At 35.9% G+C, this 72,089-nt stretch overlaps 2 protein-coding genes, 1 long non-coding RNA gene and 1 pseudogene across 8 annotated transcripts; 1 reads left to right on the forward strand and 3 right to left on the reverse strand.

The window, feature by feature from the left end:
- Positions 1-3,696: 3,696 nt before the first annotated feature.
- Positions 3,697-16,518, forward strand: LOC113358512 (polycomb group protein EMF2B-like). Of its 6 annotated transcripts, XM_026602112.1 has the most exons (23): positions 3,697-3,888; positions 4,540-4,707; positions 5,371-5,542; positions 5,690-5,745; positions 6,108-6,219; positions 6,325-6,484; positions 6,574-6,642; positions 7,359-7,498; positions 8,825-8,887; positions 9,002-9,111; positions 10,293-10,357; positions 10,771-10,823; positions 10,933-10,986; positions 11,074-11,133; positions 11,373-11,419; positions 11,501-11,715; positions 12,391-12,458; positions 12,570-12,685; positions 13,485-13,533; positions 14,033-14,116; positions 14,807-14,886; positions 15,859-15,948; positions 16,102-16,518. In XM_026602112.1, the coding sequence occupies exons 2-23, from the start codon at positions 4,673-4,675 to the stop codon at positions 16,214-16,216; spliced, it is 2,013 nt and encodes a 670-aa protein (XP_026457897.1). In that variant the 5' UTR covers positions 3,697-3,888; positions 4,540-4,672; the 3' UTR covers positions 16,217-16,518. The 6 variants fall into 6 exon arrangements, with proteins under 6 accessions (XP_026457897.1, XP_026457894.1, XP_026457895.1 ...); XM_026602109.1 differs by having other exon boundaries at positions 3,698-3,888; positions 4,540-4,717; positions 12,391-12,685; XM_026602110.1 differs by having other exon boundaries at positions 3,698-3,888; positions 4,540-4,717; positions 6,328-6,484; positions 12,391-12,685.
- A 5,729-nt stretch (positions 16,519-22,247) lies between these two features.
- On the reverse strand, positions 22,248-23,049 carry LOC113362061. The gene is made up of 3 exons (XR_003365527.1): positions 22,835-23,049; positions 22,593-22,663; positions 22,248-22,313 (listed from the first exon to the last, which is right to left on the reverse strand). It is a non-coding gene; the product is annotated as an uncharacterized LOC113362061 (long non-coding RNA).
- Positions 23,050-25,661, reverse strand: LOC113362060. The gene is made up of 4 exons (XM_026605067.1): positions 25,355-25,661; positions 25,142-25,204; positions 24,900-24,948; positions 23,050-24,209 (listed from the first exon to the last, which is right to left on the reverse strand). Exons 1-4 carry the CDS (start codon positions 25,634-25,636, stop codon positions 24,091-24,093), a joined length of 513 nt encoding a protein of 170 aa, XP_026460852.1. The 5' UTR covers positions 25,637-25,661; the 3' UTR covers positions 23,050-24,090.
- A 10,280-nt stretch (positions 25,662-35,941) lies between these two features.
- LOC113358513 lies at positions 35,942-38,197 on the reverse strand (annotated as a pseudogene).
- Between the last annotated feature and the right edge of the window lie 33,892 nt (positions 38,198-72,089).

The following is a 72,089-nucleotide window of genomic DNA, read 5'->3' on the forward strand; positions in this document are numbered from 1 at the left end:
ATTTCATATAATTATGGGTGTCACGAAAATAATTATGGGTGTCACGGTACTTAAAATTAATTGTGGGTCTCACAATGAGAATTTTTTCTTTTTGTGTGTGTGTGCGCCTAATTTTCCCATTCAAGAATCCCTTTAGGCATAACCATCTTGTAGTGTTAAGGTGAGTTGGGTCCACGATCCCAACATGGTTTGGATCAGTGGATTTAGTCTAGATGCAGATGGGCCATGACATAATGTTTGTCCGGTTCAAATTTAGTTTCATCCCCGTTATGCTACGTGGTGTTGTCTATTCTTTAAGTAAAATAGTACTATAAAATGGTGCTCACTAAAATATCTCTCTATCATGATATATCGTTAATGTTTGGTGGAAATTAACTCAGCACATTTGTTTGGTTAACAAATATTTGTAAATTGTACAACGATTTATGTTAACTTTCACGATTAATTGTTTCAATTGGATCGTGTATGTGTTCACCGGTATTTTGTAGGTTCAAGATGGTATATTCTCAGTTGTACGACCTAACAAAACAACAAATAGTGATCCAGTTTGTTGACTTTAGGTTTTATCATAATGTAACTGGATTTTGTGGTTGCCTTATACTAACAACTGGTGCTTAAATTTCAGATGGCACCTCGTACAGATTTTTGGAAGTAGTATATTCATTCACTTTATTTTAGGATGGTATTATAATGTATATTCAGTCCTGGCCAAATATTTATACATTCCCGTTGGTAATAGGTATAAAGTGTCTGGATCAGGACTTGAACTTCCAGCAAAAAATATTATTCCTAGGAGACATTCATTTGACTTAGTACCCATGCACTAAATGGTTCTTATGATGCACAACACATAAATGAACACATTATACAAGAACTTAATCAAGCAGTGTGATCACCGTATCCAGATAATTTAAGGCCATCGAAAGTAAAGTTACTCACCACTAATAATTGACATCATTTTGTCTTTCCACATGTCGGATTAAACCATCAGAAATCAATAAGAAAGTTGCATGTTTCTCTAACTTATCGCTCATATCTCAAGTTTTGTTCTTTGGATTATTTTTGTAAGCTTTTCTTGCTCTAAGTACAGATGCTTCCAGAATGGTTCTTAAAATTCTGCTGAATAACGTACGTGATAACAAAAGTTATCGATTTTGATCATTTCAACCAAAAATTGACTTGCATTACCATAAAAAAAATACCTTTTTGAAGAGGGTGGACTTACAATAAAAATGGTATATACCCGAGTTACTTGAAACTGTAGCTTAAAAACAATTTTAGCGTTGTTCTTGTAAATATTCCATTTTGCCGCTTGTAACATTTTTGCTTCACTTTTGCAATAAAAAAGCCACAAATCGAAACTTAAAGCCAATAAATCTAATTCATTAAAATCCAGTTATAAAATGTGGGTTCAATCCAAATTTGTGTAGAACATATTCTAAGTTTTTATAATTGAGACTCATCCAAGGAAAATTCTATGAATGAAACCACAACAAAAAAATAAAATAAAAATTGTCTACTTTAACCACGATCAAATCACAACTCAGTTTCGATATAACATAAACAACTAAATTTGATACAATTTCTTTTTTAAAAAAAAGCTAGACATTACATACCTATGAATGATTGTTAACACTTTAAAGGGTCCGAACTTTAAAAAGTAATTCAAGTTAAGAAGAAAAAGAGGACCCATCTCTCGTTACTCCCATATCATTCTTTCGTCTTCTATAAACATGACTCTTCTCAATTTGTTGTTGTTTTGTGACAGCTTTGGGAATTTTTTTGAGCATCTGAGAGAACATGATACCCCTATTATAAAAAACCCGATCACGATATTCTGTTTGTGTTCCAAAGCATGATAAAAATTCAATAACAACAATATATTACAACTGGGTTTAATGAAAACGAACAAGATGGAGGCGCTGAGTTAATTATATAATATCCTCAATTTCATTGTGTATCCATGCGAAATAAGAAGCCAAATAACCTGGAAGAAATTTCTTTTTAAAGAAAATACCTCGGGAAGAAGACGATGGAAAGTGGTGGTTGAGTTAGTTCGTTAGGGTTTGAGTTCTAACTATATATCATGCACGATAATACGATGGTCAGAGTTAGAGGGCCACGACATACATAAGTGGTCACAGATTCAGAGTTAGAACCACGTAGGCCACGACATGCGATGGTCAGAAGACGATGGAAAGTGGTGGTTGAGTTAGTTCGTTAGGGTTTGAGTTCTAACTATATCTCAGCCGTCCATCCTAATAACAATTTCAACCGTGTTTTGCCCTTTGTAGACACCATCTTTCCTTAAAACATCGGTGTCATAAAAATATAAGTCTGTTACAGGGGCGACATGGTTTATTAGAGGGGCGGCATTGTAATAGGATAAAAAGGGTCATTACATGATAATTCAAGTGTCCCTTATCAAAAAAAACTGGTAATGACAAATTAACCCTCATAATTGATAACCTAGTTTAGTGATGATAATCAAGTTTAGTGTTAATGATTAACTTCACTTATATTAACTCAAAATCAAAACCAAAATCAGATTTTTAAAGTTAAAAAAAAAAATTTAGAGGAGAAGGTCATTCTCAATCAATTGAAGAAGTTAACCAACAAAATGAAGAACCAGGACCTGAAAATGACCGGATATACTTCTAAATTACTCCCAACTAGCTTTTTGTTGCTCAAAGTTATCTAAAGTACGTAAAAAATTCAATTTTTTTACATTTTCAGAGCTAATTACGGTTGGAATTTTGCTCATAACCAACCGTAAATCGAAGTTACGGTTCGTAAAATATGAACTACCAACCGTAACTGGTTAAATTTGAAGAAAACCCAATCGTAAAACCAGTTACTGTTGGTAACTAAATGCTCGATACGAACCGTAATTCGGTTACGGTTGGTAACCAAATGCTTGATACCAACCGTAACTCAAATGCTCGATACCAACCGTAACTGATTTACGGTTCATAAACTAAAATGGTTACCAACCGTAACTGAAGAAAATTCTCAGATATTAGAACATACAATTACCAACCGTAACAACATCAAAATCTCAAGTTACAGTTCGTAATTTAGTTAAAATCAACCGTAACATAAACCTAGAAATTTCAATTTCGGTTTTCATCTAAAACCCTAATTTTGATAGAAATTAAACTTAAATGGAACAAAATAAACCAAATCGTAACTGGGTTTTCAAAACATACCTCATATAAGTCATTACAGCACACTTGTTTAATTTTCGAATCGTCGATTAATCAAAGACAATGAAATTTTGAGTTTTAATGGAGGTTACGGTTGATGGGAGGAGGAGAAGAGAAGAAGAAAGAAAACAAATTTTCAATTTAGCTTTGATCTAGATTAAAAAATGGGGAGGATAATCTAATCAATTTACACCCCTATAGGACATCCCCTAACCAATTAGAAGGACATTACTATCACACTACCGCCCCTCTAATAAATCATACTGCCCTATAAGGCCTGTAAAAATAAGAGGTGCATGTATTAGAAGTATACGGCCCGACCACGTCATAGCCGTGGGGCTGCCAAAAAGTTTTCCGAATAAAATTGTTTTTCCGGTTTGGTCTCCCATACCGACCTTCTAAAATTTGAAACTCCGCAAAACTGACGACCGTAATAAAGTACTTATTTACCGAGTGTTTTTTGTCTTTATAAACCAAACGATTAGTAATTTAATCAAAAGAAAAAGTAGAGTAGCAGAATACGACATACGTATAACAAAGGGAAGAACAAAGTGCAGAGAGAAACCCTAGTTGGTCTGTTTGGGGTTTTCTATTACTAGAAATTAAAGAGCAACATAAAGGATTCGATTATATTGAGGAGACTGGAGAGCTGTAACCACCAAGAGGCTTGTCTCCTAAACAGGTAGGGTTTTTGTTATTCTGCATTTTATAATTTTATCTCTAGGCTTTCTTATCGAGTCGTCGTTCTTGGAAAATTCGGTTAGAAAACTGGGTGAACCGCTCTAACTAGGGTTGATGAGTAATAACTATGTTTCATTTAGTTGAAATTATCAATTATGAGAAGGGCAAAATCAAGGTCGAGAGAAAATACCTTCGTCAACATACCATTATTCAGCAGCTCCGTTTTCTAAATGTAAACTGAAGAGCAAGCTGAGATAGAAAACAACTGGGTATTTTCCTGTAGCATGGTTCTGTACAGTGCCTGTGCAGTTAGGCTAACAACCTAATTCTCATTGTAGAGTTGGATCTTTTGTACAAGAGGGTGGCCACAACTGTACCCTTTGGTTTTGTATTTCCATTTCTATTTAATGAAACAACTTAATGAAAGCATGTTTAGGCGGTTTTTACCCATCACAAGTATATAAAACGTACATGCTGTTGGGATTTTGTCGGTATTGCTTAATTCATTTAAATTTTCAATTAATCTTTCAGTCCATTTTGCTTATACGGCACAATCAATCATCATATCCCACCGGTTGTCCAGATTAAGTTGTGCCTTTTCCTCCTTAATGTTGCTTTCTTATTGTTTGGCTTCTTATTCATCTTCAAGCAGACCAGACTAGCATTCTGCAGTTTTGATGCTGGAGCTTCTTCCCAAACTTGGAGATTTTCATATAGAATCACCCCTCTGTAGGTTGGGCTTGGGAAAACTTATTTTGTCAACATTCAAGCTATGAGGTTACAGAATGCCAGGCTTACCTTTGTCCGTTCGTGAAGCGACGTATGATTTGGTCTCTCCTTAATGGAACTTTTCTTTCTTGCATTAATTTTTAGTCCTTTTGTTTATCTGTGGTGTAGCAAGTATGTGAAACTGTTTCATCGGGGCTATTTTCTACTGGAATAGAATAATGTCGTTAACAGGCTTCAGATATAGACCTACTGATTTGTTTGATGAAGTAGGGCCTAAAACACTGAACATACTCAAACAAGCTATTTTAAGAATTTGTTGTCATGACTATTTCCTTTTTCTTGCAAGAAAGAGAGGGGAGATTATCCCATCCTCAAAATATAGGTTATGTAAAGACATCAGTAAATTGCTGGTTTAAAAACTGCGCCCTGTATGATTTAAAGGCTGCTGTGAATATTTTGCGGTTCTTTTGATTACCAGATGTTTGTGGTATATTCTTGCATGCCCTATATCTTAACTGCTATTTATATTTATATGGTTGGAGATGCTCCATTTAGAGTTTAGCAGCCATCACTCGATTGTTCTGTATGTTCCTTAACCACATGTCTATTTGAAGTTCAAATATTCTTGTGTTTTATCCACCTTTGGGCTTGCTGGATACTGGAAATACATCAGAAAGATGACGCATGCATGATGGACTACGGAATAATAAGTTGTTTTAATATTTTATTTATTTATTGTGTTTGAATTGAATAGGAATCCTTGCTGCTATTGCGATAGCCATTCTGGGACTGCAAATCAGATGTGTCGGCAAGATTCCAGAGTCAACTTATCTCCAGAGGAGGTAGCTGCAGCTGAAGAAAGTCTCTCAATTTATTGCAAGCCTGTTGAACTCTATAATATTCTTCAACGGCGTACCTTACAGAATGTAAGATCATTTTTTAAGACTATACTGAAATCTGCAGAATTTGCTAAAACAGTGTCTGTACAATTTTTGTTCACTATTATGGTTTAGTAGCGGCTTCCTTCGGTCAAAATTTCATTCTGATATTAAATTCTGTTTGTTTCTCTGCAGCCATCCTTTCTTCAAAGATGCTTACATTACAAAGTACATGCTAAGCGGAAAAGAAGGTAAACACTGTTTTAAATCCTAAGACTGATTTGTCGTTTTAATATTTCTTCACCTTTTATTTCTTTATACTCTCTTTCTGTAGGTTGTTCTCCATACATGTTAATTTAATTTCTATACTACGATTGACTCTCAAGTGGATAACTCTTATGTGTTAAACAAGTAGAATTGGTTTGGAAGGGCACTTTACAGGGCACATGCGAAGTGGAAAGAGATAAATGAATTAGAGGAAGACTGTCATTGGTCGATCGCTCATCACTGAATTACATATGACAGCAATGAACTAAACTGACATATAAAATTATGTAATCCCTATGTTAGGATTTGGGGTTACTGACTAGTTCATTGATGCTTTGTTTTGTAGGATATGCATGACCCTTTCTGTTTCTGAAAATGTGAGTGGAGTGCAGCCGCAAACCATATTGCCCATATATGCCATCTTGGCAAGACCAGTTTTTGATAACGAAGTGGGAGGGGTATGCCATTGTCGAGCAGTATATCTGTTTGTTAATCTTTTTCTACGAACTGCTATGTTCTTTCATTTCCCTCACATTTGTTGCACTGATTTGGTTTTAAAACAGCAGTCTGCAGTTTATCGCCTCAGCCGGGCATGTGTCCTAACTGCTTTTAGTGAATCCGAGAGGAAGGACCAGGCTGAAGCAAATTTTATTCTCCCTGAAATTAATAAGCTGTCAGATGAAATTAAAGCCGGCAAACTCACCATCTTATTGGTCAGCTGTGGTAGACACTATTGCGAATGTGAAGCACTTACATGGTTTTGATATAGTTTTTCAATTGTTGCACTAGATCACCTCCCAACTTTCTTGCAGGGGGTAGTGAAAGTTCTTTAGGCGAAACAAATCTATCTGAAGATCAGTTGGATATGAAATCATTTCCATGTAAGACGGCTCTTAGATTCATTGTTTGATGGTCTATCGCTTAATAAAATGTTGTGACAACATTATGCATGGATTATGATTTTTCATATTTGATGCATTCACGTCTCTTTAAATTTTTGTTTATTTTCGGATGACATTTGATACTACTTTGGCTCCATAGGAAACTCAAAGTTACTTCACTTACAGGGTTTCATTTGCAGGTTACAATAATGACAAAGGAATGGTACATGTTAGGTGCATGTTTATAATTAAATGAGCTTCATATATGCATATTAGAGATTGATATAGGTAAAGGCCGTAAGGAAAGCAGAGAGTTATGCTTACCGATCTTCTCAAATGGTCCACTAGTTGCTAATAGTGGCACCCAAAGAATTTGTAAAATTTATTTTGTCTTACTTATCATATGATGTTGAGAATTCAGCTTACTATTTAGTACCACATCCGAAAAGAACACTGCCAGAATCTGTCAGTGAAGTTTGCTCACCACTACTAACTTTACTGCCTGTACAATATTTCTTTTTACTATCCGATGATCTTTTTTCGTAAATAAGGTGACACTGTTCCATGATATTATTTTTTATGCTCTGCCTAGTCCTGTAGAAATACGTCTTAAATGCATCTATGTTTTTGTTTGTATTGTCATGTTCTGTCATTGGCATATAGTTCTCATACATAGGATAACACGATTTTAATTTGCCTTCCGCTCTTCCTTACAGCAAATTTGGGAGGCCATTGCCTGTGGGGTAACATACCAATGGAGTCGCTCTATCTATCATGGGAGAAATGTGTGAACTTAAAATTGGGGCATAGGTTTGAGATGCCATCAACGATTGCTTTACACTCTTCCTTTTTGGAGGTACGTTATGAGATTGGTGGGCTTTATCTTCATCCTTGTTGGGGTTATTACTTTTAAATTTCATTGAGAATCTAATTATACATTGCTGCATAGTTATGATATTTGGCATATATTTAATAATATGCAATGTATAATCTGACGTTTTGCTGAACATTTTTGTTGCAACCTAGTGTAGTATGAAAATTGAGGGGTACACCATACAATTGGCTGGACTTGATTTCGTAATTCCCGCTCTTAGTTTCTGATTTACATTAGGGTGATGTAATCTTTCCTGTATATTGATGCACAATTTATATGTATGTTATATCCAGACTTGTATAAAAAAAGTTTTCCCCTATGTTGTTAGGGGCAAGGCTTACGGCTAGGCTTTGGTTAATGAGTTGCGGCGCCAGCTGCCAGATAACTCATACAATTAGAAAGGGCGGGCCTTAATATCCATGAAAGAATTGGGTTTACTTTAAATAGAAGCCTAATTCTAAGTTTGGGGGTTTCTTAAAGAAGTGTAGAAGAAAAAGGCAATGCCTTGACTCTGGAGCCTTGGCGGCGCCTCAGACAGCATAGTTTTCCCAGTCATCAGCTCATTCAAAGTCGGTTGCTACGTTTTTTTTTTTTTTTTTTTAAAATTTGGTTTAAGATAAGTTTTCTTGCTACAACCCACGCTGAATAATATCGAACTTTGCAATATAGCTTCAGTAGGTACCTTGCAGTTTCAGGTAACTAAAGTACTAGTAATCTAACACCGATCTGGTCATCATCCTCAGCACATTCTACTTGCATGAAGTAAAAAAGTATGTCCGAGGTTCATTTCCCCTTGAAACCTGCATTCTTCAATAGGGGAAGAAGGGTGGAACTTACTTTTTTTTGAATGTATATTCTGTAATAAATTTCGTAGCTTATGTTTTGGAGAGGTTTGAAACTCGAAGGTTATGCAGTTGACCTTAAACTTTGGTGGGTAAGGTAGATGTTTCTTAGCTTTTGTTGGAAGGTTTAATTGAACTTTGTTGGGGAAGACCTACAGCTACAGCTAGAACTAAGAGCGTGTTTGGTTGGAGGGAATACTATTCCATTCCCATGTTTGGGAAATAGGAATAGAGGAGGAATGAGAATATGATTCTTCCAAAGAAGAGGCATTTAAAACCCATGGGTGGTGGTTTTTAATATCCCCCCTCCTCATGGAATATGATTCCTGGGAATGGGTTCTCCTTTTCACTACACGCTCTTAAGAGTATAGGTTGGGAAGTGCCACTTATCATTGTGTTTTACTTGCTCGAGTTATTGCTTCCTTGTAGAATATTTCCTTAGTATTTTGAGATTGTTTTTATGCAGGTGCGTGGCTTGAATGGTGGCTATTGTATATCGTTCCAGATTCCTCATAGTTCTGTTTCCAAGGTGTGTCCCTTGCAAGTGTTTTATGTATGTGATGATGTATTTTTATGCTCTTGTAGCCCTTGGTCATTATTACTTGAAAGAGTCTATTCTTCAATGCTTGCTGTTATATTACAGCATCTGCCTGTAAACATCTCCGCGCAAGAGTTTGGGGGAAAAGAAACATCTCCTTATAGCTCATACAATTACAATTATGTGTCCAGTTCATCATTGCCTCACATTATCAGGTAACAAGGTTCTCGCCCTCTTTCGGTTTTTCATTTAAAGACCATCCAGCATGTTTTTTTTTCTGTACGAGAGAATTAAGGCTGAAGATCATGCTTTCACACACATAAATAAAATTCAATATTACTTCAAGAAAGAAATTAGAAATTAGAATCATGAACTCTTTCTCTTTTAGGACTCTAACGTCATATATTTCTACAACGAGAAGAAATTAAAAGGTGATTTTTTTATTTATTAATATTCCGAAGCAACTCGTGATCTTTCTGATGGGACGGTTAGGACTGCAATAAGTATAAGTCTGCTAGATTCATCGTAGTAGGTCGATCATATAAAATTTGTCGCGCTATGGGAGAAATTTATCCCTATATCGAAGTGTTTAATGAAATAATTTACAGAAATAACCAGCAGATTGCTTGGAGTAATTAACACAGATAGATATGTTTTCACTATGGAAATTAGAAATATCCAGTTGATTGCTATGTTATCTGGATCAGGGAGCTGATCGATTCACTAGTGTATTCATGCATATTTTGTTAGTAAAGAAAATTCTGCATCCTACAGAAGTAAGAAGGAATAAGAAATTGTTTACGTAAAATTACAGAAGAAGGTGAAGAGTAAATTACTAAATTGTATTTAGTGGCAGTTCAAATAAGAATGATGCCTCCACTCTTGTATTTTTTTTATCTGCATTCATCTGTTTCAATGGAGCAAAATACAAAAGTAAACAAAAAAGAAGGTTTATTCAGTGAATAAACACGATTTACCCGTAAGTTCTTCATACTAGAAATTTAGTGCAGTCATAATGTGACAGGACGAACCAACTAGGGATAGCCCAGTTGTCCAGGGCCTGAATCTCACACTTGAGGTCAGAGGTTCGAGGCATCAAATAATTGTAGGACATTTGGACTCTTCCCTCTTGTAGTTTTGCTACCTTGTAATACTTCTATGCCACTCTCTTTTGGATAAAGAAATAGATGCATGGTGCACCGTCAATTTATTCATAGTTCGGAACCTTCCTCGCCCTTGTAGCTTTGCTACCTTGTAGTACTTCTGTGGTACTCCCTTTTGGAAAAAGAAAGAGACTTTTCGTATCAGCTGCTTGTTTCTTCTCCAACACGTATCTATGTTTTTTTTTGGTCTCCTGAGTTATCTCTAAATAAATTTGGTTACTTATAAACTGCAGATTGAGAACTGGAAATGTCATTTTCAACTATAAATACTATAACAACACATTGCAAAAGACCGAAGGTAACACATATTTTCTTGATTTAACTTGGCTTTCATCCGAGAAAGGTATTTCTTTTCAATTTGGTGCCGTCAGTAGAGTTGTCATTCACTTTTATGTAAGATGTGGAAGTGTATTTCTAAGCTAAGCTGGGCGGAATATGCCTTTTGCTTTTTTTATTTTTTATTTTTAAAGAGTTGGTCGTCTGATGTAATTATGAATGTTCTTTTGCTGTCATATTATGTTCTTATTCTCTTTGTCTCTTTGCGAGCCTTTGAAATTTTAAGAAGATTACTTGTGAATCACCACGCTTTTTGTTTCACTTATTAAAAATATTGAATAATCTGTTCAGTATATTGATGCCATCTTGTCTCTTAAAACACTATTGGTATGGTCTTTATTGTGCTTATGATGATTTACATTAATGGGCGTGCAGTTACTGAAGACTTTTCTTGCCCCTTCTGCTTGTCGCAGTGTGCAAGCTTCAAGGTTGTGCTGTCTCTTTCATGTACCTTAGTTAAACTGTTAAAGGTTCTTTCTTTTGAAATAAAGAACTGATATTCTACCTCTTATTGTTTCACATGAATTTTGTTTGTAGGGACTTAGACATCATTTGTCTGCCTGCCATGACCTGTTCAACTTTGAGTTCTGGGTTAGTCTACAACTGGAATCTTTAGTGCTATTCTGATGTTGATGCTGTGAGGTTGGTGCATAACTTTTGGACTATTTTTTGTTATAGGTTACGGAAGAGTACCAGGCGGTGAATGTTTCAGTGAAAACTGATATCTGGAGATCTGAGGTCAGCTTCCTACTTCATCGGATAACTTCTGTTTGGTTACCATCTTATAATCTTCTAAATCTTCTGGAAATTGTTCATGGTCAACTCGGATACATGTACATCATATCAGTTAGTTAAGTCATTGTTTTTAATCTGTTCTTTCTCCTGTCAATAAAACTACAGATACATCTTGTCTTCATCAGTTTCACCATCCATGCATTTTCCTTTTTATCCTAATATTTCTCTCCTATGATTTTCAGATAGTTGCCGATGGAGTTGACCCAAGGTTGCAAACATTTTTCTTCAGGTAATTCTAGTGTTGGGCTGTCCTTGATAATTTTATGTTTGTATATCCTTTTGTGAAATAATTTAAATGCCATTTATGTAGCTCAAAATTTCGAAGACGTAGAAGATCGAGGAGTGCATTACCAAATGAAAAGAATGTCCATCCGCTTTTCTTGAAGTCAGACTCCCCAGAAGTGAATGGTTTAGGCTTTTGTAAGCCTCCCGTGGACGAGGCTGTTAACCTTTCTGCGCGTATGCCTGCTACGTATGCAATGGACACTGAGCCAATTAATCATTCTCATCGGGTGTTAGATAAAGGTTGGTACAACACAACAGTTTATAAATTTCCTTTAAATGCAATTGAAGAAACAAGATCATTTTAAGCTACACTGTTTAGGATGAGGCATGTGATGCGGCGTTAGGGGTAGAATATGTGGAGTTAGGGTGCTAGTAATTCATTGCTTTTCAACTGGAAAACCTAATTTAGGTAACTCGCTCAAAGACAAATAATTGAGGCTTTAATCTTAGTGAACATGGTGAGTCCAAGATAGAACTGATGGCCTAAGTGCTATATTTAGGGTTTAACAAAAATCCCCAGATACAGGTGGCACCTTGGTTGGGTGAGACACATGGGTACCAAAACTCTCACTTTTGGCGCCTAGGGGGTCTGTTGTACAACATAAATGTAGAAGGTAGTTGTTAATAAGCAGTGCAAAATGTATGGCCCTTATTAAAGGCTGTTGGTCACCTTTAAATTGATTCCATCAAGGTCATAATAATCCATTCTGATTACGCAACATAATAAACTGTGTCTCACTTCGAACAGTCAGGAATAATGCTGGAGTGGGTTTGATTTGTAGTATTGGGTTAAACTGGGTTGCTTGGCTTGAATGCAGCCGACTCATCTGACGCTAGTGCCTTCTTCTCTTTCACTTTCTCTATCTCCTTGTATCTATATTTGAAGGTAGGCTAAAAGGTTAGCATCTGTTTCAGATGCTCGCTCAAGTAAAGAAAGGCAGAAGATTCCTAAGGTTTTTACCTGTGAGAGTAATTGGCAGATTGTAAGTCATAATGCTGCAAGTAATCGTTGTGAGACTCCTTTTGTGTCTGAGTTCATGGAAAGGGTTGCATCAAGCCCTAACATCACAGTCTTTTCAACTGCTATTGCTCAGTCTCCTGGAGGCCCCGAAAGCCTTCAACCAGCTGCAGGAAGCACTCTTGCACCACCTCCCATGCTACAATTTGCGAAAACAAGGAAATTATCAGTTGAACGTTCCGACCCGAGAAAGTATGTTAACTATCTTTTTGGTTTATGTTCATATAATGATGTTCAGCTGTCATTTTTTTTAATTTTTTATGTAAGAATGTATGCTTCAATTTTATCAGCTTTCTATGCGCATGAACTCAGTCTAAATTATACTTAATATCTCTTAATGACTCCACTGATGACACCACTTTCTTCAGCTTGTGGTGTCCACCTTAGGAAGAGTCTTCATATACTCTTGGCATTTTAATGTGTGAAGGCACTTTCATTCAGACATTCTGGTCTTGCACGTGTTGCTTAGCTATTTTTCTGTAATGGTCTCTCACGCAGGCTGGATTGCAAGGGTCTATTTTGATTTATTTTTTTTCCGCAATGAGGTTTCAAATCTAAAGATACTTCTTTCCTTTATCAAATATGTCTCCAGACGTGATAATGTAACTTTTGGTTCAAAACACAAGGTTATTTCCTCTGTATGTCCTCATCTATGGATCAATTTTGGTTATCTAAGTATGTATAACTCTCCTAGATGATCCAAAATTCCTAAAATCATTTCTACAGATGGCTAACGGATCACACTCCTTTAAAGCTGTTAATAGTCTTAGACATCACACTCCTTTAGTGGATTAGGAACCTCTTGAATCCCTTTAGTGTAGCATCAACTATTTGGTAATGCACCAAGCGGTTTCTCCAGTTGTGGTAGGAAGTTATTGTAGTAGTATAATCAATTCACTTGCACATTTGTTCTTTACCTTCCATACAAACTATGAAATCTGTATACCATGATTCCCTGTATTTTATCTAACTAATCATGTTCTATGTGCAGCCGTGCACTCTTGCAGAAGCGACAGTTTTTCCACTCCCATCGAGCTCAGGTGATATGCTACTTTCTCTCTACCTCTTTGATAATGCTAGTATTCTTTCTCTCGCTGTTATGTTTATTTGTGCTACCTCATGCGTATGTTGGGTTTTGATCCAATTTGAGTTTTTATTTATCTTTTCATAGGCAAATTACTGCTTGAAATTTGTGTTGCCAACTGATTGTTTTATGGGAGGGGGCAAGGGGAGAAATTGGTTCTTAGGTAAAAATAGAAAAGTAATTTGGGTTGGTTGTTGGTGTTGGCTAAAGTAGGGAGACGTAGAGGCTTAGGAGACCTTTGGTCTGACCTGTTCCATTATTTCTAGTAAGTAGTTGGTAGATGCTGTTAAAGCTGAATTTTTGGTTCAAGACCCTTCTTTTGAATTAAGGAGTTGGATAAGGGGTTTAAAGTTGCTCTGAATATACATGCATGAGCCGATCTTAAAGGACTGTTGAATTACTTGGCTTCTAATTATACAATTTCTTTCTTTTGTTTCTTTTTTTTGTGATTAAAGCCAATGTCAATGGAGCAAGTGTTGTCTGATCGGGATAGTGAGGATGAGGTTGATGATGACATTGCTGACTTTGAAGATCGAAGGGTATGCTTGCTCATTCTATCAAGTCCAAAATTCTGTTTTTGTCTGTTTTGCTGACTTGGTTGGCCTATAAAACTGGTTGTGCCTCTTTTATACTGTGCAAAGAACCACTATAGCTGTATGTGTCCTTTTAAAATCTCCGCTTGCCAGCTTAGTGAACTCCATGTAACAGTGGGAGTTAGTCCATTGCCCTCATTATTGTGCATATTTTCTTTATATTGAGAATAGAACAGTTCCTTGTGGGCATTGGGTCTCTAGTTAACCAAGTTTATTATACTCCCGTTCCGCGACACTCATCACCTGGTTTCTGCTAGATGCCCATAGATGTATATAATACAAAATGAGGTGCAGGGCTTTGGCGTTCCATAGTTTTCTCTGTTTAAAAAGTTGGGAGCTCAATCTCTTGATAAATTCAGATTGTGATAATTGTACAGACTGCACTAAGAACTCGGGACCAGACCCTTGAAAATTGTCTCTTAAAAAAATTTGAAATGATTTGAACCAATAGATCTTGTTTTGACAACTAGCATGACCGACTAATTGCGGTCCAGTTGATTCTTGGTGTATTTGTGAAAGTGTGACTCCCTCGTAACATTTAACCCAACGTTATTGTTTTATATGTTGGATTAGATATATGATAGCCATTGAAGATGGTGATGACATCAAATTTATTTGATTAATTGAATACTGCAGATGCTTGATGATTTCGTTGATGTGACCAAAGATGAAAAACAGATTATGCATCTCTGGAACTCATTTGTGAGGAAACAAAGGTGAATAACTTTTATCTTGACCTTCCTCATTGTTGGTAAATTCGAATATTTTGATGCTCGGGCATTTTATATTTCTCTTTGTGATGTATGAACTTGCAACTACCATTTTGGTGCTTCCCATCCAGACCATGGGTTTGGGTTGTAAGTTGCACAAAACTGAAGTCGGAGGTTGAAAGTGATGTAAACTGTAGAAAGACATACGCAGTCTAAATATCACCAATCTCGATGATGGTGCCTGGAATATGTTCTAATTCCTTTGTAGGTTTATAGCTAAGATTAAGCAGAAATACTATATTCTGTGTTTGGAAATGTTCTCTCTTTATTTAATATACCTGTGAATATTTTCTTTCTATGGACAAGTTAATGCTCTGTGGTTAATGTAGGAAGAGCCTCAATTTATTTTTATTGTGACTGCACATGTGGAGAGAATTCGGAAGGTCTCTCACTTTAACACAATGCACTGTTGTCACCTAGGTCATTCAGAAGAATTTGATGCCCTGGCTTTTGAAGCAGGACTCATGTATATATATATATATATATATATATATATATATATATATATATATACATGTCTGTATAAAATTGCCCTTAGTTTAAGTGGGTACATGCACTGATGGCCAATTTCAGTTACATATCCCATTTACACAATGCAAGTTTGAACTTTCTCGTTCATGTATACGATGCTGGCACATGGGACAATAGTAGTTTGGATCTTTGACCACTTGGGTTGGCTCGATAAAGTATATACAAGGGGTATGCAGTTGGTTAATATTGTAGTCCATCTAAAATGACATTTTATCATTGAATACAACCTTGTTTAAGAGGAATATTATCTTTTGCGAAGCACTTAATTATTCTCCTTTTTGTAGTTTGGTTAACGCTGTGATAGTAGTTATTGATCATGATTATTTCTGAAGTTCATCGTTTCCTTTGTCTTTGATGAAAACCACTCCCTTTACTTGTTTGTGACAGGGTGTTGGCTGATGGTCATGTTCCTTGGGCATGTGAAGGGTTCTCGAAATTGCATGGTCCAGATCTTGTTCGTGCCCCAGCACTAATCTGGTACCATTTTTCATCCTGTACCAGTGATTGTAGCACATATATATACATTCTCAACACATTATTGATGCATATTGATACATCACACTTGTGGTTTCTTTTTCAATTTCACCAAACCGATTGTGGGAGCTGAAGTATATTCGTTGAACTTTTCAGGTGTTGGAGGCTGTTTATGATCAAACTATGGAACCAGAGTCTCCTTGATGCTCATACAATGGACAAGTGTAACTCCATTCTTGCAAGATACCAAAATGAGTTCGCAGATCCCTAGCCTACGTGGAGTTATATGTTGCGAATTGAGAGGAAGCAAAGCGGAAGAAATACATCAGACGTGCGTGATTCACTAATTAATGATCGGTATCAATGTTAAATTTTTGGTTGATGGGGTTCAAAAGGAAATGAGGTTATGTAATTCTTTTATATCAGCAGAGAAAACAAAAACGAAATACATCTCAATCGCGAGCAGTGAATGTGAGGTATAATCTTATGGATCGTTCCCCTCTAAGACGATTTGTATGACTAGAATTCTTTTTACTAAATATGAACATTGTTGGTGGCCTCGTGTTCTCAAAAGGCATCCTAGTGCAACATATAGGTAACTGGTTTAATTGGAAAAAGGGCAGAATGTTAATCTTGAGAGGGGTTGATTAATCAGGTTCCACGAGCACATAAACCGCAAGATGGTGAACTAATTATACAACCTCCCCGTGCTTCAAAGGACAACTAGTTTCTATACTACAGATAGCATGTCAGAGGTCACTACATCTATATCTACAGTGTAAAAAGAAGTGGTGTCTGTCTATGGGACACATCTGACCATTGAAAATAGGTTGTGAACGGCAGGGATCGACCAATCTGTGAGTTTGTCTTTGGGACAGATCCAACCGTTTGTTACATCTTTCATAATAGAGTAACGGCAAAGATCGTGACTTGACCCGACCAAAGATAACATTAGCGAAGTTCAATTTGTTCCAAACATTGGTGATTCCTTATGTGAATTTAATTCCTAAGTTTAACCTGAAAAACAACTCAATTTAATTCCTTAAGTGAATTTACTTATCCTATTCGCTTCACTTTTACCTTTCCCAAACTCTTTATTGCTCGCTTCAGTTTCTTAGTCCAATTCCTTCCCGAACTCTTTGTTTTCAAACCTTATAACAGGCGTCAACCTAAGTTGAAGGAATCATCAATCCTTATTTTCAGTTCTCAGTAACGAAAAAGAGTTTTATCGTGCCAGAGGAAAATATGAGGTAATTATTCGGTTGTGCAAATTGAAAAAAAAAAGAAAAGTAGAATCAAAATTGGTTTATTAACTTCTGTTTTGTTTTAGGCCTCCGTCAGGTTGCAGCATAGACAAAGCAGCTAGAATACCAGCCATTAGTAATCTTCTCATAATCGACTAATAAATAAGAATCCACTTGTAGTGGATTTCTTTTTTTTTTTTCAATCTTCTTATTTTCAACTAATAAGAAGAATAAATTAATTTACTTTGATAATAAATACATTCACATTGAGTTTTTTTCCTCAACATGCAAGATCCTTGGCACAAAAAGCACGCCGCCAAAAAAAAAAACAAGAAAATGTATTAACTAAGAAAAGAGCCAAAAAGATGCAGATATTGAATTTAAGACTGCCAACTAATTTATGTTCTAAATTTACAACAGGCACAAAAAGAACCTTCAGAAGAAGGTGTCCTCCCAACAAGTCTTCATCAACAGCCCATAAAGAACCCATCAGTAATTTTCTTATCAAACTAATACTACATTTACTCTTCATAATCACGTGAATGTAGATGCAGATATTGATTTTTTTTTTGATCTACAGGCAGCATCCTTGGCAAAAAAAAAGCGTCGTGAAAGAGAAAAACAAGAGAAGGTACATAAACTAAAAGAAAGAAGAAATTATTAATTTTTTTTATTCATATGTTCGATGCAGACTCAGAATTATTATTTTTTCTTTTAATTTATGACGGGAGCAGATAACACGTTCTGTTATTCCAACAACTCTTATTCAACCTGAAGCATTATGTTGTGATGAGGGGCGTAATCAATTTGTCACTGACAGAGCTAAAGTACTACTTTATCATTAGGTTTAATATAGATTTAATGTAAATTCAAACGTTTAATAACATAATCACCTACAAACGTTTGATAAAAGCACTTACTTGAATTGACATGCACGGATGTCACTGTCACAACGACAACGCCGCAGCAGAGAACTGAATCAACATCTTTCTAAGCCATAGGGAGCACCCTTAGGACAAGCAGAAAAGGATCCATCAAGAGTAAATTTCTGATTCATGTCTACACTAACATTGATTTAGAATAATAAGAGATTACGTAAATTTATACAACAGGCTGCATCCTTGGCACAAAAAGAACGTCGTGAAAGAGAGAAACAAGAAAAAAATACATCGGCAGTCAATGGAAACTCAACAACAATTACAAAAAAAAGGGGAGCCAATAAAATTGCAGGTGAGGAATAAGATACTTATATTTCCAGTTTCTGAATGAAACTTACACATGTTGTTGAATATGATTTTCTCCATCGTGTCCCAACCAGTGGAAAATCTAGAGAGGAAACAACGAAATATAGTAAGTTCATGCTAGCAATAACATCTGAAAAAGTATAGGGAATGAATGTCAGAATAGGTACAAATATTAAGAAAGGGTAAAAATCAAGGATGTCACGTAATACAGTTGTTATTAGAAGGGTTTCAAGTGACTCAGGGAAGATTTCAAGCTGCTACTTTGACTCCCGGAAGATTTGATCAAGCTGCTACTGTGACTGATGGAGATAGACTGGGATATGTGCGTAAATGCAGACGTTTTCGTTTGATGTTCTTCCAGGTTCTTGAACATGGATGTAAATATAGTTTCGTTTCCTGAATTAATAAAAAGAAAGGCGATTGAGTGGAATAGAAGGAGGTAAACGTAGAAGCCCTGGAATTATATTGGTAATGTTTTTCGTTTCTTTTTTGCTTCTATTGAATATTTTTTTTCTTCGTAGCATTTGTGCTTAATGATTATATACTTTTCTTAAGAATTTAATTTTGATTTGTATGCTTGGAGCAAGACAGAGGGATACCGAGCGAAAGATGGTTTATTTTGATCATCTCCATAGCTGAATTATGGGAATTAATACCTTTGTTCATCAATTAGAACATTTTCCAAATCATTCCTTCAACCACTTGGTGTCTTTGTAATTGCAGAATACCCGACATAAAAAAATAAGGAGAAAAAAGACACAAGATCATAATGTCTTTGAAGCTGCATATGAAGATCAGGTAAATATGATGCTACAGGGGCCACTAAAATTAACCACTCAATTGTTAATCACTGCTTAGTGAAAATATCTACTCGAAGTCTTGAACATTTAAAATAAGAAAAAAAGAGATATACTGATGTTGTATATGCTGACTAGGTATCCTTCTTTGCGTTTGGTGCAGATGAATACAGTAGCTATGGGAAGTAATATGCGGATAGGATCACTACGTACACCATCCACTTCAGATGAAAATAGATGTAATATACTAAAAAATAAAGGTACAAATGTATATAAATTGTATTTGAGTATTGTTTTAACGATGTGTGATGTAATTTATTTTCAAACAGGTCTATTCCTGCTCCAGATATATCTTCTGATGAGTATATTGATTATGAATATTCTTCGGATGAAGATGTTGATGACGAATACGAAAATGTACTTACAACTGTTGGAAATATATGTGATGTTAATTTTAATGAGACAGGAAGAAACTATCTCGGAAAGATGGACGTTCCCTGCACATTTTGTGGTGCTCTGCATTGGATTGACGAGAAATTATCCGAATCATCTTTTAAGAACCCCAAATTTGGTAAATGTTGTCACAAAGGAAAAGTTAATCTTCCATCACTATGTACACCTCCTGATCCATTAAGAGAATTATTTGAAGGTGGTGATGATCAATCAAAGACGTTTAGGGAAAATATTAGAAGTTTAAATGTTGCTAATGCATTTACAAGTCTTGGATGCAAATACGACACAAGGGTATGAAAAGGAGGAGGACCTCCATGTTTTTCAATACATAGTGAATTACGACATAATAGTGGATCTTTGACACCTAAAGAAGGAGAGGATGCAATTTACTCACAACTGTGCATATATGATCCATCTCATGCATTGGCTATACGGGAAAAGAGAAATCCAAATCTAAGTAGAGAAGTTCTTAAAATTATACAAGTTACATTATTGGAGCACAACATTTTCATTACGAAGTTTCGTCATGCACATGATATCTTAAGAGATAATGAGGTGTCATCTCAGAACCCTGTGCAGGTCTCCCTACATTTTAACGAGAATTCGGATAAAAGGAGATATAATCTGCCAACTGCGGAAGAAGTATCTGTCATCGTACCTGAAAAGCCCAGCGACATAAAAGTACCCCGTGATATTCTTTTGCATCTAAAATCAGGAAAAGGATTTACAAGAATTAATGAATGTCATCCTGCATATCTACCTTTGCACTATGTTTTACTATTCCCTTACGGTGAGCTAGGTTGGAGCACCGAACTTGCACAATGGGATGGAAATGATTTTACTAAAACAAATCTATCTCAGATGCATTTCTACAGTTACTATCTTTTTCAGCGCCACTCAGAATATTCAACAATTCTGAGAGGAGGAAAACTATTCCAAGAATTCTTAGTAGATGCATGGGCTTCGACTGAACAAAGTCGTTCAAATTTTATGAGATTTAACCAAATAAATCTACGTGCAGATCAATATGCTTCTATTAAAAAAATGAAAGATGCTGGATTAACACCTAAAGAAGGAGGTACACCATGCATTTTACCATCCTCATATATTGGGAGTCCAAGAAACATGTATGAAATCTACCAAGATTCAATGGCAATTACACGCTTTAACCATCATCCTGATATTTTTCTGACTATGATTGCCAATCCGAATTGGCCAGAAATCCAAGGCGAGCTTCTACAACACCAATATGCATGCCATCGTCCTGATTTAGTGGCACGAGTTTTCGAGTTAAAAAGGAAAGCTCTCATGAATGAGATTACCAAAAATAATGTGTTTGGAAAAGTTGTTGGTCATGTGCACACCATTGAATTTCGGAAACGTGGATTACCGCATATGCATTTACTAATATTCTTGGAGAAATCAGACAAAATACGTACAGTTGAGCAAGTAAACAAATTTGTTTCTGCCGAATTTCCAGATGAGAAGAAATATCCACTCCTCTTTAATACAATAAGGAAGTGTATGGTGCACGGTCCATGCGGTGATAGGAATCCAGAGGCCCCCTGTATGAAAAAAGGAAAATGTATCAAAGGATACCCAAAAAAATACAACGATGCTACATGTTTAGGCGGTGGTGGGTATCCAGTATATCGACGTAGTAATGATGGAAGAGAAGTTATTGTTCGTGGCGGACGTAAAGCATACAATACAGATGTTGTACCTTACAATCCACACTTATCAAGAATGTTTAACTGTCATAAACGTTGAGATATGTGCTGGAGTAAGGGCAGTGAAATACATAAACAAATACATATATAAAGGATATGATAAAACAACAATTACTGTTGGATCAATAGATGAGGTTCAAATGTATATAGATGCAAGGTATATTGAACCACCTGAAGCTGCACACCGTTTATTTGGTTATTCCATGCATCAAGAAGAACCGAGCGTAGTGAGATTGGCGATCCATTTGCCATACAAGCAAAGAATTATTTATGAATCAACAGGGTCAATAGAAGGGGTTACAGAGAAAGCGGATAACTATAAGGCGACATTAATGGCTTACTTTGAGTAATATGCTGAAAATCCTACCGCACCTACATATGCGTACCAAGAGTTTCCACAACACTTTGTCTGGGATAAAACTACAAGAAAGTGTCACATTAGGAAACAGGGTTTTGCAATCGCTAGAATGTATTTTGTTTCTCTTAATGTTGGGGAACTATACTACCTAATAGTACTGTTGACTGTTGTTGCAGGTGCAAATTCATTTGAACATCTAAGGACAGTGGACGGTGATTTGCTTCCTACATTCAAAAGAGCATGCATTGCACTTGGACTACTAGAAAATGACGGAGAATCCATGGAGTGTATTAAAGAAGCCGTAGATATCCAAACAGGTAGCCATCTCAGAAAACTATTCAAAATAATTTTAACAGATTGTAACCCAACTGAACCAGAAATGTTGTGGGCAAAGTTTGGTTTGAAAATATGCGATGATCTTCCTCATAGACTGAGAACAATGTTCAACATTCAGAATCTAACAGACGAACATACTTTGGATTATGGATTATACCTCTTGGACAAACTATTGCGCATATCCGGCAAGAAGCTAAAACATTTTCCTACAATGCCGAAACCAAAAGAAAATTGGGGTAAGATCATTGGAAACAGATTAATATTCGAGCATAGACAACTTCAATCTGCAATAAAAGAACCAGAACTTAGAAGAAATATTGCAAGCTTGAATCTGGAACAATTGTCAGCGTACAACAAAATAACAGAGTCTGTTCAACAAAGAGATGGTCGTACCTTTTTCCTCAACGGCTGTGCAGGAACATGGAAAATATTTTATATAATACAATAGATGCAAGTTTTCGTTTCAAGGGAGATGTAGTGCTCACCGTTGCCTCATCAGGCATTGCTTCGCTGCTTTTAGTAGGGGGTAGGACTGCACACTCAACATTTAATATTCCTATAGAAATAAACGAAGACAGCGTATGTTCAATTCCTAAACAAAGTTCAGAAGCTAAACTCCTTAAAGAAGTAAAACTGATTATATGGGATGAAGTACCAATGAAACATAGATATTGTGTGGAGTCGGTTAATAAATTACTTCAAGATGTACGTGAAAACAAATTATTACCTTTTGGAGGTGTTACGGTTGTTATGGGAGGAGATTTCAGGCAAACGTTGCCAGTTATACCGAATGGCGGCCGTGCAGACGTCGTAGGTGCGTGTCTCAGAAAATCTATGCTCTGGAGTAATATAACTGTTCTGACACTTACAAAGAATATGCGTCTTGATCTTCAAGATCCCGACAACATTGCGTTCGCTGAAACATTACTAGAGGTAATAATATTCTATGATACTGTGATATTGATATTTTTGAGAAACAATAATAACCGTAGATATTAAAATGGATAATTTACTTACGTGATAGGTTGGGACAAATCCATAAGAAAAGATTCAACTCCCTCCTTCGGAGCATAGATGCAAAGATGTGAAAGAACTCATATCCAAACTCTATCCCTGTTTGGGGACAGATGATCAAGTATCTTCTGAATAGCTAACTGAAAGAATCATTCTATCATCACGTAATGATGATGTCAACGAGATAAACAAAGAAGCATTGGATATTTTGGATGGTGAGACATACACATATTTAGCTGCAGACAAACTGAATGTCGATGAAAGCGGCATTATACCAAATTACAGTAGCGAATTTTTGCAGAACTTGAGTCCACTTGGAATTCCTTTATTCAAGCTACAACTCAAAGTCGGTTGTCCAGTTATTCTAATGAGAAATCTCGCCCCGTCAGAAGGTCTTTGTAATGGTACAAGGTTGTTGGTTACTAAATGTGGTAAACATGTACTTCAAGCAAAAATTCTAACCGGGCACAAAGCAGGGAACGAGGTATTACTGCCAAGAATAATGTTTCAACCATCGGTTACAGAACTGAATATAAATATGACAAGACGCCAGTTTCCTGTCCGGCTAGCATATGCAATGACAATTAACAAATCACAAGGTCAGTCTGTAAAGTACGTTGGGATCGATTTATGAACTCCTGTATTCAGCCGTGGACAACTATATGTTGCTTTATCGAGGTGCACTGCGACAAATAGAATAATGGTGCTTCTGGAAAATGGAATGGATAATCTGGAGACAACTAACATTGTCTACCCAGAAGTCCTATTGTAGATTATTATTTTGACTTAGCATAACATATTGACATTCATGTTTACTTTTTATTCAGTTCTGTCCTGAGGCAACTTACATTGTTTATCCATAAGTTCTTCAATTTAAAAGATAATTTAATTGATATCTATATCTACTATTGTTTCTGTTCCTGAAGATGATCCGGAAGAGAAAATTTTATTGTCTCCCTTAACCAATGGTCATAACAGTACCTGAATAAGAGACTCCTCTTTCCAATTGCCAAGGTACTCAAATGACTTGGCAACATTCACAGTGCCCCACGTAACAAAAAAACCCGTTATAACAAGTCTCTTTCTTCCTGCAGAAAAAATGGAACAAGAGAGAATAAACATAAATGATTTGGTAGTTTATTAGTGTCTAGATATTGCAGCTTGACAGTTAACACAAAAATGATTTGGCTCATTAAGCATAATAAACACTATATGATCACTACTTACATATACAATATTGAACTCTCTGCAATGCCAAAAAGAAAACTTTACCAAACATAACTTTCAAAATAAGCAACAAGAGAGAATTTCTACTTATACTGAATCAACATCAATTAGGCATACTTCTACTATTTCGAGTTTGTGTTCAATGGCAACAGTCCCTCCTTTTATCCGATATTGTTATCTAGACCTGTGAATATGTGGCAATCTAATATTTTTCTAATTACAAGCTCGAAAAGATGGTAGAAAATATAGTCGAGGATATGGAGATAACAGAACTGATGAAGCTTCCGGGCATAAACATAAAGGTATAAAATACGATTCATATAAAAAAAATCCAACAAGTTTATCTAACTATAAAGAAATAAATTCTAATTACAGGAAAACCCAGGTGAAACTCTCAAACGGATAACCAATGCAATAGGAAAAACCTGCATATTCAAATTCATATAAACGAAGTATCAACGTCGATAAATATATGACTATCACAGGATTTGGGGCACCTTCTTAGTTAACATTAAAATTATTATATAAGGATGGAAGATAAAAAACAATACCCTTTTGCTTGGTACTGCCTTTTCCTGTGCTCCAGCACCAATCACATAGCTGGATACAAAAACAAATGTTAAAAAAAAAAATCTACATTATCCATGTACCCAAAAGTATGAGTCTAAAAAAAACAAACTATATGATGAGTCAATTTGAGAAATCTATTAAGATGACTTTCATTGCCTTTTCTAAAACAGTAAATTATGATGAATGTGTGTTTTCCCGAGCAACGTTCTAGGAGCAAACTTACAACTTTGTTAAAACACAATACCGGCAGAAAAATTTGAACTTCGTTTGTCCAATTCCCGCATTCCTTACATAAGTACAATTTTAAAATGAATGAAAAGAAAAAAAAATGGAATTGGTGATAAAACGTTAGCAAATATCATCACAAAAATTACGGAGGAGGGAAAGAACATGGAAAATAAAAGTAAATAAAATGTGAAATGGAGACATTACTTACTTGGTACAGTAGTCTCTCAGATTCTTCTTTCTGTTGCCTTTGTATTTCAAAAGACAAAAGCAAAGGCGAATGAAAATAAAATAAAAAATAGCCGCGACATTGATGAGTGATGGATTTTTCTGACGAATTTAAGAACAAAATGTTTGATTTTGTGAGTGAAGAAAATATTATGGTTTGAGATTTAGGGGAAATTGAAGAAAAGAATGAAGCGATGATGTTAGAGAAGAGATTAAAGGCGAAAATTGGGTTGTAACAATAGATCAAGCGCTTCATTGTACACATAGAAGGTTTCAATTTTGTTCTGGAAGATAACCCGTCCGCAAAAAGTTGGAAAAGGGTTACAAGAAATAGTGGGAAAAATGAAAATGGAGAAAGAAGAAGAAACATTGGAGAAAGAAGAGCAAACATATTCGATAATGTTGAGTCAAATGACATTAATATACCAGCGTTTATTATTATTTACATATTTAGTCAATAACGCGCACGTTATAACACCATAGGGGTCCTTATCGAGCTAAAATAGACCCAACAAAACAAAACCAACACATTTACCCCATTTTACCTAAACTGACTAAATAACCCTTCCGTCTATTTCGCTACACCTTCTATTTTCTTCCTTATTCGATTAACCGACACTTCTTTTCACTCAGAAACTATCAAAAACTTCCCTCTCTCTTCCCTCAGAAACCAGATCTGAAACCATTTTTGATTCATTCATCTTCTTGCTACAGAAAAAGTTAATCGAACTCGTGAAAAAGAAGTCTAACCTTCCTCGAAAGGAAATTAGGTTGAAGTTTTATTTTATTTTGACCTAGTTTTATGTTCTTAAGAAATTAGGCGAAGAAGAAAATGGCGAAGAAGCAAGAGAAAAAGAAAGATGAAAAGAGGAAACCTATTAGGAAAGTGGTTGTAAAAATATCTCCAAAAAGTAAACCTAGTTTTATTGTTCTTCAGATGTTCTCTTTACTGATTTCATTTTGATGTTGTTTCACCTAATTCGAGATTATGAATCTTAGGTTCTGTAGAAATTCGATTCTTAGTCATCTACTTGGTTTCATCACTTGGTTTGATCAGTTTTTGAATCTTAGGTTCTGTAGAAATTCTATTATGAATCTTCGGTTTCATCTGCTGATTTCATGCATAGGTTTCTCTAGTTTCATAGTAGATTTTTTTTACTTCAGTGGTTTCTTTGATGAAACCAAATCTGGTTTCCATCATCTTCATCAATATATGATTTTATAATCTTTTGATGGGTATGGTTTGGTGCTACTGGTATTACTAAGGTATAATATGCTTTTTTTGATGAAACCATATTTGGTTTCATCATTTTCCAATTGTTAAATTGGTTCCACTATAACTGATGATGCTTGCTAAGGTATATTCTGGCTTTTCTGATGAAACCTTTTTTGGTTTCATCACTTTTCATTTTACAACAAACATCATTCAAAATGAAAAAGTGATGAAACTATATTTGGTTACCAAGAGTTTGTTTCATGTAACTATATTTGGTTACACCATTTGTACTTTAGTTTCATCAATAACCATATGTTTGTTTTAAGTAATAGAAATTTGCCTGATAAACCTACATATGCATCATGCCTTTTTACTTTGAAAATCAAAATTTTGTGACATAACTAAGGTTCTAGGATGATGTATATGGAGTTATGAACCGCTGAAGCTCTTATTGTTGTGTAAGAAGACGAACAAAACATAGCTTATCAGTTTTGTTAGATATTTGTCCTCTTTTTCTTTCTTTCTGGAGTTTGCGAACACATAGCTTATCTAAAAAATAATTTGAAACTAAAGCTCTTATTGTTATGTTCTCTGTTTAGCGTGTTTATTTCTAGTTTATCTGATGCAACCAAATCTGGTTGCATCATTTTTAGTTATTGGTTTCATTATTTTTATCTATGATTCACCTAACTTTTGGTTTCACTTACAGGTAAAAAAAGAGAAACAAAGTCGTATAGATGCTCGTTGCATCATTTGTGCAAAGTAGTAGCTGACATAAAGGCGTTGGTACAGAACAAAGAACCACATATGTTAGTTCTTAAATCATGTCCATTATGGCGTTTCATTGAGCCATTCTTTGATGGTGTAATGGAAGAAAAAGATCTCGTCAAAAAGACAAAAGCAGTCATGATGGTTTTACAGTCACTTGAATTCAGAAAAGATGGTAAGCTACCATTGTGTTTCAGGTTAGGTAGATCGAAGAAAATGACTCTGCGGACAATTCCAAAACATTTCTCTGTTATATTTAGTCTACAAATGATGGAGGGTGTAGAAGTAGATGAAAAAGTGGGCATAGGTGAAGAACTGGAGAAAAAGGTTAAAATCTTCGTCGCTCAGTATTTTAAAGGAAGGAAGAAGATATTCAAAGCTGATATTCAACGTTGCATGATGAAATCCGTAGCGGATGAAACCAAAGCAGACGAGTTTGTAAAGTTTTTCGCCATGTTCCTGTTAGTGTCGGTATTCGTCCCCAACAAAGGTGGGCGAAGTCTGGCTGCCAAGTACTTGTATATGGTATTTGATATGAACAAGGTTTGTTGGCCACAATTGTTCCATGATTATCTAATTGAGTCAATAATAGATTGTGATGGCGATGTTGAAAACGTAGTTGGTTGCATAATTTACCCGCTGGTAAGTTATTTTTTGTTCTTTTGATTAATAAGTTATATTCTTTTATAATGTATCTGATATTGATTCTTAATTTGAATCTTGTTTTTTTTTTGTTTTTTTTTTTGAAGTATTGGGTAGCAGAGATGACTATGATTGCAAAAAGGAAGGATGGGCTCGACAGGTATCCGAGGTTTGCTAGATGGAACCTTGGCAATGTCTTCCAGCAAATATTGGAAAACTTCGACGGTTTCTCCGACAAGAAAGATTTATACTCTGAGGTAAAGAAGATTTACTTTTCTATCAATCCATTTCAAATTTAATATCATCAAAAATAGAAAGATTTATTTTTTTTCTTATAATGAAACCTTTTTTGGTTCCATCAAAATTTTTATCTGAAACCAATTTTACTTGTGTACTGCAGAAGAATATGTGTCGCCGCAAGGGGTCATTCTTGCTTGAATATGACGATCTAGAGAAGCGTTTGGTTGAGCCCATAGATGAAGATGATATTGTTGTTGAAGATTCTGTTGAACCTGAAGAGCCGGTTGAAGACAATGTTGCAGACCATATTGCTGAAAATGAAGTGCCTGCACAAGTTGAAGACAACTCTTACGAGGCCAAATACAGGTGGGAAAGAATGGTGATTGAAAAGCTTACAACAGTTGGCAACAATTGACTCTCCGAAGAAGATAAAGCAGTATTGGAAAAATATGACGCTGAGGTTGGGTTTCAACCATCATTGAAGACTTACTCCAGAAGGAAGCGTAAGAGAGTCCAAGTAGACTTGCTCCAGAAATAAGATGTTCGTTCGGAACCAGAAAAGGTTTCAGATGTTGAGGTGATATGTTAGTTAGATTTGCAGAATTTACTTATTGATAATAGAATTGAAAAATATTACATTTTTATTGATATGTTAGATTTGATCTGCGAATTTTACTTATTGTTTATTAAATAGAAATTTTACGTTTTTCTATGTCTTGGTTATTTTTTTATTTTTTTTATAAATTTTACATTTTTATTTGACAAACTGGTTCAAAGTAACTTTACATTGTATTGCTTGTATGTTAGTATGTGACATTTTGTATCTTAAACCTTGTATCGCAGGTGGTGAAAGGTGCAGCAGCGGAGGATGAAATGATGCATATTTCCGGTAAGCATTTACTGCATGAAGGAACAGAACAAGAGCATTTACTGCATGAAGGAACATGACAAGAGGATGTTGAAGAAAGGGTTCCACCTAGTGAAGCAATGATACAAGTTTATGTAGCTTTTCTGATGGAACCAGAAAAGGTTTCAGTACCTGGAAATGTTGTTGAAGATGTTTTGATGGAACCAGAAACTGTTCCACTGTCTGGAGATGCAGAAAAATCTGGCGATGTTGTCTCTTCATTAGATGCAAAACCACAACAAAGAATAGAAGAGTCTGATAAAGAACAAGGACAAGAAGGAGTAGAAATAGAAGAGGTTTCGGAGTTGACTCCAAATACTATCAAGGAAATCAAGTTGGCTGAGCAGGTTGAATTTGAAATGAATAAATCTTCATCAAAACCGGAAGACGAGACTGAAAAATTAACTCCGAATACTCTTGAGGAAATCAAGGTTGCCGAGCAGGTCGAATCCGAGGCCAAGAAATGTTCATCAAAGCCAGGGAATGAACAAAAAGAGGGTATGGAGTTGACTCCAAACACTATTGAGGATATCAAGGTGGCCGAACAGGTCGAATATGAGGCGAAGAAATGTTCTTCATTGAAGCAAAATATTGAACAATAAGACAATGAAACTCGGTTTATATATGATGAGGACAGTGAGTATGCTATTCGGAAAATGGAATCCGTTTATGCAAAGAAAGGTTGTTCGTCAAAGACAAAGGTGCAAAGTGTATACTACTACTCAACTGTAAGAATGGTAGAGGATGTAGCTGATATAGAAGACGGTGGACCTGGATTCAGTTTAGGACTGACGCAGAGTGATAGTGAAAAACAAGATATTGAGAAAGGATCTCAAAACATCAGTCCCAAGAAAAAGTTGAATAATATGATTACAAGACTAAGGGATGACAGAAGAAAAATGCAAGAACCAGTAAAATATCTGGATTATACAACTGAGAAAAAGAAAAGAACAAAAACTAAATGCGATTGGAGAAAAAATCCTAATGAAAAAAATAAGTAGAAGGAGAAGAATGAGGAGGTGTATGAGGTGAAGGATGTGAAGTTGAAAGCAGTTGAAAAATTGAAAATTATGAAGGTACTCGATGAAAGTCAGAGACCCCTTGTGAACAGGTTTTTCAGAAGCAAAACTGAAAGGTAAGTGCTGAAACCAAAAATGGTTTCATCAAAAAATGTGTTCTAAATTTTTCTTTTTTTCATTCTTAGATCCAGCATTCACTAGCTTGAGTTTTACAGCTACACGGCGTGGGAGAACAAGGAGCACCAACTGATAATATCTGGGAGGATGCTGGATTTGTTGATGAGAAAGGGAGACGTCGGAGGAGACATCATTGAGTTTTACATCTTGAAATTGCAAAAGAACATCCTCAAAGAAGAGTTGAAACCAGATGGTAATCCGAAGTACAAGAAAGTTGTGTTTCTAAGCACATTTGCCTATGTAAGTTTCCTCTACAATTTAGTAGATACATTCTTACTAAGCATGGACAAGATTTCCGGTTAGAGTTGATTTCTGGTTACTGTTAATTTAGTAGACACATTCTTACTAAGCATGACAAGATTCTTGTGTACTGGATTAGTTGACTTTGGCATCCTTGACTAAGTTGGATCTCTTAGTACTAGCATACTAGATAAATTTCCATCAAAAAGTGTGGGAAAGATTCGTTAGTTTGAAGCATTCATCTTGAGTAGAGTGTTTTACTTAGGATGTGGATACGAATTGTAATTTGAAGATCTTAGTATCAATTTGGTTAAATTGTTTTGAATGTAAACCTTTGTAGCAAAAACAAGTTGAGTAAAACCAATTGCATCTTTTGTTTCTCAATCTTCAGTTAAACACTTTATGATGTGTGGGGGATCAGTTTTGTGATTGTAGGTCTAGCTGATTGTAGAATCCAACTATGAGTGGAAATAGTTGTTTCAAATGTTGTTGATTATATAGTTTATTTTGATGGAACCAATTTTAGTTTCATTCTTTAGGAAGAAAAAATGTCGCTCATTACGAAGAAAAAAAACACTTGCATGTCTATCACTCATTAGGAATCTGTTTTCTTGTATTTTTTCAGACATGTCACTCACTAGGAATGAGATGTGGTAGTGCAATTGAAGCGTTCATCGATAAAATAGACTACAGTGTACAATTTTTATTCGTTCCGTTGCTGACAACAGTTGGAGATGGGGTAGACCATTGGACACTGCTAGCTTTTGATACTAAAACCGCAGAATTTTCTCACTACAACTCCTTGGCTTCCACTGAAGAAGAATGCAGGAAAAGTGCTGAAAGCATGAGACAAAGAATAATATCAGCATTTGCACATCACGATGCAAAGCTCCCCCGTGACGAGCAGACAACTCAGCCCCCGCCATACACTATGCACACGCCATCATGTTGTCAACAAATGAGGTAAGCTAGAAAAATCATCACCTATGTTTGGAAGTTCGGTAAAATTATTTATTTATTTATTTATGGCAGTTTTAAATATTAAATATTGAGACAATTTTTTGGTTGTTTCAGGAATGATTGTGGTCTTCATGTTTGCTATTACATGAAGAGCCTCTTGAAGGGAAACATGGCGTCATCTCCTGGACATGATATTTCATTAAAGGTGCATGAGATGAGACCAAAGATGGTGTGTAAGATCCTCCTTGATACATGAAGAGTCTCATGGGGAGAATGTTTCAGAAAGGTTAGAAAGCATGAGAGCAAAGTTATGTATACTGTCAACTATTTATAAATTTGAATGCTTGTAATAGTTTATAAAAGGTTTAAATTGTGTATGAATGGTTTCAATTAGAGTATTGTCAACTACCTGGAAACAATGTTTATAATGTTTTCAATTATGTTTAACCGAAACCATGTTGGCGCACAGTGTTATGTATATCTGTATTTTGATGAAACCAAAAAAGGTTCTAGCATAAATGATGAAACCAAAAATGGTTCCACCAAATTGCAAGTGAAACCAAATGGGAAAGGGTCGTATCATGGCTTGGTTTACAGGCAAAATTGATATGTTTCAAAGGCATGGCAATAATTCATAATAAAGCAAAAGTTTAAGGGAAAAAGCCAAGACAATTACAAAAGCATTCACAAAAGCAGTGATCTAACCAAAAAAAGGATCCAACCTATTTTGGTTACAAAATAACAGTAAAAATGATGAAACCAAAAAGGGTTCCACCATATTGCAGGTGAAATACCAGCAAGAAATAAACATGTTTTACTGTAGACAAAAAGACAGGAATATAAATGAGCAATAACAGTCAAATAGAATATAAATGAGCAATAACAGTCAATAACAGGAATATAAAGAAAAAAATGAATTCTCAAAACGTAGACTAAAGCATATTGTAGTCTATACTAAAAAAGATACTCAAAGTTTACAAACTGTATGCGAAATGCTAATAGAATAGAAAATGTCTGAACTAAAACTAAAAGTAAATCAGTCTCAAAAAGACTTCACGTCTGCTTATTTGGGCACGTCCTTCGATTATGAGTAGTCAATTCATTACAACCACCGCAAGTTCTCATCTTCTTCTTGGGAATTGAACCTGTATTAGGAATCCTTTTCTTCTTACTTGGACGTCCTGATTGTGGCAAAACTTTAGGTCCATGAACAACAGACTTGGGTGAAATTGTTGCAGGCCTTTCAACTGTGGGAACTGGATGGATTGGTCTTGAATACGACTCTCGATAGAATTTAGTGGTGAAGTAGTCTTCAACATATTCATAAGGATCTTCACCATTCCCCATGATACACCTAACAACATGGGCGAAAGGGAAGCCATTGATTTTCCAACGGTTGCAAGAGCATGTCTTTTCTTTTAAATCAACCCTTTGTATTAATGAGGCATGAACTTCATACACAAATTCAGACGACTTGGTAACACTGTAATCACGACAATGCATCTTATTGTTATAGAGTTCAGTTTCCATTTTTGGACACAAAACTCCTCGCCAATCGAACGATGTCACACATTCTTCACGACGAATGCACATCATTTCCATAAGCTTCAGCCGTATTTTATCAACCATGACAGCAATAGGCATCTCCCTCTCTTCCTTAACCCAACCATTCAAACATTCAACAACATTTGAGCACAACTCCCCATATCGACAGCCCGGGGAAAAAAAAACTAAACCATTTATCAAGTGGAGCCCTACTAAGATATTCTTGTAGCTTCTGATTTTTAACCAGCATCAAGTCATCCCAACTCTCCTTAAACTCTACATGTGTATTCGCATATGCACATTTTTCAAACAACTTCAACACATAATTGTTATATGTCTTGGCTGACTTAGGCAAGCATGCATTAACTTTGTTTGACATGTGCCAGTAACACCACCCATGATACGCACCTGGAAAAACGATGGGGATTTGGTTGACTAAACCACTACCTCGATCACTCACAAATGTAAGTTATCTTTGAGGAGAAACTACATCCCTGAGTTGCTCCATAAACCATTTCCAGTTCGCATCAGTCTCAGATGAAACCACACCATAAGCTAAAGGGTAAATTCCTGCAAAATCAAACAAAACAGAAAAAAATGACAAAACAACACAGCAAAAAAAATGATGAAACCAACAAGACAGAAAAAGGTTTCATCAAAAAAAATGATAAAAGAAACCAACAGAAAAAAGTTTAAGAAACAGTACCATTATCCCCGTTTAGTCTTGTTGCTTCCAGCATGTGACCGAGATATTTACTCTTCAAATGTGCTGCATCCATGAATATCAAGGGACGACAATAATTAAATCCACGGATACATGCTCCGAAGGCAATGAAAAATCTCACAAACTTTTGACTCGCGTCAGTTTCCAAAACAACACGGGATCCAGGATTGGTTTCAGACAATTGCTTTGTATACCAATGCAAGTAAGCGAATGACTTCTCATCCTCTCCCCATACCATATTTCAGTGCATGTCTCTTACCTGCATATGCATAATAACGACTTATGTCAAAGCCATATTCTCTTCTAATTTGTTCCATAATATCCTTTGTCTTCTTCTTTGGGATCTGTTTAATCTCATCCTTGATCAAGGAACTTATTAGCTTCTTCGATACATTTGGAACGTTAATAAATCCACCGTCACAAGTATGATGATTATTTAACTCCTTGATAATAAAGGGAATTCCTTCGACATCGTCACAAGAAACAACATACATGTGCCAATTACACTTGTCCTTCTTCTTGTTAGCACAACAAGCAGCAATCCGCAACTTCTCGTTTCTTGTTACCTTATATGCATAACCATTTGCAGCATGATACTTCATCAAATCGTGACGCACTTGGTCCACACCTCCTGGAAACACTTGTTCAACACTGTGAAAAAATCCTAGCCAACGAGCGGATTTCAACGGTTCTTTGACTACTTTAGGGTCATCATAATCAGTGACAGTGGTAACTAGTGGCTGATTAACAGGTACAACTTCTGACCCATGGGATGATGAACTTGAACTAGAACCTATGTGGCATACTGAACTTGAACTTGCACCTCTATGATATACATATAAGTCTAGTGTTGGCAACTTGTTAAACAGAGAAAACACAGCAGCTGATTGGAGATCATAATCAGACTGAAGTACCTTTTGCTCCTCACCAAATTTGTGAATGATTTCAATAGTGAATGGAGATAGTTGAACCCAATTTAAACAAATATTACCCTTCAAATCCTTATTTTAAACCAATACGAAACAACAATGAAGCTTCATTGTAACATACAGCTGCAATGACAGAGTCCATATCTACAAACAAAAGTATGGAATCAAAAAAGGTTTCACTCAATTTAAACTGAAAACTATATGACAGCTTAACAACAAAAAATTTCCATTCATACAGATTTCACCATGAACAACAAGAAACAAACATAATCAACAGAAGCAAATCTATTTCAGTACGAACAACGATCCAAAATTGTAACATTATTGTAACTTCTATTATGAAATCAACTAGAAAATTCAAAACAAATCAAATAAATAAAAATACCTGGGAATTGAAATCGCGTTCCGGATGAATATGATCCGACTACTCCAACGTATGATTACAGACTCAAGATGACAATTCGAAGGATTAAATTGTTACTTCTCTTCTTTTCTTCGAAGAAGATGAGAACCGAAAACCAAAATATATTGAATTTCTTCAACAATACACATAAATCTTCAGATTCGAAGGATTGAAATCTACGATCTCTTCTGTTATTCAACTAAATTGAAACAAAATCGAGATCGGAAAATTAGTTTCTGAAATCATCAGAATCGAACCGGAGAAAGAGATAAGAATATAGATCTGGTTTTTATTTTTCTAGATATCTCTATAAAGATTTTGGTAGAGAATATACGAAATCAAACCCTAAAATCTAAATAGAGGAAGATTCTGGTAGAGAAGATCTTCAATCCTCTTCTCCGATCTGCTGAAATTGTATTTCCGCCAAAATTTTCTATTTTGAAGAAACTGTACATATGGTTAAGGGTACGATTGGAATTATTAGATACGGTTAAAAACTAAATTTAACTAATTTGAATTCAAATGGAGTTTTTGTTTCATTTTTATTGGATACGGTTTTGATTTGGCACAAATAATATGGACGGTGTTTTAGTAACTCTAAGAGTATCATCCTGGTTTTTTTAGAGCTTAATATGTTTAGCCAAATGACATTAATTTTCAATTATAATTTCATTTTCTTACTACTCCCTAGCTCACGATTGTTAGCAGTAGAGGCCCCTCCCTTATCATGAAATACATGTATCTACGAAATACATGAAATGTTCGGTTGGACTAATTTAAAATATAGAAATGTTGAGCCATTTCCAAATGGTCCGGTGATACCTAGTATGATATATATATTCTTCGAGTTCTACAATTTATTCCGAGTTCTCATGACAAGATAAAAAAACATTTTGTTATGCAGTACATTCTCTTCTCTTATGTGCAAGTGTTGAGCATCTTACTGGGATGATAACCAGAAATCCATTTTTACAATTTTCTGTAGGGTCAAGAGGATTCTAATTTTCGTCCATAAAAGCCAGCATGTTTATTGAATCCTGTCTGCCTTTTGTTGGCCAGCAGTTTCACTTACACTCCACATAAATCCAAGATCCTTCACCCAAGAATGTTACCCTGTGTGGCGGGGTAGCATGATTTAGCTTTTAGCTATTGCTGTTTCCATGTATCATCGAAGTGCTTAAAGAATGAAGGTCCAGTTGTCAGACAATCGTAATTTAGTTCACCTGGTCTTGCTATTTTTTGCCTGATCCAAGAACAAGAAGTGTTAGTTAGAGATGATGATTTTAAAGCTTATAGGATGAGGAAGTCGCGGTGTTTTACCACTCATGGTCAATAAGCATTTCTTCCGTGAGCCCAAAATCCCGTAGCTCTTCATGGTTGTGATGAACCAGCAAACTATACCTGCAGTAATAGAGAATGACTTTCAGCATATACTTCAATTTATTTATTTTTGTAAAACAATAATCTGAAAAAATCGCGAAAGACATTGATTTCCTGGAAGCATTTAAGTGCCAGTCTAATCTTTGCAGGATGCTATAACTCGCGTAAAAACATAGTTTGCTCGGCAATGGAACCAACTAGTCGCTGATGAACAGGGCTAGTTTTCATTACCTCATATCAAATTTGACAGTCTAAAAAATATTTTTTGTGATGAAACGAGCTTGGGGCCTGTCAACTTGGCATTTCGCTACAAATGAAGTATCAAGCGATGCTATAACCAATATGCACTGTCAAGGCCACTAAACCATAATAGGATTGTCCACTAACCTATTATATGGCGTATCCACAGTAGGTACGAAAGTGAAGTTTGAGCTAGGAAAATACCAAAGAAACAATCACCTTCCGCCGAGTCCTGTTTGCATAACAAGTCTCTCAAACTGCTCAACTGTCCATTTGTACCACCTCATTAGAAATACTCTCAAGGTTAGGCCATGTGAAACTATGACCAAGTTCATGTTTGAATTCCCTTAAGGTTTCTCTGAATCCTGTATCGTGAAAGGAAAATTAAACTCAGGATACCAAGTTTACTCAGTTGCTACCAAAAAGTGTGAAGACTATGAATACCTGTTATTCTGTCATAAACGTCTGCAGCAGACTCCCCGTTAGGAAAGCGATAAAAGAAACGACCATAGAGAATACGCTCAGCTTTCTCAACACGCATTTGCTCTCTATCCTGAAAATTGCCTTAGAATACCCAGAGAACAAAATATGAGACGAAGAGAATAATGAACTGAAAGAGAAACTTGATGCAGGTAATGAAGAAGGAAAATAGCTGGTATTCCAATACTTAACAAAGAATATGGTTAGATGATAGCTGGTTCAAGCCCCTCTAAACCAATTAAACGATTTATCGACATAGACTTACAGTGACATCATGATTCAAGGAAATATATATATATATAAGTCAAGTGGTGGTACCAAAATCTTGTTCACGCAAACGAGGTTCCTCTCTGACTCCAGCAATCCTTGAAGACTCGAATGCTTTTCCTACACCTCTTAATGTTTCAAGAGTTCTTTTATAAGGCGATACATAAAAGTAAACTTGCCAATCATCAGCTTCATCACTTTCTATCAATTTTCTAATCCTCTTCCCACACTCTTCAGCTTCAACTACTCCCTTCTTGGTGAGTCCAATTTTTGGGTCAGGTACCTGAGTATAAACACTCTCATCAACGTTTCCTTCACTCTGCCCATGTCGAATCAGAATTATACGTCGAGGCCTAGGAATAATGGCGGCAGTAGGTGGTGGTGTCACCAGAAAATCCTTTGCAAGCCCATTCCCATTCCTTCACTCGTCCAAGACTATCCTCGCAGCACTCTACTCGGAAACCAACTAATCTTGAGTGAGAAACAGGAAAAAAAAAGAGAGGACGTCGAAGCTGGGGAGAGGATAAGTGATGTGAATACCATTGTTTTTCTCTTTTTGTAGAAATTACTTTGAATATTGGTGGAAATTGTAATATACAGTATATTGTAGTTGCGAAATAGTGGGGCAGTGACATAACAAGGCTTTTGTACATGAAGAGTGAACGAATATCAGAGAGCCAGAAAACCAAACTCTCATAGTCTCATGTTTAGTTTCGCCGATGTGAGTGTGAGGATCAACTGACAACGCAATTTTTATGCAAAAAAAGTTACTCTTGGAATAAAAAATGATGTGTCTTGTTACGGACCAGTCATTTGCAGCTTTCCATCTTTACTCTGTTGGGCGCGGGCCGCCGGCTCTCCAATCACCAAACTGGGCCGCTCATAAGAGCTTAAAGAATGAGGCCTTGACATAAAAATCTCTCATAAAAGATGTTTTTTGGGGCGCATTTTAGGGTTGGGAGCTGGCAAAAAGACAAAATAGGGTCATTGAGTAGTAAAAAAATTGGTACAGTGGAAAAAGTAGAAACGGATGAAGAAGAAAATGAGAAGGATGGATTTTTGATCTTTTTGTTTTTGAGTATAGTTATAAATTTAGGTTTAGTTAATCAAAGAGCAATCTGGATATTTGTTATATATCTGGTCTCGTCTTATTCATATTTTGGCTATTTAAATCCTAATGGAGTCCTCATGAAAAATGTGAAGCCCGGTTTCTTCTTTTTTTGGTAGGCTGTCAAGCAGATTGGTACTCCTTATTAGTATCCATGGAAAGTAAAAAAAGGTTACCCCAATCATCTATCTTCGTAAATGTCCAAACTACAAACTCTCACTGATTTTGGATTACTTTGACAATTTTGGTTAAGATTTTTTCACGAACATTTTATTATTTGAGTGGTGAATAATTGGGATCAAAGTTTTTTTTTTGTATTCTCAAAAAAACAGGAAAAACGACCTAAAAACATGACTTATGAGCTTGAAATTCGACCCATTTTCTTTTTCTTTTCACCTGGCCAAACCTGATATTTGGCTAGGTATTTTTTGTTTTAGCCTAGAAAAGTAATTTGGAATTTTGCATCTAAAAGGTAATTTAGTCATTCTTCCTTATCACCTATCAACCTTGAACTCACCAAGTTAAATGAATTCAGCATCCAAATGAAAGTTTTTTTTTAGAGCATGATGATTCATAGCTTATACCGGGCGTCACTAAAATTTATGTTTGTTTTATTTGACGAGAAAAGTGTTACAAATAAAAAGGGTAAAAATGAAGTGATAAAAGTTAAACTTATAATCCATAATGAAACCTAATACTGTATCAAGAAATATAATTATTAACAAATTTTGATTGTTACAAAAAAATCAGTACGTATATTATTTCCAACCCCAAATTACAGTTGTTTTATTCGAAACTAACACTTCACTTGTTTTCATATGTTTACTACCAAAATCCTTCTTTCTCTCTTTTCAAGTTCCAACTAATTGGTTAAGGTAGTAAATATACTGCAAGGGTTATTAACCCAAGGCAAAAACTACTGATGCATGATATTGTATGACGAGCACCAAGAAGTGCATACCGATTTAATGAAATTATGGATACCAAATACCTAGTCTAGGCATTTAGTTATCCGGCTCTGCACGAATTTTCTGGCTTCGTGCATACACTTAGAACCTTATCTCCACAACCAGTATCATGTGTAACTCACCTACTGGTCCGTCCTTGTAGCACCCGAGCATTGAGGCGTCTTTCATCGATGATCCCTACAAATATAGGTCATTGGGAAGGATTTTGGATTATCTTAATAAGAATGTATATTTTTCTATGCTTCCTTTGTGTTTAGCTTATTTAGATCGAGTATTTATACTTGAGTGTGTTGTGTAGTATTTCTAGCAACTACATTTTGGTGCCGACACAAAGGTACGACGAATTCTACTAACCCAAAACTCACGCAGACCTCTTCAAGGCCATTAGGTGAGATCTGTTCCATGAAACGTAAACTTCGGTTTACAACGTCCTTGTGAAAATCCAGTAGCTCGCAGCAAAGCTCGTAATTCTTTTTCGAAATTAATCAGAAAAACCAACCTTTCCCCTAAAACCCACAGTCATTTGTATTATCTAATACAAATATATCACTAAATACCTATGAAGAAATGGAGAAATCCAATCGAATAGAAATGAGAGGCACAACACGAAAAGAATGGATCCCGATAAATATACAAAATCCATCCCTAATAATAGTCCACGATTGAGCGACTAGACAGAATCAAAATTAATTTTATCCCAGCTCATTTAGATATATTTATAATAATCGTCATAACTCAACAATTTTTATCTTCCGTGAAAACTAATACTACCCGGATATAACCTTTTACCACAAGCACAATGTCGGAATCAAGCATATGGAATGCACATCACTAGGATACAGACACAACTGATTACCCAAACCCTACCCAAGCGAAGTCCTGAAGTTGCAGCAACATCCACATCCAATTACCCAAACCCCACCCAAGAGAAGTAACATTTTCAGAACACCAAAAACTTGTGGATCTGCAAGTTAAAACAGAAATTATAAGGAAATATCCACAAATCATACAATCTGTTTGATGAGGAAGAAGAATGATTTCACCTATCAACATGAAGAAATATGTGCACTTCTTCGTGAGGACATACCTTTATCAAGAGACAAACAACCAGGAAACACGATAACCGTTAGAGAGTATGTGAAAACCGGGGGTCTAACAACCACACCCAATATTTCGTTTAGGAAATATGTATGGACTAACTCCAATATATTTTCCAAGAGAATCAACTATATACTCAAACACAATTAAGGAAAACACATCCAAGAGTTATATCTCAATTTCTCAAAAATCTGCAATCGAACAGATAGAAATCTGTGAGCCGAATTAATATGAGAAATAACTTGGATGGTACCAAAGATAATTATCCAATTGTCAATCAGTTTATATCAATAACCAAAGGTTGGATTATCTAGTTGATTGAACTACGCACAACCCGTGATATTTCAATTATATAAAAATATAATGCGAAAAAGAAATAACACAAACACCAGAAATTTTGTTAACGAGGAAACCGCAAATGCAGAAAAATCCTAGGACCTAGTCCAGATTTGAACACCACACTGTATTAAGCCGCTACAGACACTAACCTACTACAAGTTAACTTCATAGTGGAATGTAGTTGAGCCCTAACCAATCTCACACTGATTAAGGTACAGTCGTGTTTCTTACGCCTCTTGAACCACGCCAGATTCTGAGCACTTGATTCCCTTAGCTGATCTCATCCGCAACTAAGAGTTGCTACGAACCAAAGTCGAATACTTGATAAACAAATCTATCTCACACAGAAAAGTCTATTGAATAGATAAATCTGTCTACCATAGAAAAACCTACGAGTTTTTGTTCTGTCTTTTGATAAATCAAGGTGAATATGAACCAATTGATACACCGGTCTTATAATCCCGAAAAACAGCCTAGTAATATCAATCACCTCACAATAACCTTAATCTTATGGAACCAAAACAAGATATTATGGAATCACAAACGATGAGACGAAGATGTTTGTGACTACTTTTTATCTTACATACCGGAGATTAAATCTCGATCAAATCTTAGAGAAGATAGTACTCAATACGATGGAACAAAGTAAGATCAGAACACACAACTACAGAGAAAATAGTTGGGTCTGTCTTCAGAATCCCAATGAAGTCTTTAAGTCATTAACCTATAATGATTTTAGGAAAAACCTAGGTTAAAGGAGAATCGACTCTAGTCGCAACTAGTATCACACAGGAGGTGTGGTGAATAGGTTTCCCAGTTGTTAGAATTCTCCCTTATATAGTCTTTAAATCAGGGTTTGCAATCAATGCAACCTTGGTAACAAAACATTCAATATTCACCGTTAGATGAAAACCTAATTAGAGTCAAGCTAATATCTTTCAACCGTTAGATCGATACGTGTGCACATAGTTGGCTCAACAATAGTTAACCGAAGTTATCCATATGAACATTTTCATATCAACCTTGTTCATCTTAATCACAACTAGTTCAAATGACTCAAATGAAACTAGTTCTAGAGTTGTTCAATTGTTTATATTATCATAGAAGTATACAAGACACAATTGAAGCAAAATCGATTTTGGTTCACTCGAACCAATTCATGAGCATTATAGCCACAGTTTGCAAAAGATTGCATTCCTTAATATATAATTGTATTTGTTCATGAACAAACCGATTTTAGAACTTAACCCACTCAAGTATGCGAACAGGTACACATACTTAGAGTTCCGGACTTGGTATGGGTTCGCCAGTATGCGAACGGGTACGCATACTATCGTACGTGACCAAACTCAGTTGAATTCCGGGACTTGAAATTAAGCCGGTACACAAACATGTATGTATACTACGTTGCCTGACTTCAACTACCTAACCAGTACGCATGCAGGTATGCATATTATGGTTCTCGGACTTGGAATAACTTCCAACAGTTAGCATACAAGTACGCATACTATGTTATATCCAATTAATGGTTAGTCGTTCTAAACTCCATGTTAATCATTGAAACATTTTTGGAAGACGGGAATAGCTGTCTCACACAAACTATTAGCTTCAAAGAAAATTTCAATTGATCAATAGATTACGAAAAATAAAAGTAAGACCATTCCGTTTCGACAAAAGACTCACACCCAAGTTACATATCTTTGGGTCCACTATCCCGATCAGAATTTTCTGCTTGCATGAAGCCGGAATCGCTAGTAATCGTCGGTCAGCCATACGACGGTGAATTCGTTCCCGAGCCTTGTACACACCGCCCGTCACACTATGGGAGTTGGCCATTCCAGAAGTCGTTACATTAACCGCAAGAAATACGAAACATTTCGAGTCTACATCAAATGATTGTCTCACACAAATCATGTAAGATGTTACCAGGCGATTTTCACATGATCATCTTTTGACATTCGTCAAGAATAAAGATGAACTTGGTTAAAGCGAAAGCTTACCAACATATATTTCGAGAAATATGTAAGCGAGTTAAACTCAGCTCGAAATATCAAATGTGTATAATATAAAGTTATATATCTATACGACTTTTGTCTCAATAGGAGATAGAATAGAAATAAACTTTTGAGTGATAGATGAGTTCAAGTCTCCACATACCTTTTGTTGATGAAGTTCCACAAGATCCCCTTAGTAGTTCTTCGTCTTCAATCGATGAACTCCGTGAAGTCTAAAGCTCAACTACACATTCTATCCTAATTAGAGACATAGCTATAAGTAGACTAGAAATCAAGACTTATAGTTTTGGCAACTAAACTTGACAAACAAGCTTGAGATAGCAACGCTTGCGAGTTCGACCGAGAAATGCTCTAACAATCTCCCACTTTGTCAATTTTAGTGACAAAACTATCAATACATATGGATTAAAAAATAAATAAACTTTGTAGCTTCTCATTCAAATGCTTGATTTCCTTGGTTCTTCAACATTACTCGAAATCTTCGTCACTTCCAAGTACTCCAGTGACTATGAACGTGTTCAACTCAGCATCATAGTTGTTGAATATCCGTAGCCATAAAAATAAGAAAACCATTCTCAGTTATTGTTATATACTGTCATAGTATTATTACACAGCATCAAAGTCCAATTGTATCACAACTTTGACAATAATACTACGGTGATATGTATCACTCCCCCTTAGTCAATACTTCATCTCTCAATGAAAACCGCCTCCCTTACATAATGATCCGTAAACCATATGTATTTGTAGTATGAACTACACATTAATTCTCCCCCTTTTTGTCAATATGAATTGGCAAAGGTACGAAAACTAGTGGGATCATAATAAAATTCTCATATAGATACTTCATGACTAAAAGAGAACATATCAACTTTGTTTCGATGATTTCACATAGTCGAAACTTAGTGTATTCATCAAGAAGTTTATAAAGATACAAGAAAACTCCTATAATATTCCACAACCGCACTCCCCACAAAGATTTGGCAATTAAGCATAAGTTCAATTAAGAACTCTCTCCCATAAAATGTCATTCCCGAAAGAATAACAAGAGCGACCTTACTTTTACAAGAAAAAAATGATTTCTTTGGACATTAACAAATTACATGAAACACGAATTTGTATCCAGAAAACTCAATTAAATTAACTACAAGAGAACCTATGATTAATATAATCGGAAATGCTCAACATAAGAGAACTTACGGAGCCATACAGTACTTTCACATAGAAGTGGATCAGGGAAAGATCAGTACTGCAGAATATTCAAAGATTCATACTATTTTTCATCAATATTTGCATAACGACATCATAGACTTAATCTTTATAATCAAAAGTTCATTATATCTTCCATCAATATTTGCATAATGACAAAATAGGCTTAACTTTTGACATATATGGGACAACCATAGTTCATGGACGCAAACACACATATCCCAAAATAATTTTTGCAATGTATAAGACCAATAAAGATTAATACTGCAAAATCGTCTTCCAAATAAACATTAAAATTTTAATAAACAAGTCTAAAAAAATTGTAAGATGAAAATCGTTGGCAATAGCAATGTGTAATCACAAAATAAGTTATTCCAAACCCCAGTTATCCTTCTTAAAACACAAGAATAAATTCTCATAAGAAGTTTCCTAAACAAAATCAAGTTTCTTTAATAACTTCATACCTTTGAAAAGCTCAATCATAAAAGGTATCACTGATATCCTTAATTCTTTTGGCCGTTGAAACTCTATGTTCATGGGTGAGAACATTAACTTTTCGATCAACAATGCGGGCAAGCTGCCTAGCTTTGACACAATCCACGATGAGTTTCTTCTGATTCCTGATCAGGATCTTTTGATTTTCAAGGATTTTGGTCTAACCATCAATGAGCTGATTCATTTGCGGTTGAAGATTTTCAAATTCGACCCTAGAGTCATTCTGAAATATGATTAAACCCTTAACAGATTATCCAATCCAGGAGTTGTACTCTTTTCTTTCAATCATCTTTTTCACGACAAGATCTTGAACTGAATCGCATCCTTTAATGTCTTCTTCCATCTCAAGATTCACCACTTCTTGAGTTCTTGAGGAGCTCTCCATTTTTTTTATTAGGGAAGGAAAAACAATTTAAAATATATATATATATATATATATATATATATATATATATATATATATATATATATATGTTTATGAACATGAGAAGGACGCCCTTGTTAAGGAAACCCTAAAACACCCGAGAAAGACATGGATGTTGGTGGACGTGTTATGAAAGGTTAATGGATCAGAAAAGATCCAAAAATAAGGAAATACTCTTTGGTTTCAGATATCTCTTACCTTCATAGCTCAATAATTAAAAAATTTAATCAGAGAATAAGGAGAAGATACAATAGTTACAAGGAGTCAAGAAATGACTCAACCTTCACAAAAGCAGAAAACTTCTAAATCAAACACAAGACAAATGGTAATCTACAACAAACTTGAGCATCTCGCAAACGTCATCCTTGCAACTCTCAAGTTAGATATAAGGATGAAATTACCTAGAGCTAGGTAGCAAAGTGAGAAGTAATGCCACCATGACCATTGAGAGATGAATTGTAAATACCATCTAAATATTTGATCCTTGTATTTCTTATTTTTCTTGGTTATTTCTTATTCCAGAGAAATAAGACATAAACCTCTTTGAGTATCCATATGATGGATTTTTCTGAGGATTAAATCTAGGACCTCTAGAGATTGGTTCCAGAGGATCAGAATTGAGAAAATTCCATCTTCTAGACTTAGGTTCACCGGACTTCTTCTCAATTTCACTTGGAATGTGTAAATTAGTAGTGTAATTACTAGCACCATTAAGAGGGACACGATTCCTGTAAGGATATCTCTAAAAGTGACTTTGGAAACGTTGTGCATGAGAGTTCTGGTTTTCTACAGGAATGAAATCCATTGTGGATTTTGTCAGGAAATTCACCCTGTCAACAACAAAAAGAAATATATTTTGAAGATTAGAAATTTGTATCTTTCTAGCAAAACAATGTGAATCATAATGATTTCTTTTCCCGCTGAAATAACATGATCGTGGATGAGGGACATCGGAAGGAAGTTGTTCCAAACTCATGGCCCTATAGGAAAATTGCAAATTATGTATACATTTCTTAGAAGATGCTTCCCTTGGAGTAATTTTCATATTGTACTATAATCCCTTGTCAGAAGTAGAGAAGGACATAGAAGAAGATTTGTTCATTAAGACAGAGTTTTCCGTTTTCAAGGAATTGCACTATTCCTGGGCTAGGAGAAGAGATGTGACCAGTTTCTCTTTTTCAGCACGAATGTTGTTCAGATCTGATGAATGAGTCTCGATCAAACGTTTTTCACTAATCGAATCTTCTTTAACAATATCTTCAAGGACATTAATTTTTTAACGTTGTAGGGTAGTTTCTTGAACAAGGTTTTCGATATTGTTAGAGAAAGACTCAACAATACTGTAGAGTTCCCGTTCTCCACCAAGAGACTTCTCGAGTTCATCAATGAACTGAACATGTTTTTTTTCAAGAGACTTTATTTTAGAATCTTGGAAATCAATAATCTCAGCAGATTTTTTAAAGTTATGGTGAGTTCCATTTCAGCTTTTGATATAGTGTCAATTGTCTCACCAGGACGAATGTTACCATAATATGATAGCAAAAACTTTCTACCTCGGTATTCGGAAGAATCATATAAGGAGTTATCCTTTGAGTTAAGCCCAAGACATTTGGCATAATCAAAAACTTTGGAAGATATTTTTATGTGCGTGAGACTGAGACAATCTATCCACAGAAACCAGACTGCTACAAACACAGACTTACGAGGTCTTAAACGTGTTTGCCTGCTCTGATACCAATTGAAAAACCGGGGGTCTAACAACCACACCCAATATTTCATTTAGGCAATCTGTATGGACTAACTCCAATATATTTTCAAAGAGAATCAACTAGGAAGTCAGACTCAATCAAGGAAAATACATCCAAGAGTTATATCTCAATTTCTCAAATCAATCTGCAATCGAATATATAGAAATCTGTGAGCTGAATTAATATGAGAAATAACTTGGATGGTACCAAAGACAAATATCCAAGTGCCAATCAATTTATATCAACAACCAAAGGTTGGATTATCTAATTGATTGAACTACGCACGAACTGTGATATTTCAATTATATAAAAATATAATGCGGAAAATAAATAACACACACACCAGAAATTTTGTTAACGAGAAAATCGCAAATGCAGATAACCCCGAGACCTTGTTCAAATTTGAACACCACACTGTATTAAGCCGCTACAGACACTAGCCTACTGCAAGTTAACTTCGGACTGGAATGTAGTTGAGGCCTAACCAATCTCACGCTGATTAAGGTATATTCGTGTTCCTTACGCCTCTTGAACCACACGGGATTCTGCGTACTTGATTCACTTAGCTGATCTCACCCACAACTAAGAGTTGTTATGACCCAAATTCGAAGACTTGATAGACAAATCTGTCTCACACAGAGAAGTCTATTAAATAGATAAATATGTCTCCCACTGAAATACCTACGAGTTTTTGTTCCGTATTTTGATAAATCAAGGTGAACAAGAACCAATTGATACACTTGTCTTATATTCCCGAAGAAAAACCTAGTAATATCAATCACCTCATAATAATCTTAATCGTTTAGAAGCGAAACAAGATATTGTGGAATCATAAACGATGAGATGAAAATGTTTGTGAATACTTTTTATCCTACCTATCGGAGATTAAATCTCGAGCAAATATTAGAGAAGATAGTACTAAATACGATAGAACAAAGTAAGATCAGAACACGTAACTACAGAGAAAATAGTTGGATCTGGCTTCAGAATCCCAATGAAGTCTTTAAGTCGTTAACCTATAATGGTTTTAGGAAAAACCTAGGTTAAAGAAGAATTGACTCTAGTCGCAACTAGTATCACACAAGAGGTGTGGGGATTAGGTTTCCCAGTTGCTAGAGTTCTCCCTTACGTAGTCTTCAAACCAGGGTTTGCAATCAATGTTACCTTGGTAACAAAGCATTCAATATTCACCGTTAGATGAAAACCTGATTAGAGTCAAGCTAATATCTTTCAACCGTTAGATCGAACTTAGCTTGTTATACACAAATACAATGTGACTTCATTTAGGTTTGAGTAACCGTGCCCAAACATGTGCACAAAGTTGGCTCAACAATAGTTAACCGAAGTTAGCCATATGAACACTTTCATATCAACATTGTTCATCTTAATCACAACCAGTTCAAATGACTCAAATGAAACTAGTTGTAGAGTTGTTCAATTGTTTATATTCTCATAGAAGTATACAAGACACAATTGAAGCAAAACTGTTTTTGATTCACTCGAATCAATTCATGAATATTATAGCCACGGTTTGCAAAAGATTGCATTTCTTAATATATAAATGTATTTGTTCATGAACATACCGGTTTTAGAACTTAACCCACTCAAGTATGCAAACGGGTATGCATACTTAGAGTTCCGGACTTGGTATGGGTTCGCCAGTATGCAAACGGGTACGCTTACTGTCGTACGTGACCAAACTCAGTTGAATTTCCCGGATTTGAACTTAAGCCGGTACGCATATGGGTATGCATACTAAGTTCCCGGACTTCAACTACCAAACCAGTACGGATACGGGTATGCATAATATGGTTCCCGGACTTGGAATAACTTATGCATACTGTGTTATATCCAATCAATGATTAATCGTTCTAAACTCCACGTTAGTCATTGAAACATTCTCGGAAGACGGGAATAGATGTCTCACGCAAACTATTAGCTTCAAAGTAATTTTCAAGTGATCAATAGATCAATACGAAACATTTTGAGTCTACATCAAATGACCGTCTCACATAAGTCATGTAAGACGTTACCAGGCGATTTTCATATGATCATATTTTGACATTCATCAAGAATAAAGATGAACTTGGTTAAAGCGAATGCTTACCAACGCATATATCGATAAATATGTCAGCGAGTTAAACTCAGCTCGAAATATCAAATGTGTATAAAATAAAGTCTGTATAATTATAAGACTTTTGTCTGAATAGGAGATAGAATTGATATAGACTTCTGAGTGATAGATGAGTTCAAGGCTCCACATACTTTTTGTTGATGAAGTTTCACCAGATCCCCTTAGTAGTTCTTCGTCTTCAATCGATGAACGCCATGAAGGTTAAAGCTCAACTACACATTCTATTTTAATCCGAGACATAGATATAAGTAGATTAGAAATCAAGACTTATACTTTTAGTAACTAAACTTGACAAACAAACTTGAGATAACAATGATCGCGAGTTCGGCCGAGCAGTGCTCTAACGGTACGTTTTTGAGAAAAAATATAGCATTGAGGATCTACCAACAAAAAAATTACCAGCATAGCAGTAAAAGAAGAACAACCACCAGCAAAGTATACTTAGTTGAACGACCATTACATTCATTTCAACAAAACAAAGGGATCCCTAGAGGCCCACAGATTCTAGATGACCCATTTTGTGTTTTTTACCAATACCGAGGATGCCATAAGATGAAAGATTGTATTCACTGGCGGGACCTAGTTATCGAATGGATATAAAACATAGAGATTCAACAATACATCAAGAAGACAGATTAATACACATACAATATTTTTATAGCAATATTTAATGAAGATGAGCATCCGAATACTACATAGGGTTTACTCCACAACTTACGAGAAATACGGAGTACGAGAGCCCAAATTTGGAAGATTGATGAGACGAAAAAAGAATCAAATAATAATAAGGCTCCCCATGTCGCTTTTTCATGATATTATTTCAAAAATATGGAGCACATTTCGACTCATTACGCTCGATATTAAAGAATACAAAGTAAGCCAGATCCTAATTGACATGAAGTTCTACCGACCTTCTCTTCCACTGCACATTCTGTAAATGAATATCCTGCAGAAAAAGATACATGAAGAGGAAGAAAAATTCTACACCTTTAACAATAAATTATTCATCCAACTTGATCATTCTTCCTCGATGTTCGATCCATAAAAATCTGATTGGATATTATCATCACTAACGCAAACTCATCTTATAGCATAATTATAGATGGTGGTTTTTAGTTCAAGGATAAAACTGTAAAACTCCGTATTTGTATGCCTGCTTTCTTCAAATAAGTAGGACTGCCAGGATGCTGATGAGCGTTTATACCTCTCTGCTTACATATGTACTGTGTAATTCAGTATTTACGAAATTTATTAGAATAATATTGGTGCATGTTGCAACAATCCCAAATATTCTATGAATTTTATTTTAAGCTCCTGGTCGCATTATCCATTTATGAAGATCCCGCTGAGTATTTATCCTATGCTATATCTCCGGCTGAATTCTTAACATTGACATGATATGACAATTAATGCTCACCGGAGGCGCGCCGAACTGCGCTGCTCTCCAGGATAAAAATTAGTGAATTCGTGTCAACGTGAAAAATTCGCCAAAAAATTGATTAATTTTATGTCGATTAACAAAATTCAATTTTTGACATAATTTTTCCAATTTACAAAAATTAGGTTTTTTGTCCCAAAATGGAGACTGCACAATATCTCGATCCCTATTGGTCGAGGCTAAACCTAGGCAAGCTAGGACGGCCCTGGAGCTATCAAATATCATAAACCAGGAAGAAAAAGTGAAAAAGCGGGGATATAACAACCTCACCCAATATTTCGATTAGTAATTTGTATGGACTAACTCCAATATACTTTCTAGAGAATCAACTAGACAGTCAGACTCAATGTAGATAAAAGTATATCAATTAGTTAATATCTCAATCTCTCGATTTGATCTTTACTCAAGCAAATGAAAATCTGCGAGTCTTTATCAAATACTAGAGAGATAAACTTGGATGGTACCAAAGACCAATATCCAAGTGTCAATCAATTTAAATCAACAACCAAAGGTTGGATATTCTAATTAATTGATCTTAACGCACAACCTGTGATATTTCAATTACATAACAAAATATAATGCGGAATAGAATAACACAGACACCAAAAAATTTGTTAACGAGGAAACCGCAAATGCAGAAAAACCCCGGGACCTAGTCCAGATTGAACACCACACTGTATTAAGCCGCTACGGGCACTAGCCTACTGGTAGGCTAAGAAAGATAACCTACAATAATAATAAACCACAAGTGCACGGTGTCAACAGTGTAAACAGGGAAAATACGGGTCGAACCCACAGAGACTAGGTCGGTGTAACGTTGATTCCAAAGTCTTACTAAAACTGATTCAAAAGAAAGAGTAACACAAGGGTTGTTTTGTTGGGTGTCGATACGACGAAACAGTTGGTATGAAGTACCCAATAGAATGCATAAAGTAAATGAAATAGAGGATTTTAAACACACAAGTGGAAAGTACTAGGGCAGTTGAATCCAGTACTTCACCTAGGTTACATAGTTTAGCTAACAGTGTTGTCCCTTTAATCGGTGGTAGAGATACAAGTCTCCCGTTTTTCCGATAATTTAAAGATTCTTAAGTAGATGGTCTAATGTCAACTAAAGGATTAATCCCCGGAATTAGATGTCTTTTTATAGCACAAATAATCACAGATTAACCATATCAAATGAAGTATGAGTTGGATCAACAACATACAAATATCCTAACAACTACAGATGCAAGACATTTGAAGTGAAAGTTATGCATATATGTTGGTAAACAAGTATTAAACCATTCCATATGCAATAATGTTAAAACAAAACAACAGAGTTTGCTAAAGTAATCTAATCAGGGTAATCCCTTTATCTCAACCCTAATTAACAAACTAAAACATCACTAAAAAACTAAAACCTAAAACTACAACTTGCATCGGCTAGTCCGGGATTAGTTCAAAATACAGACTCCTCCCCAATTTATACAAGTTACCCCAAAATCCAAATCCCTAAAACAAGCAGATGCATCAGAAGAAATGCAGGGATTTGATTTCTTTACAACATACCACTGAACTGCCATCCAAATAGTCAGATGTTGTCGGAGTTTGAAAGGAAAACAGCTCAGACCTAATTTGACGCGCCTACTGCCATTGTTGGAGTTGCAGAGAGATAAAATTCAGACCATTTGATTGTCATTCTTGCTGTTGTTGTTGGTGTTATAGAGAGAATCGAATAATCTTCCTCTCTCTTATGTTCTGAGTACGCCACCCTACCTACTTGATAGGTTATTGTGAAGTGCTGATTCACAGTGGATAGAGGAATGGGTTTAGAAAGAGAAAAATAGGGTAAACTGGGTATAGGGTTCAAGTCTGATTCCGACAATTGTAAGGAAATTAAGGATGGGATTGAAAATATGAGAGAGATATGACATGCAGGTAGAGATGGGGACGAGAGATTTAGGAAAGGCAATAGATTATCGTGTTAAGCACAAAGACCCTGTTTTGGTATATGAGAGTGAACTTGGACCTGGCTTCCTTTCTTTAACTCCCAACATGGGTATCACTTGGATTTCGGCCCATTACTTCATTTCATGATTAGATAATTCTTCTTCTTGAGATTCTCATCCACTAGTAAATCCATTAGCTTCACAAGTTTTCCAGCACCCTGGATGCCTTCTCCACTACGCGCGTATGCTTAACACCGACTTAGAATCTAGCTTGACAAGGCATTGTAGCTCCACTCTCTCCATAGCACATGTTTACTCCATTGTTTCATTCCCCTAGCATTACACAACCAAAAATCATAAACAGTTACTCCCAACGAGCAAGAGATACAAAATAAATAATTTGGCACAAATATTGAAAATTAGTGCATCAAAATACTGTAAGCACCTACAAAATGATATGAATGTATGCAATATTAGGTTCCCATCAAATACCCCCAAACCTGCCTTTTGCTCGTCCTCGAGGAAAACAAAAAAACTAAAAGAAAAGTCCTACCTACACCACCGTCGCTGGTCAAAATAAACCCACAAAGTTCTGGGAAAAAATATAATCTCAGATTCCATGAAAGTGAAACCTGCATTCAGTTTTAGCTCACATCAATTGGATATGTCAATCTAGATTTCAAAGGCACAACTCTAGCACTTAAACAACTAAAGACATGTGATAAGAGTGTAAAGTGTATCACCTTAGACATGCATAGATAATAGTTTATTGTAAGAAGTCATGACTGCCAATTACTAAGAGATAGTTTTTTAGTCTAAGAACTGAATTCAAAGCCAAGCTAGATGTCCGGCTTTACGAGAATTGTGAATGTTCACCTGAGGAGTTGGTGATATTTCAGCTTACCCGCGTTGTACATCGATGGCTACACCCTCCTTGCTTATTACAACATATAACAAAAAGGAACATTGACTGCATATTTACATTGACTACTCTCTCGTTTTGAGGCAAGAGAGAAACATTAACTTTTTACTGAAATAGAACATAATAACAGACAATGGGTACTTTCTTTTCCTGATTTTATTATTATTTTTTTTTTTTCAAACGACTTTGCAATAACGAGAGATACAAACACAAGATGATGCAACAACTTTACACAAAAACAGAAGAAAAAAAATTACATGACACTTTTAGCAATAGGCATCCCTTTTCGATGCACCCGGTCAAATTCAATGGTTGCTTTTCTTAACGTATCCTCCAACTTCTCTCCCAGCCAACCAAAGAACAAGCTAGTCAAGTCTCATTCAGTATTCTAGATGATTGGCAGCCTACTTAACCTATGAAACACCGACGCTATACACGCTTGGTCGATCGTGCATGTGCAAATTTTCTATATCACATGTGAATTGTGCTAGAATCAGGGGTGCCTCATCATCTAGACTAAGAACCCTAAGATATCATACATGCACAGGTATCACAAATAAAGGTAAATGAGCTCCATTTTTCATTTTTTTTTAACAAAAAGAAAGAGTTCTGTTTTCAATTATAGCATGCCGTTAGTCATATGGTATCTACCTTTCACCCCCAAACCTAAACTAAACATTGTCCTAAATGTTTCTAATGATCAACGGAATTATAACTGTAACATACCAGGAGAAACATGCTGAGTTTGAGAAAAAGGAAAGAGATTACCAGATTTGATGAAAGAAAGAACCGAACTCCATTGTTCGTGGCTAGAATCCAACATTTTCCAGCTGAGATCACATTGGATTAGCACAATATATACAAAAGAAACATAAGACTCAACTGAAACATTACCTACTGGATTATATACAAGAAAACTTCACCATACACATACAACCTAAAGAGTTGAGGATCAACCCAAAATATGATGTGCAGAAACATCAACAGTCTTACACATATATAACATGGGAGTGTAAGTAAGACTACGGATGTATATAAGCTACCCCCAAACCAGAAATTTTCTACATATATGCTTTTGGACACAAAATCTCGCAACTGCAAGGGTACATCATGCACAAGGTCTAGTTCAAAGTGAACTATGTTAGGAATGGGCAGTGACACACATTCCAACTGTGGCTCCTTAAAGATGTTATATTTAGATGGAAAATGGTCCAAAAGAACTTGAGAAGCACATAGTTCTAGTCCTAGATTAGGTATTCTTAGAAAAGTTGGTTTTATAATTTTGTTACAAACCAAATCTAGGTTGGGTGCAAGATTACCAGTTTGTGACATAGGAGGGATAACAGGCACATCTAAGTTGTTTTCATGTATAAGAAAATTTGTACCATCACATACTGTCCCTAAGTCAGAAACAAGTATAACATGCTCACATTCATAGAACAAGTCATCAAACCCTAGTTCATAATCATTTAAATTTTAGTCTCATGCATAAGAAAACCAGAAGAAACATCATGTTGTAACCTAGGCAAGGAATCAGACGCATCAAAGTTATTTTCATGGATATTATCATTAGTGTCGACGGAAAATTCAGCATTCCCTAAGTCACAAACAAGTTGTGTAGCACGTTCACTTTCACAGAAAAATTGTACAAGCCTCAAATCAATATCAACATCATCCAAAACTTCAGAGTTACGGATAAGAAAATCAGAAAAAAATCATTTTTCAAAGTCGCAGCAACGGAGTCTAAGGTTACAGTAACAGAATATTCCACAGCAACATGCTCTTCTAACACATCATCATCATCATCATAACAAGGATGTAATGTACTATTCAAATCCATGGTGTCCCTAGTCCACTCATTTACCTCTAGATTAGGTTCATATTCAATATTGGTTTCTTGAGTAGAAACATAAACACTATTTTCAAAATTACCTCATTAGGAATAACAAACATCTCATCATGAAATTTCTTCCTTATTTCACTTTGTAAATGAATCAGGTTCATCTTAAGAATCATATTAATTTGTTCAATGGAAGGAGAGTCTTCACTAGTGGGTATTCTCGTTTCATGTGGATATTCAGTACATGGTTGTGCATGAGGTTCACTACAGAAGGGGAATTCAGAGGTGTTGCTATATGGATGATCATTCAATGCTTGCAATTCAAATCTAGCATTATTTTGTTCAATGAGTTTGATATTTTCCATCACAGATTACATACAAGGGCTCAGAGGAGTACAAAATTGTTCAACATCCCCTGGTGGTGAGTGATACATGTGTGCATAATCATTAGGGTTTGTATATCGTAGCTCAGGACCTTGAAAAGGTCCATAATAATCCCTATAATTATCAACACCATGGTCTAATGGAAACTCAAGATGTGAAGCATGCTCATGTGCGAGTTCTCTAATGTATCTGTGTGATGATTTCTCATCCCTAATACTAGTCCAAAATCCTGACATGATCAGCTTAGCATACAGACATACCATTCACATGTTGCAACAACAATTCAGGGAGACAATGCTTGCGAGAATCAATAGCTAGTCCTAGGAATTATGCATACTGACTTAATATAGGACCAAGATGTTGTACTGATCTGGAAATCAACAATGAGTAACTCAGGAGATAACAAATTGTTTGGTTGTGTATGCAAAAACAGTATGTTTCAGAAAATCGATAGCCCACAATACACAACGGATTCAGCAGGTAAACATAGTACTCAAATATCACAGATTCATGCACAAAGGTACTGAAAGAGTTCACAACACAGGGAATCAGCTTAAACGAATGAAGCACTAATTCAGCTACCAAAATTGAGTTATTCAATTATTACAGGGTCACACAGAGGGGTGTTTCATGTTACAGGGGTTTGGAAATAGTCAATAGTCAGTCGACAACTAGTTTACCAGGCAGGCGTGGCATATCATTCACGACAGCATTAAAAGTTCAGAGATTGGCTGTTGGATAGCGAGCAAACAATTCACTCAGAAATTACAGAATCAAGCATATGGGTACCAGAATTTGACAATCATTAATTAGCATACCATTCGCACATTTAACAAATACAGTTAGGGTTGAGGAGTGATACTGCCGGTATAAAACCGGGTTTAGGAACGACAATCCAATGTGTTCTGCTGCTCCCTCTCTTTCCCCTTGGTTTGCACATCAGTATGGCAGGTACCTAGCAACTCAACAAAAAGTCTCAATCCTCAAAAGTGGATAGATAAAGCAAGGAAAACAGTACTGAGTATGACTAACTGTGAGAGGAATATGTCAGTGAGTTCGATCGACAGTCAGATAAGCAAAGCAGAACAAACTGATTTCAGCCCAGGATGCTATTAGCAAAGAGACAGAGATGAAAAGTAACAAAGATAGAACATAAATTTACAGGGAGATGGTGAAAATTTTAGGATACCAGTGAACTAACAAAACTACCAAACACAAAATGATTAAACTACAGATGCAAATTATATCACATATGGATTAATACAGCTACGTTATACTAATAACAACAGAAAAACTAAAAAAAATCTAACACATATATACAATACTAACTGAAACCAGATGCAGTTTTATACAAGTGAATTTTTTTAAAAAGTACAGCTACAGCTAGATTACAAGTATGGATGAATTAGAAAATATGAGATGCAAGTTATACTAAGTTGCACTACAAGTAAATGATGCAAAGTTTTCTAATCTTAACAAAACAACTGAAAAAAATGCAGATAGATGAAGAGCTACAACTAAGTTATATTATAATAGCAAAAGTACACCCTAAACAAGCATATATACAGCCTAAACTGAAAACTAGTACTCTGAAAGTTGCAGATGAATTGCACGGCTAAGCTACAGATTATGATAACCAATGAACTGAGAAGGAAAACAAAAGAAAAACTAACAAAAATGCTAAGGGAACCTTTATTTTTTATTTTTTATGATGCAGGTTCTTAACTGAAACAAACTAAAAGCAAGAGTTTTAACTTACAACAGGCTAAAATGCTACAGAAAGCAAAGACTAATCTACTTAGTTACTAATAGTTACTGAAAACAACAGAATTCAAAAAATATGTACAAGATTAATTTAAAATCAGTAAAGTATGACCAAAGAAACAATTACACCGCTACCGAGTCCCCGACAACGACGCCAAAAACTTGGTAGGCTAAGAAAGATAACTTCGGTATGGATTGTAGTTGAACCCTAATCAATATCACACTGATTCAAGGTACAGTTGCGCTCCTTACGTCTCTGATCCCAGCAGGATACTACACACTTGATTCCCTTAGCTGATCTCACCCACAACCAAGAGTTGCTACGACCCAAAGTCGAAGACTTGATAAACAAATTTGTATCACACAGAAAAGTCTACAATGATAGATAAATCTGTCTCCCACAGATAAACCTAAGAGTTTTGTTCCGTCTTTCGATAAAATCTAGGTGAACAGGAACCAATTGATAATCCAAACATATATTCTCGAAGAACAGCCTAGAATGATCAATCACCTCACAATAATCTAAATCGTATGGTAGCGAAACTAGATATTGCAGAATCACAAACGATGAGACGAAAATGTTTGTGATTTCTTTTTATCTTGCCCTATCGGAGATATAATCTCAAGTCAATTATTCAATTGAACTCGTACGATAGAAAATGGCAAGATCAGATCGCTCAACTACAAGAGAAGTAGTTTCGTCTGGCTTCACAATCACAATGAAGTCTTTTAGTCGTTAACCTACAGGGTCTCGAGAAGAAACCTAAGGTTAAAGGAGAATCGACACTAGCAAAACCAACTAGTATCACACAGGAGGTGTGGGGATTAGTTTTTCCAGTTACTAGATGTCTCCTTTATATAGTTTTCAAATCAGCCTTTGCAATCCAAGTTACCTTGGTAACAAAGCATTCAATATTCACCGTTAGATGAAAAACCTGATTTAACCAAGCTAATATCTTTCAACCGTTAGATCGAGACTTAGCTTGTCACACACAAATGAAATGTATTTCATTTAGGTTTGAGTAACCGTACCTAAACGTGTACACTTAATTGGTTCACAAATAGTTAACCAATGGTTAACCATATGAGTACTTCCATATTAACCATATTCATCTTCTTCACATAACTAGTTCAAATGACTCATGATAACTAGTTGAAGAGTTATTCAATTGCTTAGGTCTTTATGAATAGACACAATTGAAACAAAATCGGTTTGATTCACTTGAATCAATTCATGAACAATATAGCCACGGTTTGCAAAGATTGCATTCCTTATTGATTTAGTGTTTTAAGTTCATGAAATTCCGATTTGAGAAATATAACCAGCTTGGGTACGCGTACGGGGTACGTGTACCATAGCTACCGGATTTGAGTTTAGAAACTCAACAAAAAATTTCAGTCGGAAACTTCCGTGGGTACGCGTACTTATGGTGACCGGTTTAATAGTTTGCAAACTTACAAACTCAACAGAAATTTTCGGTTCGAAAACTTCCACTGGTACGCGTACCCAACCTGTCTCCTTCACCAATACCGTATGGACACATATGCACACACTTGGTTTCCGGCACATGGATTTATACAGTAATGTGCGAACACACTATATATACTTATATCCATAGTTGGTTACGTAATCTCACCTCTACATTTCAATCATTGAAACATTATTCTATAATGTTATAACAGTCGTTATTCACAACTATCGTCGTCAAAGATATTTTCAAGGTTGAAAAGTCATCATGACTTTCGTCACGGGTTAAGATGAAAAGTGGTTAAAGCAAAAGCTTACCAACACATATTTTGAGAAAAAGATAGGCGAGTAAACTCGGCTCGAAATAGCAAATGTGTATGTACGAAAATTATCGTAGTTATACGACTTTGTCTCAAGAGTAGGAGATAGAGTAGATAGACTTTTGAGTGATAAATAAGTTCAAGTCTCCACATACCTCTTAGTCGGATGAAGTTCCACTGGTTCCTTGAGTAGTTCTTCGTCTTCGTAAGATGATCGCCATGGAGTCTGGAGCTCAACTACACTAAACGGTCCTAAACCGAGACTTAGCTATAAGTAGTCTAGAAATCAAGACATATAGTTTTGACAACTAAACTTGACAAACATGCTTGAGATAGCAACGCATGCGAGTTCGACCGAGCAATGCTCTAACAAAAAGGGAATCCATGAAGGAAAATGAAACCAGGAAGAAACGATCACGGTCGTACGACTTGTCCGATCGATTTGGCAAGCCTGACCCCTTCCCGGCGCGGCCAAACAAGTTCCATGATGTTCCTGGACGGGCCCTCTATTATCCCAGCTAGTCAGAACTCTTATTACCCGCAGGAAGTGTTTACAATTACCAGCCAAAGCAAGCCAGTCGAGCGTCCCCCAAAAGGGTCTTAATTAGGTCAAGACTGCCCATGGAAGTCTTAAATTGATCACGACCGCTCAACTTAGTCGGCCGAACTTGTTGGATTAGATTCAATCTTGGGCGACCAATGAGGTGTCATTATGCTCACCGGCGACCCATCTTTGCCCTTGACCAATCACGTCGCTCCTAGCCTGCAGATACTGCTCCGAATCATAGGCCAAAGTAGGTCGGTCACGCTACTTATAAAATCTCAAATAAATTCAATGGCAACCAAAAACTTCAACAAATCATCACAACCGCTCAAGTTAATCGGCTGGTTTGACCGACGTAGATTTAACTTGATCTAACCAATGAGGTGTCATAATGACCACCGGTCGCCCCTTTCCTATGAGGACCGGTCACCCCGTCCTCAATCTATACCAGATAGCTCCTGGAAGCCTCTCAAAGATAGTCGGTCATGCTCCTTATAAGATCGTGAAATCTGCGAATGGTCTAGACATGCTATGAGCAATTATGCTCGATTATGCTTAAGCTGCTTACTTAACAACGATGCTTTACATGCAACGATTACAAACGATATTTTATATATATATATATATATCGATTTTACAAATAATTTAATTATTTAGCCTAAAAGCACTATGTTATTTTCTGAGCGCCGTCTCATAACAAATCTTATTCATATGACTTGTTTTGCCCGAGACATATGAGCCTCATCCAGGTAAATCAGCTACATAAATCATGCCAGGCATGACTAAGTTCTATTTTCTACTCAAGACATCAAACATGTCACAAACTGGGGGATGTACACAAGGTATTGGTCTGGTGGTTTACAGCGTGCGGCGTGCAACACGCCCATTAAGAGAAAGTGTCTGGAATAAAGGATAAGTGATAGGTAGAGGAATAGTGGGAATACAAACCGTCCAATCTTTCCATAACCATAAGACACGGTTTTCACCACTCATCCATGATCTCCACTACTTCACAACTCCCACTTCCAACGAGATCAGTGTGTTCGACTATGACTTGTATAAATAGATTTTTCATTCTATTTCAACCAACAACATTGGTTATCAACATAAGTATTCAGAAATCATCCAGGATTCACAACTTAGACTTTGCAAGAAAAATCTACATTCTGATACAAGTCATAAAACTACACTTCTCAGAATTCATCATTCTGATCACAACACTTTCTTTGCTTCCCTCCCTAAGATCAACCCTTCTCCTTCATTTTGTGACCGAAGCAAGACTCGAACGACCATTTCTTGGTTTAGGCCAGGATTGTACAGATTGATCTCTCGAATCTAAAGTACTCATGCACAGTACATTTGTTTAGGGTTCAGATTTGATTCTCACCGGGATACCCAATTTACTATTTTCTCCAGGATTAGTTTTTACCCTACTACAGTAATAATGGATAGAGAATGGATGCCCAAGATGAACATCGTACCATGCAGTGAGAGATCTCCAAATCAACAAATTAAGCTTTTTGTGAGCTTCCTGCAGTGTAGCTAAGAGGCTTTTCCCTTCTGCAACCACCTTCACCATTAAGTTCGTTCCATCACAGCAGTCCATTCATGTTTGAAAAAAAATCCGATGATACATTTGCACCCGCCTAGTTCGTAATAACAAAATTTGAGACCACAAGTACAAAATGCTTATAAACTAAAAAAAAATGAACCCTTGGTCAAGAGAAATACATTTCTCTGTTACCTTCACATGAGAAGTTTTCCATGTTTATTGGCTAAATGTCGGAACTCGCACTCAGTGTAGAAGGGGATTTTCCAGCTGCTAATGCTGCATCTTTCTCCTGTCGGTGGTTCGACAAGCTAACATTAAGGCACTGGAAGAAAAATATATAATTTTCAACATTCCATAATGTCGTCTAAGACCATAATAACAAAGTGATAAAAGTTGTCATAATCTTCTTCTATCCAACACAATATTAAATGATGCGCATCCCCGTGATGAGATATGTTGCAATTGTACGCAAATTTGAAACCGACGGTTCACAAAATAAGTCTGTAAAAGACAACTGATGAAAGTTTAGCTTATGCAAGGCAAAGAACCTAACCTCCTCCTTTTCCAGAATCTCTATTATATCTCTATTATTGGACAGTGTGCAGGAACACAAAGATTCTGCAACCAAGGCATTTCTTTAATTATGTGATATAGAAATTTTTAACAAAAATAATAACACGAACTTCCATAAAACAACAGCTAATTTCTAATAATTGATAAAAACCCAATAGTCGACATGCACAAAACAAAGAATATGTAATGATTGGTTGCTTTTGTGGCTGGAGGCTTCTAAGTTCTAGTTAACGAAATGTGTCCTTGCTGAATAGTATTGGAGAACTTGAGCAAATAAGTAATTAAAAAAATAATCTTATGAAGCCATCGTAGCAAGTAATAAGATGAATAGACAGAGCAAGGGCTTTCTGAGATGTAAATTCACATAGGAGCCTGAAACAGAGTTTAGAGAGACTAGTACCTAAGAGTAACTGCAGTGGTGCGATCAAAACCAAAGATCAAAGATCAAAAAAAAGATCAAATTTTGGGTTTAGTCCGTGTTATCACGTAACGGTGGCGATTAAAATTTGGTCGGGCGTAATTTAAAGATCCGCCCCAAAAAAATTTCATCGGGCGTATCTCAAATGTCCGCCCAATCAATCACCAGGCGGACTTTAAGTTTACGCCTGTCAACAGGCGTACTTTAAGTTTACGCCTCATTTTTTTTTTTTTTTTAATTTGAATTTTCATCGGGCGTAATTTAAATCTCCGCCCGTTAACAAGCGTAATTTAAATTTACGCCCAGCAACAAGCGTACTTTAAATTTACGCCCGACTATATTAGGATTTGGTATTTGGTCGCGACCAAATATGGTCTGGAATTTGATCTTTGGCTGGGATTTGATCTTTACTCCGTCCCACTGCGTCACGATCTCATCCCAAATTTTTGGTTATACTCGCCCACTGTGGATGCTCTAAGGCATATGTGTGATTGAACACTAAGAGAATGGTGTTCATTTAGGATCTAAGAATATGTAAACAAGTTGTTAACATGGATAATAGATATTACAACAGAAATCTGATACTATGGATACGGCGGACAAATTAACAAGACATCATTAAAAAACTCACTTCAGTATTCATTCAAGAAACGAAAGTCATCAAGCTGGAGAAAACACTCTAAACTTTCTGAATTACCCCAAACCTCACTTATAACAGCTGCTGAAAACTGAACCTCTAAGGGATCGTGGAAAAGATTGAAACAACTATCAAAATTAAGCAGAATTACATACTTGATCAGCAAACTCATGTGCAGCTCCCCTATTCTGTTCTATCTAAAGTTCTTCTAGGATTCTAAATTTCTAACTAATACATACAACTCAGAAATCTTACTGCACCTAATGAAGCTTGTAGAGAATCAAGTAAAAACACATTACACCACCAAGATCTACCTAACTCAGAAATTTCTAACTAATGCATAAGTAGTTCTGAATTGTACATATTCTTCTACGGTTTCGGTGTTTAATGTTCGACATCTACTTTATATGTTCTTCACCTATTGCTGATTAAGGAGATTCCTCATGTAAATTGCACATTATTACAAAAATAGATAGCTAGATCTCGGTCTCCATGGCACCCTAAAAACAAATCGAACCAAAATTTAAGTTAGTGAAGAACATATAAAGTAGATGTCGAACATTAAACACCGAAACCGTAGAAGAATATGTACAATTCAGAACTACTTATGCATAATAATTTCATGCTCTAAAGCACCGAAACCATAGCTAGATTATTTTTTTCATTTTTTGAGACGTAGTCGTGGAATGAAACAAACATTATGATACAAACATTACATATAAAAATAAGACAATATGCATGAAAATTTCATCTTGAATTTATTTAGAGAAAATAAAGTTGTAAATAGTTCATTGATAACCAAGGGACTAGGTTTAAACCTTAAATTGTGGCTGACACTCCGCTGGAGCACCACCCTTATCTTCTCCAGACTGTCCTGGTGATCCACCTCTTGTACCACCAAATCTTGCTGATCCGTCACCACCTTCATAGTTACGCATGAATATACAACAACAAAATCAACCTCAAACTCCAAAAACACATAACATCAGAAATAAAATTTCTATAAAAACAAGATTATTTTGCTACCTAGGACGATCACCCTATGGTGCTCTACCAGTTTGATCCGCCTTCTTCAAACTTTCAAAATATTAGACACAGTCTCAGATAGTAGATTCAAATAAGTTCTCAAGAACTCATACCGTTTTTCTCTGCTTTCTTCGCTGAAGCCGCCTCACAAACTACAGACCGACGTGTTCCTCTCTCTACTTGCTTCAAACATAGACTACCTGAAAAAGAAACAACGATGAAAATGAGTCGTCTATCTTTCCATATCCTAAACACACCATCAACACCAACAAAACAGAGGAAAACAACACCATCAGATAACCATACCTTGCAAAAAATGCATCACTCCGTGGTTACTTGGATGTCAAATAAAACCATAACAATCTTACATTTAGACCATCTATTCGTCTACAAGAAAAATCAAAAGAGATTTTAATTTCAAACAAATAACAAAAGAAAAAAAATAGGAAAAATTGTATCTCAAACCCAAACTTTTGCCTGCTGGTGTTCAAGAAAATAAAATAACAAGTCCACTGATGCAAAATCAAAATCTATGCCTACAATCAAATCTCACCTAATACTGCTCAACATATGCAATTTCTCAACCTGCTCCTGTACCTTCTCTCCGTAGCCATATCCCACATATCATTACCGATATGCTTGACTGAAAAATCAACAAAATAAATGGATTAATGAAGTATAAATCGGATTTACAAGAAAACTGAAACTAAGAAGATTAGGGATTTCACTTCATGTTTCTTACCACAGGAAAATCCACCGATAATACTACTAATGATGAAATAAAAGGGGATTCGAAACGTCTTCACTGTTGATTTCTGTTTTACTCTTCTTTACAGATGATGAAAGAAAATGGGTTTCCATCTTTTTTTCTACTGTTACAAGACGAAATACAAAAAGGTACAGTTTAAAATTCAAGGAAAAAATGGCTCGCAGTTGAGGTTAAAGAAAGAAAATACTTATAGATCGAAAAAATTGGTTACAGATCGTATTAAATGATGCAAAGATTGACATCGAATCATGGTGGGGGGAAATTTCTTGTGAGAGAAAACTCTAGCTTTTGGTTAGTTCTGAAAAATGAATAATGAGAAATGAATGAATAATGAAAAATGATAAGGATATAGCTGATAAGAACGAGGTGGGGTATTTCATCTCCAGCCGTCCATATAGAAGACCCAATCTTATCTCTATCCGTCCGTGCAGAAGACTAAATCCTATCTCAGCAAATATATGCTTCGTCTCTAGCCGTATGTCAAAATTAAGAATGAAATCTGACCGTCTCATATTATGACACCAAATTTAGTTTTGGAGAGTCACGCGGATTTGAGAAGAATGTGTGGGTATCTTTGTATTAAAACGAACTCCGACACTCGACCATTAAGAAAAAAAATATATATATATATATGAATAGGCTTCTAGTCTGAGAACTTGTATAGCTTATTAGAGCGTCGGTATAAAAAATTCTACGTGAAAGTCTGATTAAGTTCTTGATTTAGAAAATTTTACACATACAGTAAATATAAAATTTCATAATTAAAAAACTATTTCCAGTAGTGAAGGGTTTAATCGTTGGAATATTTTATATGATAAAATCTTAACAGTTTATTTTTACTTTAACTAATTTCTAAAAAAATATAATAAATGAGAATGTGATGTGGAGGTGCAAGTGAAGGTGTAAATAAGACTTTCTTGAACACCTTCATATTTATTTTCACATCCCTCCTAGTTTATAGGATCCAATCACTGGTGATGGATTTATGTTAATTGGGGGTCTAAAATTCTATGTGTCATGAAAAACAAAAAGATTCACCCTCTATTGGAGATGCTCTTATGATTTAAACTACAAAATCGATAATTTTATTTTTTTTTATAGATTAGGTATTTCCATTCAAAAATGTGTAGGGGCCCAATTTGTTGCTAGGTTGCCCTCCACCGACGTTGTATCTATTTTATGACTTTTTTAATAATATTCCCCTAGTGGCTCCTTTTTTTTTAAAAAAATAAAAAATCTGGCAGTTGGTTTTATAATCAATCTTTCATTCGACCAAAATCCAAGAATTATATAAATTAGGATATATAAAAATTGACGAATTGTAAAAAAAATGATAAATGAATCCGATAATTGTCATTTATTTTGGACTAGATGAAGTTTTGAAGTCGAATGATGGTAGATTTAGGGTTCCCACAGAGATTCCGACTTAGGGTGAGAAGTCATTAAGGATAATATGATGAAGGTTCATATATTTATCATAAAAAGTGGTATTTGCAGAGTTTCGGTGAAGATTTCGACTAATTTTGAAACAAAATATGAAAAGAAGGAATATTTTTAAAGTTATGGTAAGGATTCTGATTTATTTTGAAGCAGAATAAAGGGGTATTTTTAAAGTTACAATGAGGGTTCCGACTTATTTTGAAGCAAAATATGACAAGACGCGTATCTTTAGTGTTCTCATAGGGATATCGACTTAATTTAATGATTTTTATCTCCGGACAAGTTTTGTTTGTGGAAATCTAATAATTAAGTACTCATGAAGTGTTCTAGTTACCGATGTAATTTCAATTCTAGGGGTTCTCTAGGTTCACCGGGATAAATTTATTGGTATACGTTAGCTTGGTACCACGAGTCAAAATCAAAATTAATCTAACGTCGATGAAATTTTATGACTTGGTGAACCATGTGACACTATTTTATAAAGGTTCATGGCCTTAGAAAACAATTATAATAGATTTCATTTTTGGCTTCTTGGACAAATATAACGAATTCGTGTAGAATTGAAGAAACTGAAAGTTCAATCCTTTTGACTTATGTCTAGCAATATATGTTAATTGATTTAGTTCAAGCATTCAAGGTAACGTTAGAAGCCTAGCTAATTGATTTAGTTGAATACTAATGCCTTGAACAGATAGGTAAAGTTAAGATTCGCCATACTTTGTTTTAGTTCATCAATATGTACACGTGAGTGTATTTTTGAGGAAGTCGATGCAAACATCTCCGCAGCTGCTTGATTAAAAAGAGAATTATTTTATCATCTTAGGTTTTTTTATGAATTTAAGAAAATGTTTTAATCCTATTTCTTTAGTCATTCGGCTCCCAATTCATTCAAAATTTGTATCAATAGAATTTAGAGATTTGGTTTCACCAATCAAACTTTATGTGGGTTGTCGTAGATACATAGTAAATATCATCGCACAAAAAAAGGAACCCTTTGTACGTTAATGTCTTTGCGGGATTAAAAAGCTATCAACCTTAGTAGTTATGATATCATGGTGGTTGTAAGCTACTAACTACACCAATGAACTGATGAGTTGGTATAAGTGTCTCCCAACATGTTAACTTGGCGGCTAGTCACCGTGAGTTGAAGTATTTACCTTCTGCAGTACTTTATGGTTGTCAAACCCTTGTCGCTGAAAGCTACTACCAACTCCAATAATCTGATAGTTGGTAAAGGAGTCTTCTATATATACTTTTGGTGGGCAAGTCGAGTGACAAAAAATATGTACCTTCGAGGTTATATTTTGGTTACCTAATCGTGGTGTCTATAGGCCAATAATAAGAAATATGATATTTCGGTTGTTAAACCCTTGTTACAAAAAAGTTCCAACTACTATCATTGCTGGAAAACTGGTGGTTAGATGTTTCTTCCAACCAGAGCTATTTATAGTGACAACAAACTGTTGCTGAAACGTTCCACTTACTGCCGTTGGTAAGAAAATAGTCATTAAAGCCAAGTTTTCTTATAGCGCAAGCATCTTGTGCCTTGTAATTTTGGTGTTGGTGACATGGTATGGTTAAAATTATGTAAGGAACGACTGAAGAGGGAAGGTAAGAAGTTGAAGCATTGAGGTATGGACCGTTTCGTATTCTCGTTCAGATTAGTGACAATGCCTTTCGTCTGGATCTGCCAACTTATCTAGGAATGTATTCGGTGATAAATGTCGAATACTTGAAGTTGTTTGAACCACCATTACTTGATGATGACGGCGACGACACTATGATCTTACCACGAGTAGAAGACTTAATCATGGTTTGATAGAGAGGAACTACTCAAGGAAGACTTCATATTGGAGCGAAGAGTGACTAAAACACTACAAGAAGATAAAGAAGTTTTTATCATTGTATGTAAAGGTCAATTTCTTAGCAAGGACAAGTGGTTTAACAAGAAAAAAGGGACTATCGAGTTCCCTAACCTTCATTTTTAACTCTGACATGAGTTCAAGTTCTTAAAAGGGGGACCCATGATACAGGTGTATTCGTACTCCTTTAGGGAACTTAGTTAACCTCAAGCTAAGTTGAGGGAAGAATCATGTTCTGGCAAGAATCCTTGTTTAAGCAGAATTCCTAGTTAGGGAAGAGTTTTGTTTTAGGCAATACTCTTAGTTTAGGAAATAGATTCCTAATAGAAGTCCTTGGTCGGCTGAGTACGATGAAGGCTATAAAAAGAGGGCTTTGGCTAATAGCAGGACAGACTATATACTAGATACAAAAAACTAGAGAAAGCTTGGAACAATACTTGTGCAAGCTTAGGAAACAGTTTAAGGTTGATCCACTGTTTAGAGAAGATTGTGAGCGTAACAAAGAGAGAATTGTAATAATTTTATTGTTCATAATCTAGAAAAGATATTTTCTTCGAATTACTTTCTTGTGTCTCTATTTTCTAAGTCTTTTCATCTATTATTATTCTGAATTCCGCATCTATAACAATAGATACCAAGGTAGAGAGATCAAACGTATCAATGCACAATATGATTCAGTGCGTTTTGAGTTTTCGTGAGGCTAATTTTTCAGCGTACACTATGGCTAAACGGGGTTGTTTGTTTGGTGATGGTGAAGGTAGGGTTGTCAATGGGTCCGAGTTCTCCCAGGTATCACTAGACCCGGACTCGGACCCTATTTATAAAGGTCGGGTCTGATTCCTAACGGTTTCGAGTCTGGTTCCAAAATTTGTGGACCCAGAACCAGGTTCCTTTAGAATTTCGGGTACCAGTCGGTTCCGGTTACTCATTGGGTATTAAGAAAACTATAAAAAAAAAAAACCTCAAAATTTTAATATCTTTCTGTTTTTGGCTTGGATCGAAATTATTTTTGTAAAAATTTGTTATTATTTATTTATTTATGTACTAAATAAAGATTAAATATAATAAAAAAATGAAAAAAAACTCAAAGCAAAAACTAGCAAAATACTTATAATTTTGCTAAAAACATGAATAAAAGAGTGAATAACCCGGTATCCGATACCCGCGGGTACCCATCGGGTATTACCCATTTAGACTCGTGTAGATTCGGGTCAAATCGGGTAATTAGCCTCCGGGTCCTAAGTTGTTAATGGGTCCAAATTTAGAACCCGGAACCGGACCCAAATCCACCTGGTCCAGTCCGGGTAATGGGTACTCATTGACAGCCCTACCATGAAGGGTTAAGCTATGATGGAAAACCTTATATCTTAAATAGTGTTGAGCTTCCAAATGTTTCTTATTATTTAAATAATTTCTAAGTTTTTGGTGTCTTTGTCTTTGGCTTCTTTTCTTGTAAACTCTTTGTAAATATTTTTTTTATTAATACAATTTTTGAGTTGTATAAAAAAAAAAACCTAAGTACATAATGCATCTTGGGTCTTGTTTCGAATCTAATATCAATAATGAGTCTTGTTTGATAATCATCTCAAAACCATTCCGAAAATATAAATTTCATTAAAATCCGACCTATATTCCCTAAGTTATGTTCTTTCGTTGATGATTTCAAATTGGAGAAAGAAAATGAAAACTGATAAAGTAAAGAAAAAAGGGGATTTTAATAAAGTGCCACACTTCCAATTTGCAGTTCAAGAAAATGCCACCGTTTTTTTCAGAGTTTATTTAATGCCACACATTTGACCTTTTCCATCCAAAAAAACAGTTGCCATCAGTTAATGCATAGGTGGCAGTTATCCAGCTTAGTAAAAGACATATACACCCTCAAATTCATAGTGTACCCGTCTATAACCAATTCAATCACCATTGCGTTGTTCAGTTGCCATGAACCATCATGAGAACGACGAGACTCCATACCAATTTCTCTGTTTTTGTTACTTTCTACCACTGAATGCTCTGTTTTTGAGTTTGTTTGAGTAATTTACAGCCGATTATCTATATATCTTCTCCCAGAAAATTTTATCGCGACTCGTGACATTTGATAGAGTCAGGCAGGTGACAGTGCCACGATCAGCTTAATTGGAAGCCATCCCTATTAGGCTAGTAACCCCTTTTCTAACAATGTGACAACTGAACCGAATAGCATGTATGACTCTCATTCCTTCTATTGATTCATATAAGTACAGTCCTAAAAGTTTATAAACCCAGTAAACCAGCTTAAGAGAAATTAATCCAGGACTTGGTACACAACCTTAATGGGGCGTTGAAAAGCAAAATTAACATGGACAAAATGATACCCTTAGCGGGTAAAACAAACTGAAAAACCCAAATCATTGATCATTAAACGGTAGCTGCGATACAATGTCAAACATCAATTCTGCAGTGCCTCCTCTCTGGCAGTAGTGGTGGACCGGTGGTGTTGCTTCATTGGCAACAATTGCAGGTCTTTGCAAACCCAAAAAGCATATAAGAAAAATTATCGCCACTGTAGTTCACAAAACCAAATCCACTAGCATTCCCCTTGCAAAAAGCTTCACATACATCGCAGAAGGCTATATCTGAAAGACTTGGCACCACCTACCAAGCAGAATCCACAGCCAGCGCCGGAGCCGAACTAACACCCCTTTGTGTAAAATGTAGCATTAGAATAAGATCCATTTTGATTTTCATCATCTTATATATATGTATATGGTAAAAATACATCATTACAAGGGAAAATAATTGCAGCAGTGCTGCCAAATTCCTGGCAAGACATGCTAGAGCCATCAAAATGAACAGAGCAGAAGCTCTACCTTGGTTGGCGTAGAATTGTTGGGGCTCCGTGAATAGAGGAAGCTTGCACGGCTGAGTCTTAGCTAGTATGGCCTCAATTTCTGAAAGTGATGTACGAGCATGTTTCTTTGAAATTGATGTACCACCATCAACCAACTTTTCCCTAGCCTTCTCTGGCTCTTTGATGTCAACCACTATCCTGGCTTCTTTTAGGGAACTCGCAGTTCTGATACGCTTCTCCTCAACTAACACAGCCTCAATCTCTGGCTTCGTAGATGTAACTCTGCGGGCCACACTAATGCTTTGCTGATCAGACATAAATGTATCATCCCCAACAACCATGTGCAGCCATACCGTAAACATACATCCATTATGTGTGTTCCTTTTATGAGATTCATCATTATAAATTGTAATCTGGAAAAACTGAAATGGGGTATACCTGTAATTGTAATTGGTGCCCATAACTGGTGCCTCCGGTTTGTTGATGATTCTCGCCTCCGTGTATTCACCTAGTAGAAGATCTGCTTCTTCGTCTGAAAATAGCCAAGGAAGATTTTTTATCTAGTACGGTCACAAGATGTTATTCCTCAACAAGATGACACCAAAGAGACAGAACTAACTTATAAAAAAGTTTTAAAACCTGTCGCACGATTACATCAAAACCCCCGATTCAATTCCTTGGTTGCTGTTTGAAGAAGTCCTGTATAGGAACGGTAGGCATCCACCATCTGCCACACTTGTAAATCCCAATTCAAAAAATTGAAATCGACCATTGCTTCAAATTGAATCGGGATTTAAACATGAATCGACCCACCAATCACAACAGCTCAATCATGTGTTTTTCTGTGGATACAGCTCAATTCTTCAAATTAATACTCAAACCATTGCTTCAAATTGAAATCGACCCACCAATCGGGATTCAAATCAAAGACATCCTAAGTTATCCTTTCTCCACAGCCACAAAAAAAACCCTAGCTCTTCGATTGATCTTCAAAATGGTTTCAGAACATTAATTAAACTTCAACCCCTTTGTTCTACATCTGACAGCAACCCTAACTTCAGAACTCCTATGTTCGATCTACAGCAACAACTCCATCCTCTTCATCCCGTGCTCAAACAATCACAACTGCATCACCGACAATCAACTCTTAACGTTTCTCTTAAGTTTCTGATATCATAATCACAAAATCTTCTCACGGAAACACGAGAAGAGAAGAACAGGGGAAAGAGGAAGAAGAAAGAACTAACGGGGAAAGATGGTGAACCCATGACTAGTATAATAGGGTTTTCAAGGGTAAATATGTAAATCGCGACAGATTATTTTGACCG

The sequence above is a fragment of the Papaver somniferum genome, chromosome 3 (assembly GCF_003573695.1).
Source record: "Papaver somniferum cultivar HN1 chromosome 3, ASM357369v1, whole genome shotgun sequence".
Lineage (NCBI taxonomy): Eukaryota > Viridiplantae > Streptophyta > Magnoliopsida > Ranunculales > Papaveraceae > Papaver > Papaver somniferum.

Excerpts from the sequence above, each read along its gene's own strand:
- LOC113358512 (XM_026602107.1), top strand. The coding sequence starts at position 4,673 with ATGCCAGGCTTACCTTTGTCCGTTCGTGAAGCGAC. Across the intron at positions 6,643-7,358 it reads GGATATGAAATCATTTCCAT|CAAATTTGGGAGGCCATTGC; the intron begins GTAAGACGGCTC and ends TCTTCCTTACAG. Across the intron at positions 11,716-12,390 it reads TCATCGGGTGTTAGATAAAG|ATGCTCGCTCAAGTAAAGAA; the intron begins GTTGGTACAACA and ends CATCTGTTTCAG.
- LOC113362060 (XM_026605067.1), bottom strand. The coding sequence starts at position 25,636 with ATGTGTACAATGAAGCGCTTGATCTATTGTTACAACCCAATTTTCGCC. Across the intron at positions 25,205-25,354 it reads CTGAGAGACTACTGTACCAA|GAATGCGGGAATTGGACAAA; the intron begins GTAAGTAATGTC and ends TACTTATGTAAG. Across the intron at positions 24,210-24,899 it reads AGGCAGTACCAAGCAAAAGG|GAAGAAAGAGACTTGTTATA; the intron begins GTATTGTTTTTT and ends TTTTTTCTGCAG.